This window comes from Papaver somniferum, unplaced genomic scaffold (assembly GCF_003573695.1).
Source record: "Papaver somniferum cultivar HN1 unplaced genomic scaffold, ASM357369v1 unplaced-scaffold_107, whole genome shotgun sequence".
Classification (NCBI taxonomy): Eukaryota; Viridiplantae; Streptophyta; class Magnoliopsida; order Ranunculales; family Papaveraceae; genus Papaver; species Papaver somniferum.
This window is the reverse complement of record NW_020619603.1, coordinates 3,066,519-3,138,607: the sequence shown is the minus strand read 5'-3', so window position 1 is coordinate 3,138,607 and position 72,089 is coordinate 3,066,519. Positions and strand designations below refer to the sequence as shown.

The 72,089-nt window shown below is 36.8% G+C and overlaps 3 protein-coding genes and 2 long non-coding RNA genes across 5 annotated transcripts; 4 read left to right on the top strand and 1 right to left on the bottom strand.

Annotated features, from left to right (window-relative positions):
- Window positions 1-14,313: 14,313 nt before the first annotated feature.
- On the top strand, window positions 14,314-14,949 carry LOC113327720. The gene is made up of 2 exons (XR_003349159.1): window positions 14,314-14,513; window positions 14,608-14,949. It is a non-coding gene; the product is annotated as an uncharacterized LOC113327720 (long non-coding RNA).
- A 3,382-nt stretch (window positions 14,950-18,331) lies between these two features.
- Window positions 18,332-19,323, bottom strand: LOC113327869 (AAA-ATPase At3g28510-like). Its single transcript, XM_026574990.1, has 2 exons — window positions 19,128-19,323; window positions 18,332-19,023 (listed from the first exon to the last, which is right to left on the bottom strand). The coding sequence occupies exons 1-2, from the start codon at window positions 19,321-19,323 to the stop codon at window positions 18,332-18,334; spliced, it is 888 nt and encodes a 295-aa protein (XP_026430775.1).
- A 13,583-nt stretch (window positions 19,324-32,906) lies between these two features.
- On the top strand, window positions 32,907-33,473 carry LOC113327777. Its single transcript, XR_003349208.1, has 2 exons — window positions 32,907-33,115; window positions 33,243-33,473. It is a non-coding gene; the product is annotated as an uncharacterized LOC113327777 (long non-coding RNA).
- A 9,596-nt stretch (window positions 33,474-43,069) lies between these two features.
- On the top strand, window positions 43,070-45,356 carry LOC113328431. The gene is made up of 2 exons (XM_026575541.1): window positions 43,070-43,755; window positions 44,095-45,356. The coding sequence occupies exons 1-2, from the start codon at window positions 43,144-43,146 to the stop codon at window positions 45,268-45,270; spliced, it is 1,788 nt and encodes a 595-aa protein (XP_026431326.1). The 5' UTR covers window positions 43,070-43,143; the 3' UTR covers window positions 45,271-45,356.
- Window positions 45,357-62,140: 16,784 nt separating this feature from the next.
- On the top strand, window positions 62,141-65,670 carry LOC113327868. The gene is made up of 5 exons (XM_026574989.1): window positions 62,141-64,158; window positions 64,294-64,602; window positions 64,707-64,800; window positions 64,905-65,226; window positions 65,369-65,670. The coding sequence occupies exons 1-5, from the start codon at window positions 62,141-62,143 to the stop codon at window positions 65,668-65,670; spliced, it is 3,045 nt and encodes a 1,014-aa protein (XP_026430774.1).
- The last annotated feature ends 6,419 nt before the right edge of the window (window positions 65,671-72,089 follow it).

Genomic DNA, 72,089 nt, shown 5'->3' with positions numbered 1-72,089 from the left:
ATTCGTTGATACCAGCCAGAGATTCACCACATCAGCAATTACTACAAAGATGGAAACATGTAAACCATACTTGAGGACTGAGGATATACACGGAATCCCTTCACTGTCAAAGCTCAGAAGACATAGTCAACCAAAAAGTTGTGCTCACAACAAGGTCATCTACTCTTCAAGGGTGCAGCGCAAGAATATCATCACCTCCCTGTCTAGAAGACGCCTTTAACACTTTACGAGGTCGTGGAGGATCCCAAGCCTGCACTATCCAGAATATTTCATCATGTAATTTCTGAGCATCCGAGTGTCACATACAGAGGAGTACGATAGGCTCATATCAAATCCCGTGGACGGGGATTCAAGGTGATGTAATGAAAGTAGGTTACGCATGGGGACTACTAGCATGAGACGCTTTCACTTCCCTTAACCAGGTTATTACTGATTTCAACATATCACTGTCGAGGTTTTACGAGCCGCGGGAATTTCTCAACATGAAGCCGTACATATGCACCAAAGACTCCAAAAGCACGCCAAAAGGTTACATTCACATATTCATCCATGTCATCATATCAAACCGAAGTATAACTAGGGACTTCTCACCGCGTCTCATTCCGTACGATTGTCCAAGATTCAGAAGATGGTTCGAAGGATGCATCACATCGGAAATTGAACGTCTCCCTATTTCATCCAGGGGCGCCAGAAGTTTTCGACCATGCAAGCATTCACCGCACATCATCATCACGATCAGAAGATCCAGTGAACAACCTACGGTCGAGGATGGACTGACGACGCAACCATAATCTCCAAGATTATCCCTGACGTGATCGTTTCCGAGCATTTATTTCATCCATCCGTCCCAAGAATAAGCGTAGTTTTGGTAAAACTTTGGAATCCACTGGAGACACACTGCAGACGAAAACACGGATCCAGACGAACAACAGAAAAACAGAAGAGGGTCGATACCTCTTTTCATGCGGACAAATTTTTTAGAGCTTGAACAGAATGAAGATTCCTTCTTCCTCCATGAACGGGAATAGGTGACTGGCGCGCGACTATGCCACCCCGGGACCTCAACATCCCTCCTGAATTCTTCCTGATTTTCACTGTCGGGCCGTTTTCACCTCCTAGCCGATCTCGAAACCTAACTATTCCCGCGTAGGGAGATAAAGAATTTTTTTTCGTTCTCGAAACCCTAAACCGCAAGCGCTTCCCTTCCAAAGTGCTTCCCTTACCAGTGCAATGCCTTTCCAAGTTCTTTATAGAGCGTCCCACACCCGTTCCATGCCCGTCAGTGCTAATGGGCCCCCTTCATGCCAAGTCCATGCTAGCAGCTCCGCCTCGAGTTCCAAAGCTTATCCCTGAAGACACCCAATCATATCGGGATTTCCTCAAAGCTACCAGATGAAAGGATTGCAGATGTTACCTACCTATCGAAATAGATTTTTGAATAAGGAAATAATTCCTTGTTAAAGCCGCGCATGAAGAAAGGCGATTGGGACCACCAGGCCAAGCCTTGCCACTCTCAAGACATCCGCACTTTGATTTCCAGTGTCAGTCTTGCCAACACTCCACGTCAGCTTTTGTAACACTTCGCGCCTTTGATGCTAATCTTATCCAATGACGACGCTCTGCGCCATCCAGGACAATCCGTGCTTTCCATGCCAACGCCTTACCAGTGGACCATGTCAGAGCCTTGCCGACAACCTGCACTTCCCCTTGCCGCGTTTCCCTTGCCGAGCGGCCCACACCCATTCCAAACCCATTGGTGCTGACAAATCCCTTTCATGCCAAGTCTATGCTAGCAGCTCTGCCTCGCGTCCCAAAGCCTGGCCCCAAAGACACCTAGTCATACTGGGATTCGTGCAAAGCTACCAGATGCAAGGATCGCGGATTCTACTTACATCTCGAAAAAGGTCATACAAATATCCTCAGCCCTCTTTCATGACTTACTGTCTCAGTTCTATCTTCGTTTGTCACCATCTTATGCTTACCTCGCAACAAGGCCCCTGTTCCAAGATAAGCAGGGGACTTAATGTTGATGGTGGTTTTAGGACCAGGGGTAAAACCGTAAAACCCCACTATAGCATGACGTCAGCAGTGACACTAACAAATTTATTAGAGCATTTATCGCGCTTGCACAAAAATTACCGGGGTACCTTTTTTAACGCTAAATTAGGGTTTCGATACACCAAACCCTAATTCCCGCACCACTTTGCCAGCAACATGCCAGACATGCCAGCCGCACCATCGTTCCAGCAACATGCCAGACATGCCAGCCGCACTACCGTGCCAGCAGCATGCCAATAGTGCCAGCAGCATGCCAAACACGCCACAATGCACGTACCGTGCAATCATTACGCAAAAGCATGGCAAACACGCCAAACGCACGCATCGTGCACTCATCACAAAACATAAAAATTGCATGTACCCTGCAATCCTTGTGCAAAATATGCAACTATGCCAAACCCCAACACGCGCAATCATTGCGCTGTATATGGTAACCATGCAAAAATCCCACACGCGCCACTTGCACAATAATTGCGCGCAATCATTGCACACGCGCCATTGGCACATGCCAACTGACGCTTGCAACCTAGCATGCCAAGCCGTGCAAACCTAAGGCCAAGCCGCCACACGCGCCATTAGCACATGCCAAGTGACGCTTGCAACCTAGCATGCCAAGCTGTGCAAACCTAGGGCCAAGCCGCCACATGCGCAATTGTCACATGCCAAGCAACGCTTGCAACCTAGCATGCCAAGCCGTCCAAACCTAGGGCCAAGCCGCCACACGCGCCATTGACACATGCCAAGCAACGCTTGCAACCTAGCATGCCAAACCCTGCAAACCTAGGGCCAAGACGCCATACGCGCCATTGGAACATGCCAAGTGACACTTGCAAACTAGCATGCCAAACCGTGCAAACCTAGGGCCAAGCCGCCACACGGGCCATTGGCACATTCCAAGCAACCCTTGCAACCTAGCATTCCAAACCATGCAAACTTAGGCCTAAGATGCCACACGTGCCATTGGCACATGCCACACAACCCTTGCAACCTGGCATCCCAAGCTGTGGAAACCCAAGGCCAAAGCCGCTACGCGCGCCATTGGCACATGCATGCAACAATTGCGTTTTGGCATTGCCACTTGCACCCAATATGCAACCTACAACCAAGGCATTCCACACAAGCCATTGGCACATGTCGTGCAACCCTTGCACTTTGGCATACCGCGCCTACATCAAAGGCCACGATTCCTCTTAAGATGCAAAATCTCGACCGTCGAAGGTCTCCACTGAGCCGGCACGTCTCTCAAGCTCAACTTATGAAACACCAACGTTTTCCATGAAAACAATCGAGACATCAATACATGTCACAAACTGGGGGATGCTCTTTAGGGTTTTGGTTTGGCGGTTTATAGCGTGCGGCATACACAAATGCCCGTTTTAAGACGGTGTATTAAGAATAAAACGGTTAGTAAATGCAGGAAATAATGGTGAAACGCTCTTTCATTATGGAACATGAATTCCATCAAATTCCATCAATACCAAGCGTTACCACCTCTTCCCATTTAATTCATCTGTTTCTTTTCTTACGAGGCCAGAGTATATTTCACTTAGACTTGTATAAATAGGCCTTACCTATTTCCACCAAAACACAAGTTTTTGGTCAGGGAGAAATACAACACTCAGAAAGGCAACTTTGCTAGCTTTGTCAAACTTTCACCTTATGATACAAGTCAACTATACTCTTCCAGAACTGCTCTGGTCTCAACACTCTCTTTGATTCCCTCCCTAAACCAGCCCTTCTCCTCCTCTTTGTGACCGAAGCAAATCCGGTACGACCATTTCTTGGTTTAGGCAGGATTTGTATAGATTGATCTCTCGAATGTAAAGTACTCCCATGCAGTACATTTGTTTAGGGTTTAGATTTGTTTCTCACTCACCTACCGAAATTACCAAAATCAGCAGAAACGATTTTCAGCCATAAAGAACTGTGTTGCGACAAAAGAAGCAAAAAAAATTAGGAACTTAAAAGTTTCACTTTTTGCGTGCATAAGGTAAATCCATGTGCACCGAGAAAATCATCTAACTATTGTTAAAAAATATCGAGCACCTGTGGTAGAGGGAGTCGAGAATGGACCCTAGATATCGCAATGTATTAATTCAAAACAATGTGTAGAGGAAATTTTATTTTTATTGAATGATAATAGACTCTGTTTTGCAAGAAACATCACAAAATGTAGATGAACTGGCATTAATGTAATAAAACGTACGACATAGGAATTTGAAACGATCTAAACTAGGATGTCCTAGTCGGCAATGCAAACATCTAACGACACTTTATTACATAAGGCTCTGTGCGTCTCTGGCATTTGCAGATGGAATTGAAGGTGATACAAGCCGGAGTGAAATTAGCCTGACCAATCACTTGATTGATGACACGGTCATGAAAGAAACAAATATTATCAAAAATGTAACCAATACAATTCGATTGACGAGTTAATTGACTTACTAAAATAAGATTAAATTTGAAATCAGGAATGTGATGTACATTCGTCAGTTTAAGAGTGGGCGAGAAAACGACTTCGCCAATATGCTTAACCACAGAAAAGGAACCATCTGGTATTTGCATTTGAATCAATGACTTGACAGGAGAATACAAAGTAAAAAATCGCAAATAATTGCAGATGTGGTGTGCAGCACCACTATCGATAAACCATGGAGTAATAAAATAGGTAGTAAGAATCGTACCGGCAAAATTTTCACGCGGTCCTAGCTGTGCAGGTTCAGGGGGATTGATTAGGGTCAGTAGTCGTGCATACTGATCAGCGGAGGGACGTGGAATCGCTGGTTAAATGGCCTGAGCATCACTCGGCATGGTTGTAGAAGCAGCAGCAACTGGAAGATTGTTGTTTGAAGCTCGGAAACCATGGAGGCAGTAGCACTTTTCTCGAACATGTCCGTGTTTGTAACAATAGAGAATTCCATTGAGGCGAGGGTGCTTGTTGTGGCTAGATGATTCACGAGATGACGATGGAAGATGTCAAGCAGTATTAAGGGCAGCAGAATCAATGACTGGCAGTGGATAGGTTGTAATATGATGTTGTTCTTCCTCTTGTTGCACAAGATTGAAGATGTGCAACTCCGTTGGAAAAGGTTCCATTGTGAGAATCTGACTTCGCAGATTGGAAAACCTGTCATGCAAGCCCTGCAAGAATTCCATTGCTCGATCTCTCTCGAGGCGTTCTATCATATGTTTCCCAACACCACATATACAGGCCTCAGTGGAAGCCACAAGTGAATCATATTGGTCCCATACAGTTTTAATTTCGGTATAGTAAAGGGAAACCAGCATTAACTCTTGCTTAATTGATGCTATGGAAGACTTCAAACAAAACAGAATTGGAGCGTTTGAGATACAGAACCTTACCTTCAAGTCTGTCCAGATTGCATGTGAAGAAGCTGCGTATAAGCAACTTGCATGAATGTCTGGGTGGACAGAATTTAGAAGCCAAATTCCCACTAAGTCATCGCAGCGTTTCCAACAGCGATGTGTGAGATCATCCTCTGGAGGTTGTAAAGATCCATCAACAAACCCTAGTTTTCCCTTAGAGTTCAAAGCTTTGGTTATTCCTCTAACCCAAGCGCCATAATTTTCTCCTTGCAGTAAAGGGGAGAAGAGAATTGTTGCAGGGTTATCAGAAGGATGTATGACATAAGGGTCAAGAATCCTAGAGTTATTGGATGACTCGGAGTGATGAGTTGGGGAAGGAGGCGTGGATTGATCTGTATCAGGCATGATGATAAAACAGGGATAATGATGATTAAGAATTTAGATAAAAAAAACTGATTGTGTAAAGCGGAAGAGATAAATTTAGGGTTCCTAGGATCTACAAGGATACCATCTTAAACTTAGAATCTAGATATATTGTTAAGTTTACACAACTGTGTAGCCTGTGTGTTTTATCATTGAATTTGTAGACTCGATGTACATGTTTGTTACACTGTTTCAGAGATAATACAGGAAGACTCGGGTAAAGTAGGTAGAATACAACAGATAATAAACAAAGGACTCGGACTTTATACAGAATCAACTGCTTGACACCGAAATACTTGCTCTCGTTGGTTAACCGTAGGTGTGTGTTGACTGCGCAGCTGTTGGTGAACTACAGTTTACGTATACACGTCCAATAGTGATTTTGGTATGAGAGAAAAAAACTGTTGGACCCCACCTTTTAACCACCCCCTTGCAAATCTCCCCTAGGACTTCCCTAAAATCCCTTATATTTCTTCACGGTGCACATCGCGGGACACACCTTCGGTGTGTGTATTATCGCTATTTCTGCACCGGGAGAGGAAGGATAACTTTTGTTTCTTACTAAGAGGAGATATCATGATGCTTCAAGGAGTTAGTACTTTTGTTCTGAGAGATACAATTAAGAAGTATGTTCTGATCAAGGGGGGAAAAGTTCAACTAGAGGAAAATAAAAATGATGAATATAAACCAGAAAAACATAAATAAAAATGTAGAAGAAGAAGAAGTTTGGGGAATATGAAAAAACGAATCAGCAACGAGAGAAGAGTAGCAGAGGAGAGGTTAATTAATATAAAGATGCAGAGTCACTAGCTAGTTGGACGATCAAAGGGAGTCCCTATGTGATGAAAAACAACCAAAGTTGTCTGTCACAAAGAATGTGCAGAAAAAATAAAATTGATTTTCATTTCATAAAATTTAGATTCGTCTTGAGATAATCAATCGAATTATGCACAAACTTCTTCTAACTACAATTAAATAGACATATTACTAGTTAAAAAATCATCTAATCATCCACCGTATTGGTCAAATGATTCGGACCGTAAACAAACAGCAGTAGCAGAGAAACGGGTAAAGAAGAACAACTATTCAAATATAAACTTTACCAGATCCGATCCACTGGCCCATATTCGATCCACTTTTAATTACCCAAAAACAAATGCACAGAAAATTGGAATTTCACTATCTGAAATGAAAATTTCTTGAAATTGAAAAGGAAAATTAATATGAGCAACCTATTAAACAGATTTAAAGACAAAATTCATCAATATGAATTTCAATTTTCGTTACAGAGAATGAAATAAAGAAGAACTAATGGAGAAAAAGATGATTATTAAAAACAATACATATTTGATCAATTTACAGAAAAATTATCAGTATAAATGTACCTCTGAACTTCCAAGATGATTGGTTTCACCAGAGCTGACAATATGATATTGAAACCGCCATGGAAAAAATGTCTTCTAGAAGTTGTGATTTTTTTTTTTTGATTTGTGAAGCAAGTGGTTTAACAAAGGCTGACAACAAAAGATGAATCAACATTGACTTGACTTATGTCTGTGTGTCATATAATGATTAGGCAATAAATACCCTGTAATATCAAGACACAAAAGATGCTGAAAAATTATCTTTTGTAATAATACATCTTTTACATCTTTCTCATGGTATCAGACAGATGATCCTGAGCTAAAACTATCATCCAAAATCTTTTCTCATTCATCTTTTTCAATTATCTTTTACCTCAAATCTTACGAGTATCAAACATCTTTCAGATTCAATAATCGTTTTTCAACAAATTTCTCTCAAAAATCTTGAAAATCAGATCTGGTTCGTCAACAAATTTTCTTCAACATCTTTACGAATTCAGTTAATGTCATCTGAAACAATTGTTTATCGAAGAAGAAAACATATGGGTTCAAATTCAAATTCCGCTGCTCAAATGGGTAATTCGTCTACCTTTACTTTTCCATTCACAAACATCTCAAATTTTGTTTCTACAAAATTAGGTCCAAATAATTTTTTGTTGTGGAAAGATCCGATGGAAACTGTCCTAATTTCCACTGATTTATATGGTTATAGGAATGGTGAAATTCAAGAACCTATTAAACAGATTGAAATTGATGGAGTTTTAAAGATAAATCCAGAATGGATCTTATAGAGAAAGATTGATTGCTTTGTTCTTAGTTGTATGCAGGCAACTTTTACAGATTCTATATCTGGTGATGTTTTAGGGCTGTCTACTGCTAGGGAAATATGGGAATTTATTGAAATTAGTTTTAGAAGTCAATTCATGGCAAGAAAGAATATGCTTAGAAATCAACTTCATAATGTAAATAAAGGCAATTTAATTGTTTTGGTATATTTGCATAATGTCAAGAATATAGCTGACTCTTTAGCAACAATTGGGGAGAAAGTAAGTGATTCAGATTTGGTGATGTATGTGTTAAATGGTCTAGGAAGAGAATTTGATACTTTTGTTATAGCTGCTCAGAATAGAGAAGCTTCTTTCACATTTGCAGAACTTAAACCTAGACTCTTGAATCATGAACAATGGCTTATTGAGCAATATCTTACTTATAATGTTACTTATGATTCTGAACAAACTAATGCATTCTATAGTAGAAATGGTTCTCATAACAATTTCAGTGGTAATGGAAGAGGCAAATCCAAGAATAATACTGGTGGTAATGGTTTTTACAATACTGGTGGTAATGGAAGAGGCAATCCTGGTTATAATACAAGAAGTTATGGGAATGGTTCTTATCAAGGAAATGGATCTTATCAAGGTAGTAGTTCATCTCAAGGAAATTTTTATCAAGGTAGCAGTTCTGGACAGGGAAATGGAGGAAGAAGAGATTTTTCTATGGTTGACTGTCAAATTTGTCGTAAAAAGGGACATTATGCTAGCATATGTTATTTTCAGGTATCATCCACCAAGTTTCTCAAATTCTGCAAATGAAGCTCAAGTTCAAAATGGTACTTCTCAACAGGCTTTCACTACTTTAAATGAAGGAAGTCCATATTCTGATCCTTCTACTTCCACTACATCTCATTGGATTTGTGAATCTGGTGCAACTGCACACATGACTGGAGATGAGAATTTGTTGAACAATACTTCTAACTACAAAGGGAAGGATCATGTCCAAGTTGGAAATGGTACGTCTCTTTCTATTACTTCTATTGGTACTTCCCATATTACTACTCCTACAACTAGTTTTCTGATGAATAAAGTTTTATTAGTCCCGGCTATGAAACATAACCTTCTTTCAGTAGCTAAGTTTACAAAGGATAACTCTTGTTACTTCAAGTTATATCCATATGGATATGAAATTAGAGACTTATATTCAGATGCTATTCTTGCTCATGGTAATGTATTTAATAATCTATATCCCATTTTGCATTTACCCAAAACTCAATATTCTTTTTCAACTACTTTGACTGCATCTGCTTCTTTGTGGCATTCTAGACTTGGTCATCCATCAAACCAAATCCTTCAAAAACTTCATTCTGATAATAAAATTATTTTGAAGTCATCTCCTCCTTCTACTTTGTGTCATCCCTGTCAGCTTGCTAAAAGTAAAAAGTTACAATTTTAACTTTCACCTTCTCATACTCAAAAACCTTTATCCCTCATACATTGTGATGTATGGGGACCAACTATTCCTTCTCTCAAAGGCTATAAATACTACATTTTTTTTGATGATTATAGCCGGTTTCGCTGGATTTATCCTATGGAACTAAAATATGATGCTTTCAATGTTTTCAACACTTTAAATCTCATACTGAAAATCATTTTCTACAAAAATTCTAGCCTTTCAAGTTGATGGTGCAGATGAACTAGTTAAAGTACCATTTCAGGTCTTACTTCAAACTAGTGGTATTAGTATAAGAATATCCTGTCCCAAGACCCCAAGCAGAATGGCCTTGCAGAAAGAAAGCATAGACACATTAGTGAGATGGGAAATACCCTGTTGTTTAACTCTTTTTTCACAAAATTTTGGTATGATGCATTCTTACTGCCACTTATCTGATAAATAGAACTCCTACTAAAGTTTTAGATTTCAAGTCTCCCTTTGAGGTCTTATTTGGTATCTCTCCAGATTATGCTTTTTTAAAAACTTTTGGGGTCATTTTTTATCCAAATCTTGCTCATTCAAGAGAAGATAAGCTATCACCAAAATCAGTCAAGTGTGTTTTTACTGGCTTCAGTCCCCTGCATAAGGGTTACAAATACTACAATCCTATAACCAAAAAGTTTTATATTTCAAGACATGTTGTCTTTTCTGAGTCAGAGTTTTATTATGCTCCTTCAACTGATGTTTTACTATCTACTCCTTCTACTATGTCTGAAGATAATTCTCAACTTATTTCTTTTCTCATACTGCTCTTTCAACCACCATGATTACTAGGGCTCAAAAAGGTATTTCAAAACCAAGAGTTTTTCCAGATCATGTTTCTATCTTTCTGTAAAACATCATTTGTCTTCAGATTCTATAGCATTGTTAACTACTTTATCTGAGCCTAAGAATTTTAAGGAAGCTATGCAGAATCCTAAATGGCAAGTATCCATGAAATAAGAATATACTGTTTTAATGGATAATGATACATGGAAATATGTTCCTCCTGAACCTCATATGAATATATTAGGTTCTAAATGGGTTTATAGAGTGAAACGAAAGTCAGATGGTACTATAAACAGGTTGAAATATAGATTGGTTGCTAAGGGGTATGATCAACAAGATGGTATTGATTTCAATGAGACATTTAGTTCAGTTGTTAAATCTCCTACAGTAAGAATAATTCTTTGTTTAGCTGTTTCTTATAACTGGAAAATAAAGAAGTTAGATGTAAGTAATGCTTTTCTCCATGGATACTTAGATGAGAATGTTTATATGTCACAACCTCAAGGTTTTCTACATCCTGATTATCCTTCTCATTATGTGTGTCATCTTCAAAAGAGTTTATATGGACTTAAACAAGCTCCAAGGGCTTGGTTCCATAGGTTTAGTTCTTTTCTTCTCAAGCATGGTTTTAAAAAGTCAGTTTCTGATACTTCAATGTTTGTCAAGTCTACTTCAATTGGTATTCTTATTTTGCTGCTATATGTAGATGATATTCTATTATCTGGTAGTTCTGCTCAGTTAATTGATGATATTATTACTTTGTTAAAACAAGAGTTTGCTATGAAAGAGTTAGGAGATTTAGCTTTTTTCTTGGGTATAGAAGCAGTTAGTAATGATTCCATCACTTTAACTCAAAAGAAATATACATTGGAACTGCTCTCTAAAGCAGATTTATTAGATTGTAAGCCATGTGACACACCAGTGGTTAAGTCTAGCAGACTTTGTGTGCATGATGGCATTAAGTTAGCAGATCCAACTGCTTATAGAACTTTGGTAGGTGGATTACAGTATCTTACTATTACCAGACCTGATATTTGTTATGCTGTGAACTATGTCTCACAATTTATGCACTCTCCTTCTGATCTGCATCTTCAACTAGTTAAGAGAATATTAAGATATTTGAAAGGCACAATTGGTATGGGTATCACTTTAGAAAAGACTGATGTTACATGTTTAGAAGCTTATGCTGACTCTGATTGGGCAGGTTGCCCTGATACAAGAAGGTCAACCTCTGGTTTTGCAGTCTTTTTGGGTTCTAATTTAGTTTCATGGTCTTCTAAAAAGCAGCCCACAGTGTCTAAATCTTCTGCAGAGGCTGAATATAAGTGTCTTCCTGTTGCTGCTGCTGAGTTAAAATGGTTCTCTTACATATTGGCTGATCTGCAGATTATTGTTAAGTTTGTTCTGTTGTTGAGTGACAATACTAGTGCTCTGGCTTTGGCAACTAATCCAGTTTTTCATGCCAGGACCAAGCACATAGAAATACAATATCACACTGTCAGGGGACTTGTGGAAAAAGGTTTCTTACAGCTGCAACATGTTTCTTCTGATGATCAACTGGCAGATATATTTACAAAAGGGTTGTGCTTCCCTACTTTTTCAAGGTTGTTGAATCAATTACTAAAGCCTGCATCAAGTACTTCATCTGCAAATTCTAGTACTTCTGCAGTCCAATTGACAGAAATTACTTAGCTTGTGTCAGTTTCTTTTGTTTTCTTGTTATTGTTCAACGTGATTCTTGTTTCAGCATCACATTGAAGGGGGTATATTAGATATATTTGTAAGTGTGTCAGTCAAGTGTGTGACAAGTCAATGAGTCAACATTGACTTGACTCATGTCCGTGTGTCATATAATGAGTAGGCAATAAATACCCTATAATATCAAGACACAAAAGATGCTGAAAAATTATCTTTTGTAATGATACATCTTTTACATCTTTCTCAGTGTTTGTGGGTGTATTTAGGAAATCTAGGGATTTCCATAGTCTTTAACTAATAATCGAACACCTTGCATTTGAAGGAAAAACAAATTAAGTGGGAACCCATCTATTCAGAAGCAATGAAAGAGAGCAGGAAGAGAACGAATGGCCACCCTTTTTTATTCTATGTAGACACAAAAAGATCAGTATAGTTGGAGAATTTGAGATTTACCGATTACCATTTGGATTTCTATCTCAAAGAAACGGTTTTGTGTTGACGTATGTACAAAAGTCCTAGATCCGGAACAAGCAGCTAAGCCCTCGTTTTTATCGGATTTAGATGACAGCAATTATTTACCACTTAAAACATGGATAAATAAGAAACAACAGAGGCTCCTGATTCGATAGCAAACATGTGGCGCGTGCTAATGACAATACTGTGAGGAATTTGTTGCCCTGCTCTTTAGCAAAGAAAAATCATACACGGAGTCATGAGCGTCCATATTGCAGCATGATGAATTAGCGCATGTGTGCGTGTGGTGGAGGGATTGGAAATGAAATTTTCGAGAAACGCCCAAATTGTTGTATTTTACTTGTTGTTGTATGGAGTCATGGACTAATGTTTTTGCATTTGATAATAATATTATCCGTTCATGTGTCGAATCGGAACCAATAAAATAAAAATTAGTAATCTTCCTTAAGGCCAAGCTATAATGAGACTCATCCCCTCCCTATCCTTTAATTGGAGGGAAGAGATATGGGTGAGAAGACAACTTCGCTATGGCGCGTTTTTATCGCTTTCCTGCATACGGTAGGGGAACTAAGTTTCCGTGTGAGTAATGGCAAATCGATATTGAGTATCCGTTTTTTTCCAAATATTTTTTTGTTGGAATATTAGTATAGGTAAAAAAGTAATCTAGAGTAAAATAAAAAGATACAATAGATAGAAAGGAGATGTAATAGATTAAAAAAAAAAGAGTTTTAGTAAATAAAAAATATGAAAAAGAAAAGTTTTAAAGTAAAATTTTATAAAACAAAAAAGGATATTTAGTTTTCGTGTAAAAATTCATAGATAGTGCACCGTAGTGCTTAGGGAAGGAACAACGTGTACCATAATGCTTGATCTAACATATAACAGTCCTAAAATATTCGATCTTACATAAAACTAGAAGGGCTTAATTGTTGGTTGGCCTACACAGCCGCACAACAGTCGTCTAGCAAAGATGATTTATGCACCACGTTTCTCCTTTTAGACTATAAATTCCTAATAATAAGACTTGTAATTGATTTTAAAATAAAAGAAGATTGTGTAGTAGATTTCTTGAAAATATACTTTATCAACTCGAAAAGTGATGCATTTTTGGTCGGCCCTCACTGCTGCAGCAATAATCTAATTAGGTGAAGCTAGGTAGATGCATCATTCATTTTTCTTATATGTGCATGCGTGTCTAAAACAACAAAGACGAACGAAAGTTCTGATGCTCAAATGGGTGTATAGAGCGAATTTGAGTACACTTCCACAACCATAACTACACTAAAGCATCAATCAGAAGATTGCGCTTTGAATTAGATTAAGCGCTAGAGAAATTTATGGCGTCATATTATTCCCTCTGAAATTCAGTTGTAAGTTAAACTCAAAGATCACCCGGGAATCATGATTAGGAAAAAACACATGATGTCAACTGTCAAGACTCGGACCTGAAGAGGCTTTTTATTTTGTTATTTTTCCTTTTTGTATGGATGTGCGTATTCACATGCGGTCATGATGGCCTTCATGGCTCACTTTTTCATCGTAGAGAGATGGTGTGCTCATCATATTGGGCCAGTGTCCAGTTACTAAATTAGGAAAGCGATTTGACGCATGAACTAAGCTCCAGTACTAGTACTGCCTAAATTAGGTAAATGTTAAAATACATCATATGCTTTTGCTTTGCTTACAAGAAAAACCAATGGTTATCATCTCTCTAGCTAAGTAGCCCCAGAGTTGGTGTCGCACTATGAGAAAGTGATGGACCGTTTTAAAGAAATTCTATTTGCTCACCGTCCATTCCAGTCACAGTACTGCCAATAGTAGCCAACTTTAATCAAGTGCCCACTAGTGGATTTCGTTTTCGGTTGCGAAAAACCATGCATAAGGTTATGCGAATTTTAATCAAATGCCAACAAGTGAGGTAGTCCCAACTTTAATAAGACATGATGAACCCATGCATCTCTGCCGGTGAACATTAATTGATGTGTAAAATGTATGGATTGCACGAGCGATCATCTCTTCTTGTTTCTATATGTAAGTGAGCCTAGCTCTCAACTCATTTGTGAAGACTTAGAATTGCATCACTTAGCTTGTGATTTTGGGTGGAGTAGAGAGGAGTACATAGAAGAAGAAAAGGTTTGTCTTTTCATTGTTCTCTTTTGGGTTTTTGCCTTGATTTGTTTTTCTTTTTTCTTTTCAAGTGTTGATTGGTTCTTCTTCTTTGAACCAGGGTCTGCAAAAACACAGATGGATCACGGATTTAAGATGGTTTTCGTATGGGAATGTGGTGGAGACTTTAAAATCCTGAATCAAGATGCTGCAACATGATGATATTTCCTCTCAAAACCACTATATCAACTAGGCCGACCAGGGTAAATGTTCTGTTTGTTTCATCCTACACCCGAATGAAACGTCTGCATTTCCAACTGGCGTTTGAAGATTGCCATGTAATTTGATCGAATCCAATAAAGTGCGTCGTGAACAAAGTATCCAGCACTTCAAGTAATTCCATCTCCATATTTACATATTATATTAGAGTTCAGATTAAATAGAAAGATTACGGTTTAAGCTATTTGGATTATAATGATTTTTCCTCTCTAAACATGTAAATGATTTGAAGTACTCATAATATCCATATATATATATATATTATATATATATGCCATGGATTTTGTCATTAATTTCCTAATCGCACAAGTGAAACCCAGACTGCGGAGTCTAGCAAACCATTACGTCTGCCTTGATATTTTTCCCTCAATGAAAAGACCTTCCGGTTAGCACGGACACACCTGCAGCGGCTAGGTCTTAATTACCGAGTCACTACTTTCTAACTCGTGCGAGTTGGCCAATCTGGATACCTTTCCGAATTTGACTACGACTAGCTAGTTTTTACTTTTTAGACTCGGCGTTGCATAAAACTCGGTCACTCGAACTCACCAAAAATCATGTTTAAGAATCAAGACTCAAAGTGAACCAATACTGCTGCATAAATTAGGAAAATGATTTGACGCATCACCAACTTGTTATGAACTGATAAGCTCCAGTATCAGTACTATTGGATATGAAACCAATTCTGAACACACAGAGAAATGAAGAAGAAGATACTTGTGCTTATCTTCATATACAATTTCAGGGAAAAACAAACACCTATTTATAGATGCTGGAATACTAAGAAACGTGTAAACAGAAATAACGGCAGACTATTAAGTAATGGCGATAAACTATGAAGTACTACTGACTACTAACGGATACGACTTATTCTAGTAAAGACCTATTCAAAAGTACTAACATTCCCTCCCTTAAACTGAACTCACAGTAGCAGTTTAAAAGATTAGTTTGCTTGTTCAGTGAATGAACAAACTCCGAGTAACTTGCGAAGGTTCTCAAATGCAGCAAACTTGAGAGGCTTTGTAAAGATATCTGCAAGGTTATCTTCACTTCTGCAGTGTTGTATATCAACTGTTCCATCATTCACCAGATCCCGTATGAAGTGATAACTAACGCCAATGTGCTTAGTTCGACCATGAAAAACTGGATTTTTTGAAAGTTTAATTGTAGAACTATTATCACGAAAGATTGTGGTTCTGCCATCTTGAGGGAAATGAACTTCAGCGAGTAACCTTCTCAACCATACAGCTTGACAAGCGCAAGAGGAAGTTGCAATGTACTCAGCTTCCGTGGTTGATAAAGACACAATCTGTTGCTTCTTTGAACACCATGATATGACTCCAGACCCAAACATAAAGGCATAGCCCGACGTACTACGTCGATCGTCGCATCCTCTTCACTGACCTCATTCTCATCATCTTCACTGTCCTCTTGCTTATCATCTTCATCCTCATCACTTGGAAACATAATTACTTGTCCACTTGGAGGCTGCACATGCAAAGATTTGCAAAGATCCATTTCTGCCGCATAATTTGCACCCCAATCCATCGCAAAATTATTTTCAAATCTAGGACAAAAGGCTACACTCATCAAGGGTGGTAATGGGCAACCAGGTCTAAGTTTGAGGCCGATAAAATGACAATTTTGAACAAATCCAAGAACAAGTCTTATACCCTTTACACCATCATTGCAAGGTTTTGTTGGAGGCGCGTAAGTAAAGCTACTACCCTTCCATGCGAAACAATGTACGACGCAATTGAATGTCTCCGCTATTAAAAACCCACAAATGGGCATTGCCATCCAATGTTCTTCGGTAATGATAAAATCCCCATGCAAATGACGTTCGAATGCAACGTACTCCGCTGCCACCCCTGCATCTTTTCTTGGACCTGTTCTCATCATTTTCTTATAGAATTCTTTATTTTTACGTAGGGTTTGTAAAAATCGTTGCCGAATATAGTTCACTTCATTTTCAGGGGGCACCAGATTATTCCCTTCCATAAAATGACCAAGTTGTTCCGCCGTGACGTAATAACCACACTTTCCATCACCTTGCACATCGTCCATTCCTATAATATGCTCATGAATTGTTGGCGATAGATCTTTCAAGTAGTTATTGTATATAAAATTGATATGCCTCATATACTTACCGGACTTATCTCTTTTGGGTCCTCTCATCCTACCAATTTCATGTACAGTCATTTTCTCTTTTATCTTAGTTTCTGAAGGATACATCTTAGCCTTCCCCTTGACATCCTCTTTACTATCCTTTGCTTGTGATGGAAAATCATTATTATTCACCTCTTTGTTACTTGTTTCCGCTTTTTGAATACTCGGACGACCTCGTTTTTTTGGAACTTTGACTTCTTCCTCCTTCATCAACTTCTCAATTTCTTTCTTTGCCTTTTCAAACCTTGCATCATGGTAGTCAACGCCGGATGGATCCCTTTTATTACCCAATAGTTCCTTGTTGGCTTGTCTAGTTTGAAAAATATTCATTTTCTTACTCTTCCTACCTTTCGGTTCACTCTTCTCCAGTTCCAAAATATTTTCTTGGGTGAAAGGATACATGACCGGCATCATGTTGTCCCATAGGAATTTCTTTTGAGGTCGGGACATATTCCTATACATCTCCGCCAAATTTTTCCCATTTGTCGTGTCCCATATCTCTAGATCATCCTCGTTGTCTTCGGTTGGGAGAGGATCGAAGCTTAATTGTTTCCAAAAATGATCAATATCCAGATGAAACTGCTATCAAAGAAAGGATCTTTCTAAATCATATTATTAATGAGTAACCAAGGAGATGACCCATATTCGGATGATATGATTATGAAAGATGATAAACGTATGAGTAATATTTCGTATTACAATGATAATGGTGGTTCGTCTCTCAACCTGATGCATTACGCTGGAACCCCTATATTAGCTAAAAAGTACCCAACACATTGCATGACCTACATGAATAGCAACATAATATGATCATCTGTGAGTTTGTGAATGATACAAGTGGTCTTCAAGTTCGGCTTCTATCTATGTTGATGTGCATTTCAATCGGATGCATTATCACTGGTTATTTAACTGTCCTCCATGACTTGAGGCCGGGTTTCATTAAAGATTATCATTATGGTGCTACAGTCATAATATACTTTTGGATCTGGTATTCCATCACAATCGTTTATTTCATGTGGACTTTGATATATAACATAGCTACTGCACGAAGGAAGTGCCCAGTTGGAGTCCTTCAATACCTTAAACTGGTTTTCAATGCAGATGCAAGAGATGTGCTGAAAGGGATTACATTTATTTTTGTTTTATTTATAATTTTGTTGGTGCTAAACGTATGAGATACTAAGAAAGAGTCGTTGTAATACCAGCTTGGTTAGTTAGCTGATAAGGCCAGCTTGGTTAGAAGTTTCAGTCATGTTTAGTAAGAATTATTCGCATTGCAGTGTAAGAGTTATAGGTAAATATTCTAAACTCAAAACAGCTGCTCTACAACATTTAGACTCATCTCCTTCTGTTTCCTTTCTTTTTTCATTGTAATAGGAATTATTCGCATTGTAATATCATATCATCAACATATTCATCCCCATCATCGTTCCATCGGTAAAATATAGTAATTCACTAGATTCATCATCTGATTCAGCTGTTTCATAACCATCTGAATCATCTGAGCCAGTTGAGTCGTCAGAGTTATCCGAGTCATCTGAGCTACTCGATTGATCAGACTCATCAGAATAATCCGATTCATTTGAGCTCTCAGAATCATCAGTATAATCCGACTCATCTGACCTCTCTGAGATATCAAACTCATCTGAGTCATCTGACTCTTCTCTTTTATTCTTCCTTTCTTTTTTCTTCTTGGCCTTTTGTTTTTCTTTGATATCTGATGGTGATCTCTTCTTGGTATTTTTTTCTTTGTTTTCGTTGTTCTCCGATTGCAATCTCTTCTTCAGCTGTTCCACCACATTTCGCATACCCATATCTGGATCTTCATCATAACTCATCAAACACTCGGCAACATCAGCTGGTGGAATCTCAAGTAACCCCAACAGTTCTTCAACATTTTTCATCAACTCATGTTCTTCAAGTTTCAAATAATTCTTTGCTAAAACCCTAAACGATTCCATGCTACAATAAGAAAGCAAAATATGTTTGTCCATTCGACCTGGCCTCAGCAAAGCCGGATCGAGTTTCTCCTTACTGGTTTTGGAACCGTAGTGTAAGTGTGTTTTTTTGCATTCTTGATTTTCGAAAGCTTTAGCATTTCAGAAGAAGATGTATAACACTTTGCACTTAGATAGCATTGAACTGCTTTGAAAATTGAGTTATCATCTTATTCGTTTTCATATTGTTGAATACGTACAGTAAGGAACTTGGGCTGAACTTTAGAGAAAAAGTAAGAGCATGAACGTTTTGCAACTTGATATACTTCAGGAGGTACTAAATCTCGAACAACACCTCTCAGTAATGTCACTGTTGCATACATAGAACCCATAGATTTCCAATCCGTGAGACCATCTTTCCAATTCCAATTCCCATTCATGATGGCATCCATTGTCTCTCTCTCTCTCTCTCTCTCAAGCTCTAGCTCTAGCTCTAGCTCTAGCTTGCAGTGGTGTGAAGCTATGAGTTGATAACTTGAGTATTTATAAGCAGCAGTCGAGCAAGAAATCAAGAAACCGAGATTACAAAGAAAACCAAAACCGAATTTGCACAGAAAACTGAAAGACAATTTTAATATAGGGGAAAGTAGGAGGAGACCCAAAAAAAATAATATTCTCGTTCTCAGGCCCACAATTAATTTTGTATACCATGACACCCACAATATATGAAATTATTATATGAATCAATACATAACTGGTTATGCATACTATCTTTTCAGGCATAACTCGTTATGCATACTATCTTTTTCAGGGGTATAATTGGCAGCGCAACTTGGACATAACATATCTAAAAATCCGCGCCTTATAATTTTACAAATTTTATATCGTTAGAAATCTTTTTAAAAGAACTACGTAACGAGTACAAACAAGAATATCAAATTTTTGTTTTTCACGAAAAAATCGGAGGTGATCCTCATTTTAGGGAATTTTTTTGAAAACTTGATACTTAACCATTATGAAGTCACCAAAATCGATGCATAACACATTCTGCAGACGCATAACGAATTATGAAACCATTTTTTCGACTGCATAACAAGTTATGTATCTGCATAACAAAGTTATGCATCTATAACAAGTTATGTAACCATTGTTTTGGTTGATTTTAGCCATACATGTAAAAAATTGATGCATAATGCAGTATGCATCCATATTTACGGATGCATATCAGATTATGCATCTATTTTCTCGATGCATAATGCATTATGTAGCCATATTTTCGGACGCATAACAGGTTATGCAGGTTTTCTGGACTGCATAACAAGTTATGCAACAAATTTTGTAGATGCATAACAGGTTATGCATCCATTTTCACGAATGCATAACATGTTATGCAGACAGTTTCTCGACTGAATGACATGTTATGCAGTCATAACCACATCATCATCATCTTTCATGTTTCATTAACTCCCACGCAAACCATTATCTCAGTTATTCGGGGGCTCTTGGTCAAAATCATGTATTTACACCATCATCTTCTTTCATGTATTTACACCATCATCTGCAATTAAACCTTCTTCACAACTCATCCAGTATTGCTTACTCCAACTCAATTCACGACTGAGAGTTTCATAAAAATCTGAAATTCATTTCAAAATCTTCATTGAAAACAAGTTTTGATCATAAATCTATGATGACCAAACCGTGTTCTACAAACCCATTTAGGGATTTTTGCGGCTACCATTAATAACAGTAGTGAATTTAAATTGTAATGAAGAGAATCGGTAGTAAGAGTGTTCGTCGTTAATTCGAAGAAGAAGACGATTTGGTGCTGCTGTTGAGATTAATCGAATTTAGGCATGAATTTGTTATCGAAATCAATCGAATCTCACCCTTTTTTCTGAGATCTAGGTATAGTGGAGAAGAAGAAGAAGAAGAAGAAAAAAAGACGAAGAAGAAGAAGAAGAAAAAAAAAAAAAGACAGAAACAGAATTTTATATTTTGGGTTTGAGAATAATTTTCTTCCAGAATTTGGATGCGTGCCTGTAATTTTGGGAGCATGGGTTTCACAGTAGAAACATTAGGGAAAATGTGTCTCCCTATAGTTTTCGAATCCCATATCAGTTTGTACTTTGTAAGTGCTCAGGGGGGATTTTTCTTTCCCACCTAGTCGGTTTTTAATGTATGGCTTTTCGAATAAAATAAAATAAAATAAATCTCAAGTTTGAAATCTCATCCATATTCTTAGTAACTATCTAAACATTACGTTCTTCAGGAAAAAAAAAAAAACAAAAAAAAAAAGAAAACAAAGAAAATCTAAACTTTTCGCCACCAACAAGACTTATGTCATGACGACACAGATAAATGGGCATTATACATCTAAAAACATGCTTACTCTAAGAGCAAGGCTCCCAACCAGTTAGAATTTTAGGAATAAGGCTCACCCACTTCGAGGCAGAGCAGTGGAGTGCAATTTTTTGTTTCTTTATTTGCCGCGTACATCGCAATGTAAGGATTAAAGGATGTAACATTTCATGTCTTGTTAATTTGTTATTTGGGGTTGGTGCAACTTGGACCAAGAGATAGTTGAAAAGTCATATGCTGAACCAAAGAAAAAATTCAGTATGCCTCGAAATACGTTTCCAATAAAAGGACATTGCATATTATTTGTGTCCATTAATAAATGGACCCAAGTTAACCCAAAATGCTGCAACCGTATTAGGTCTAGTTCTTTAGAACCCGTTAAAGGGATAGTTGTCTGTTTAAATACCAGATTTGCTTCGTCAGTGGATATCTTTTGAAGAAGCAGAATTACCTGGTTGTACTGATGGTACTTTAGCCAAGGTGATTAAGTATGGTAGATTGGTACATACGGGCACTTCTACCTTATATTGACTGAGTTACTGCAATTTCTTTGTTAAACCAGCAATTTAAAAAAAGAAAGAAAAAAAACCGTCTTAAAAGAAGACACTTGTGCAAGGCGTGCAACCGTGCATACTTTCAACCAATTGTCATATACACTAGGAAGTCAGGAAGAATGGAAGGTACTCCCATACGTCAGGAATGACGAAAACTAGAACACAACTAAAGACGTGATCAAAACTATTCAACAATTACGTGAAATGAAGTTGATATCCCATATAGACTCATTGTTCACCATGCAAGACTCCGGGACCTGCATAGAAAAATATTAACGGCATTTTTGTATCTACTAGTTAACCTAACCCAAGAAATAAGGTAGGGCTAAGCAGCCTAACCTTCCAAACTATCTAAATTATCTAAAACTAGTTTCTCACCTGTGCGATGAACGGGTCTATTTCTTTCTTGCTTACCAAGTATTATTGTACGGGATGATTATGAAAAATATTATAAAATTAATTTCTAAAACAGAAAATGGGCTATATAGCCAAAAAGACAAGTTTTCTGTGCCATATGGACTCGTAGAAGTTTCGTCTGGCTCAAATGGACAGTGCAAGTTTTTAATTGAAACTGACCCAATTACCCTTTTGTAACTGCACGTTCTCCGTCTCCCCAACAAAACCACGTTCTCCTCCTCTCTTCAGATGAAAACCGCCAACATCCTTCTTCTTCGTCTTCTCACAAACCAGAAGAGGAACAAATTCATCCACCATTTTCCTACACCAAAAACCATAAGAAATCGATTTCCTCCACCGTCTCCTAACCATCAACAGTAGCAGATTCATCGGAAAATCAGTTTCCTCCACCGTCTGCTAGTTTCATCAACCTTCAACACCGTCGTGAAATTGGGTTTCATTCACCGTCAACATTGTCGTGAAATTGATTTTCATTAACCGTTTGCAAACACCATCAACACTACTCTACAATATCAGAGGTTTCTAGGGTTTCAATCAATCTATCACTTCAGTGAAGAATCAGGGTTTGAAATCAATTTGAAGAATCAGGGTTTCAAAATGTCTCCTCGAACTCGTAATTTTTCAATCCCTAACTCTGAATTTCTCTTAGTTTCAGAATTGCATGGTTAATTGGTGGTTTTATTTCCATTTCAGTTGATTAATTTGTTTACTTGATGATTTTATTTTCATTTCAGTGGGTATGTGTATGTAACTGTAGGTTTGATGAAACATACTTGCATCTGGTTATTTGAGTTTTTTTTTTGTTGAAATGGATTTGTTGAAGTGAGTTGTTTGGATGGAATTGTTGTTTTAACTCGCTTGCAGGTTTAGACTATGATGAGCAGATTAAGACTAGATGAAACCAGTTTCATCCATGTTAAAATCTGCAGTTTCATACAACATTGATGTCTATGTTTGTGTTGTTGTGAGATTTGCATATACTAGTACAAGTAATTAGATGTAAAACCATTTTAGTTTCATTTCAGTGTAAAATAAACCATCAACTCCATGTAGCCATGCTTCTCTTGTTATTTGTTTAGAGTTTGTTGTGAAATTTGGTTAGATGTTACTCGGGTATCTGCTAAACTAGCATGAGTACTGGATATTAGGTTGTGATAATGAATATGTGGATAAAGATTTGTATTACATGTTGAAACTGGTTTCATTTAAAGTAATGTTAGGATGTAACTTGTTGTCATCTAGCATTAACAGGGGATGTAGTTGGTTTTGCATCTGTTGGTGTACCTAATTCTAATGATTAGGTTGTAAAGAAACTGTGTTGGATGAAACTGGTTTATATTCAAAACGGTTGTATGTGTTTCATTCTGTTAAATCATTTGCGCAAATGCTTTTGTTGTATTGCGTAAATGATTATAGTAGTACTTTAGTATATGGATGAGTGTCTATGGCATTGAAATGATGTGGATTCTTATATAGTGTACTTCGCAATATATGAAAACCACATTGCTCTAATATGATAATCCACCAGAAGTGTTTGATGGTTTCATATGTTGGTGGTTTTAATTTTAATGATTATGGGACTAATAACAGCGTGGATATCAAACTCCTTGTATTTGATTCTTTAGACCATGTTAACATGTATAATATATAGGATGTAAGTTGGTTTCATCTGATACCTGCAGAAACTTGGTTTTATCTAGCTCTAATATATAGGATGTAACTGGGTTTCATCTGATTCCTGCAAAAACTGGTTTTCATCTAGCTTTGAAGATATGATGTAATTGAGTTTCATCCATATTTAAAAATATGATTTAACTGGTTTTATGCCAAATTGTTACAGGAAGCAGTAGCAAGAAGAGTAAGAAGAATGATAGTGCTGAAAGAAGAACCAAGAATAAGCATGATGTGAACGTGGGTATTGAATCAAGCACCAGGAATATGGATGATGTGGATGCCGAAATGGATGAAGACAAGTCACCGAAAAAGGAAGGAAAGAAAACATTCCAAGCAAACATGAAACAAACAGTTGAGTTGCTGGGTTCACTGGTATTTACTAAACCACTTTGCTGGGTTCACTGGTAAGAGTCGATCTCGGATATGAAATCCTAAGTGATGAGAACAGTTGCTGGAAAGTTTGATGTATTTAGGTTGTTTTTAAAAAATTATTAATGTAGGATACTCATTTGGAAGTACTTTTTTTGTTGTTGAACTCTTTCTTCGCGTACATTTGTGATCAGTGGATCTTTGTTAATTCAAAATACCTATTGATGTTTCTGAAAAATGCATATACTTCAATTTCCTTATAGTTGTGTTTGAATACGCAGGATGAAACCAGAATGGTCATATTTTTTTGTCAGAATATACATGATGAAACCAGTTTCACCCTGGCCAAAAATCTCATTTTTTTCCAGAATATGCAGGATGAAGCTGGTTACATCCTAGCCTGTAAAAACTTATTGCATTCAAGTCAATGAAAACTGAAAAAGATTCATAATACAATTAAAAAACCAACAGAAGAATATAAGATACATGTGTTTTATGTTTTTATGAAGAAAAAAAAAATTCAAATGTAAATACTAGTTGCAAAAATATAATTCCAGCTAAAAGAATCTTAAATGTGCAACAAGAGGCTGCAGAGAAGAATAGACTAATAAAAGAAATCATAGTAAGACACTGCACGGAATGAGGAATGGAGATGTTCTTAAGCAGGTTCATTGTTGACGTTGCTTTTTTGCGGGAGGATGAGCACACATCGTCTTGTTATGACGTGCCTGAGTATGGCAGTTACCGCACATAATTGGTCTCGTGAAACTTGCACTGCCGGTGTCAGGAATACTTCTTCTTCGTCCTACCGTATTTTTTTCCTAGGACAGTTGGTGGGTTCACAAGTCTTCCAGTAGCAAGGGATAACCGGCTGACTTGTGCTAGGGCATGAAACTGAAAGGCAACTCCCTCATTCTAGGTTCACGAACATAATCAGGAACACGAAGAGGAACACGTTCAAATAAACGAAACTCCAAGAAACTCAACTGAAAAACATGACACATTGATATGACAGATTCAATCTTTGCATCACTGTCAACAACCATGCTTCTTCCCTCATTGTCAAATACAAACTGGATTGACGAAATATAATTCCAATAAGAACACACATACAACTTCAACTCATCAATTGTTGACTTCATATTAACGTGGTATGGACATGTATCGAGACCAAGGATAACCTCACAAAAAGTTTGCTGATCCATCTACAAAAGGAATATATAAACAATGTAAATGAATATGGATGATATTCAATTGAAAAAATTAAACAACCAGGATGACTAAAAACCAAATTCAACAAAAATTGGTATAAAAATACAGGTTTCATCCTGCTTTTAAAAACTGGAAAATCAATTGTAACATCCATATTCATCATGGCAACCAGTTAGAGCTTTCTACTGTGCAAAAATTGTAAGCAAACTCTAATCAAACACAGACATGATGATACTATACCAATTCAGTTCACTTCCAAAACAATGAAAAACTACAAATCACTTTAATCAATTTGGATTGCATTTGTGTATTGTTTCAACAGGTTTAAACTAAATTTACTTTGATGAACAATCAATCGATTGGATATAAACAAAAAAACACGTTTACAAGCACCAACTAAAACCAAAAATTGGTTATTAGTAAAACCCTGGATAATCAAAATCAACAACTAAAACCAAAAGATAATCAAAAATCCATAATAATTGATAGAGAAACTTCAAAATCGACATACCCAGATATGCATTATAAAGAATTAGACAAAAACGAAATCAAAATTGGATTAATTGAAACTTGAAACTTACTGATTTGCGTTACTGGTTGTTGATGATATTAGATGACTTGAAAGTGGAGTAATCTAAACTTCGATTCAACAATCGTTAATCACCATGATTGATCAACCAGATCTGAAAAAGACACGAGCTCTAAATTTTCGATCAAATTCTGCAGGTGAGGAATACACGAGCTCTGCCGGGACGAGGAGGTTCTGAAAAGAGAAATAAATTCTCTTTGAAAAGAAGGGTTTAAAAGGTTAGGGGGTATCTTAGGTAAGACATATTTTTTTATTTTAATTTTCCTGGGTGAAATATCCAAATTGGCTATATAAACTGTATATTTATGATTTTTGGCTATATAAACACTATCATAAGCTAAGAATCTATTTCACCCAGGAATTTTTTGTTTTGATCTTTTTGACCAATTTTGTGTTTTTAAAATTGGATAAAAAGTATTACATTAACTAGTTGGAAGCCTAACAAGCTAAGCTCCAACGACATTTACTACATTAATTGAACAGGTTGTCGGGCTAATCTACAAGCGAGCCTCATGGGTAACCTAGCCAAAGGAGCCGAAGCATATGCGGGGATGAGATTGTGTCACAAGAAGGGGCAAGCTAACACTACCTTCCATGTTAATTCCTGCAATATTACGTCATTTGGGGATCGAACCTGGGACCTCCTGGAGCGCATGAAATTTTGGAAAACGGAGATGACCAGTTGAGCTAGGTGCCCGTTTGTCTAAAAACACGAAACCAGATACTGATGTAGAGCACTATTCTATGTATGTCCTGATAAGGAACAATTCTTTCATCACTTTCATATGCATAACTTATGAAATCTCACCTCCAAATAATTTGCACATTGAGAAAAGCATCAAAAGAAACACGGATAAGAGTTACTGTGCCAAACAAGGATTATTACTACACAAATAGTGAAAGGAAAACCATTTTCACTTACTAGAAATAAAGAAGAAGGGAAAAAAAAGTAAAATAAACTAGAAATACTTTAGCAATGAGCCAAATAGACCCAGTTTCATTTTTTTATACCCAAACCGTTTAAAGAATGATTTATCAAGAGAACATTGCCAAAACCTACTAATTAAACACCTTTTTGGCAGCATACAAACAAGAATATGGGATATTACAAAATTTTTGAAACAGGTAATGGACATAATGGCAAACCCAAGCGAAAAAATCAAAAGTTTCAGATCTAGTGTAAAATACTTGTAAAATGGTGGACCGATGATTGCAGATCGCTAAATATATTAAACTAGGTTCGGTTGATAATTGAGATAAACATATAAGCCGAATTGTTCGTAAACATCTTTAGGGTGAAGAACATAGTGAAGTTCTACTGCTAATTGGTCTCAATTATAGTCCAAACTTCACTCTATAATCGCATGAAACTAGGTCTTCTTTTTTTTTCTTTTATTATTATGATTAACCCTATTCTATTAATCAAAAACAACAGAATAAGTAACGATTTTACATAAGTATCTTTTAATACTCATTTCTAGGGTCGGTTCTTCACTAGGTTGACTTTCTAATTGAATTTCTGCTTCGACACCTCAATTTTTTCTTGTTCTTTAATTGTAGGATTAGAAGAAGAATTTATACCCATTGCTTATTTCTTGTGCGAGTCAATTTATATCTATGTTTAATAGACGATGAAATTTTCGTGAAGCGGTGATCAATTGTGGAAATTAAAACAATGTTAGTTATGATTTTTGATTTTAAAGTCAGGGAAGAAGAAAATCTTTCAAGTTTAAAGGCGATTTCGATTTTTGATTTTTGATTTTTAAGGATAATGACACTTTAATAATTAAAATCATTTAACGATATATAGGTAATAACATTACGTTTAGACACCCCTTACAAACCCTCCCAAACCCTCCCAAGATGGGATAATGAATAGCCGCAAAACAGGTTACATATAAAATCCATCTGCCTTAAAGTTTGTTTTGAAAATGTTGCAAAAGAGACCAATGGGCCAAGCCCCGTTATATTTCCAACTCTTTAAAATGAACCGTTTTTTTTGGGACTACTCAAAAATGGTGGGGGAGTACTCTCCATTTTTTTGGGTGGATATTAGAAGTAATAATGAATCACCCCTTATCTAACTTTTCTTCTAATACCAAACTTGCCCTTGATAATTAAATTAGTGTAATGATTAGTGAGATTAAATTAATAATTTGATTGTTTTCAAAAAAAGAATTATAGAGAGGGAGGAGAAGAAGATGAAGATGATAATGAAGATGAGGGTTTTGGAAGAAAAAAATTTAGATATTTTTCTTTAAGAGGCACAACAAGAGTATGATGTTTTGGGTACTCACGGATACTTCAAATTTAGTTAATGGTGCTTGAATTGGCCAAAATATTCCTAAAAATGAACAATTTACAAATTGATTTCGGTTTCGTTAACAAAGTTCGGTTACAACATTTTAAGAACAGGTAGGCGAACTCATTCTGCAAGTTTAGTTCGGTTAATGTTTCTAAAAACACAGGTAGCCGAACTCAGCTTTAATGGAGTTTTTTCTTTCACAGAAATGTTCGGTTAGGAGAAAAAAATTGCGACGGGTAACCGAATTAAAAGTTCGACTGGGAAAATAAAATGATAAATTTGCGACGTAACCGAACCCAATATATAGGTTTTCAGAGAAAAGTTCGGTTAGCAGAAAAAAATTTGCGACGTAACCGAACTAACGGTTAGGAAAAAATATTTGCGACGTAACCGAGCTTTTCTCTGAAAGAAAAAACCTCCATTAAAGTTGAGTTTGGCTAGTTGGACAAAGTTTTTCAGATAATTCATAGCCGAACTTTTATCTGCAATTTCCATTTTCAACTCATTTTGATGATAACTTCTCATTTTTTCAAAAGAAAACGAATGAAAAGTAATGGTTTGTTATAATTTTGATTTTGTTTTGTTAATGATTTAAATTATGCTATATATAGAGTTGGCGTTAGTGGTGATTTGAGGTGGTAGGTAGTGGTTGGTGGTGGTGAGCGGCGGTGGTGATGGGTAGAGGTGGTTATATATATATATATATATATATATAGGTGGTGGTGGTGTTGGGAAGAGGTGATTACATATATAGGTAAAGGATAGGTTAGTCATTTCCACATCTTAGGACTCCCCTTATAAATATAGGGTAGACATTCCTATCACAAAGTAGTCCCCCACCATTTTTGAGTAGTACCAAAAAATGGTTCTTTAAAATTATTCAACTGTTGAGTAGGATAGCAGTCGAAAGAAGAGTGGAGTGTACTTCATTAGTTCCTCATACTGGCTGGTTTAGAATGAGGCTTATAGATATCCAATACCTTTCCTTTGGACTCCTGGTTCAGCCGAGTTTTGAAGTTTAATCTCATTCGGGCACCTTCACATGCACGAAGTATGCACAAATAGGAACAGTATATACAGTTCTGATTCGAACCCAAAAATTGAAGTAAAATATAAATGCATCATACAACGTGACATAAGATAAGGTGTTGTCTGATTGATAATATGACATCATCTTGCATCTGATCGTTGGGAACCCAATGCTATGAAAAACTGACGATATAAGGAGCTCTGAGAAGTCTGAGACCGATGGTTTCTGCTACATTTTCAAAAGAAACTTAGGGCTACGAAAAACAGACGCTTATGTAACCAAAAAAAAAATCGTTGGTTCGAGGATTGCTTCTATAACTAAACCGTTTAAAGAATGGCCGTCAAGTGCACACTGGAATGTGGGATTTCAAAAAGGGGAAATTAGGGGGAGACCCAAAAAAAATAATATTTTCATTGTCAAGCCCACAATTAATTTTGGGTACCGTGACACCCATAATTATGTGAAATTCTTAAAAATGTATGCATGACGGATTATGCATCCGCATGACAGGTTATGCATCAGGGGTATAATTGGCAACGCAACTTGGATATAACATATCTGAAAATCCGCGCCTTGGAATGTTACAAATTTTATATCGTTGGAAATCTTTTTTAGAGAGCTGCGCAACGAGTACAAACAAGAATATCAATTTTTTGTTTTTCACGAAAAAATCGGAGGTGATCATCATTTGAGGCAAAATTTTCAAAAACTTGATACATAACCATTATGCAGCCACCAAAAAAGATGCATAACACATTCTGCAGACGCATAACAAATTATGCAACCATTTTCTCCACTGCATAACAAATTATGCATTTGGATAACAAAGTTATGCATCTATAACAAGTTATGTAACCATTGTATTAGTGCGTACATAAAAAATTGATGCATAATGCATTATGCATCTATTTTGTCGATGCATAAATGATTATGCAACAATTTTCCCGATGCATATTGCATTATGCAGCCATATTTTCGGATGCATAACAGGTTATGCATCCATTTTCGTGACTGCATAACATGTAATGCAGATGTTATTGTAGGTGCATGACAAGTTATGCAGTCTTTGTTTTTGTTGGTTTTAATAGTGACAAAAAAGTTGCTGCATAATGTGTTATGCAACCGTTTTCTGGAATGCATAACAAGTTATGCAACAAATTTCGTAGATGCATAATAGCTTATGCATCCATTTTCACGACTGCATAATATGTTCCGCAGACATTTTCTCGACTGTATGACAGGTTATGCAGTCATAACGGCATTATCATCATCTTTCCTGTTTCAATATCTCCCATGCATACAAACCAAAATAGCATAAACACCCAATTTCAGTTCATTGTTGTTGAACTTCCGGCAACAATCCGTACAAAACCAGCCAAAAATTATCTTTACCTAACTTCTTTGTGTTCAGTCTCTTAAAGCCATAAACAATTGTTGTTAGGCATTCCTACGCATGCACAATACAATACAAAAACAAACCATTCAAAACAACGCTTGCTTATATCGTTATCCTAAGGTGTTGCGCGTAATAGCACCAACCTTCAAGTAAAAACACTGCTTCTCCATAACAGAAATAATATAAAGAGAAGAGACGCTTCACTGCCCCTTTCATCCCAACAAGAATCACTCCCTCACAATCATATTCAGTCCATCACCACCAACTCTGAAAAAATTAAAAATTATTAGTCCAACATTAATAATAATTCACTGAATAAAACAGGAGGAATCAGAATCATTCTAAGCTATGTTTTTGTTTCTCTGCAGAATTATGTTTGTGGACAACACTGCAGAATGATAGACATAGAGGAACAAAAATGGAACAGTTCCAGGTTTAGTTCGAGGAAAATTATCCGTTTCTCCTGTACTAATAATATTTTGGAACTGATGTGGTTTACTAAGTTGTAACCACCATATTGTAAGCTGTGAATTTCATCCAAGACTCTTTGTAATTAGATTCTCTTTAAAACTTTATATACATATGTGTGCAGTCTGTGTTGCAAGTAGTATGGAGTGAACTGGTTGTAAAATCGTCTTCTCTGTCAAAATATAGATGTACAGAGAGACTTAACAAGAACTGCAGAAGAGGTCTACACAGCATCAACTTAAATAGAATCCTAAAGAATCATTTACGAAGTCTCGCGAGTCATGTATTGATAGTTGAACAGTACTTGCATTGCATATTGCATATTTAAAAAAAAAATGAAAAAACAAACATGTAAGCTACCGAAAATTTCAGATTTCCCGTCATTCAGGGTAAATTTGCAAATCTCAATATCTAAGTTTTCTGAGATTAAATACACGGGTTTGTAAATCCAGTTTGACTAATCACAAATCTTTAATTGAAATTTTTTTGTGAGAGAAAATCAATTTTCGATGTAGAGCAGGATCTGGGTTTTTATGAAATATTTTTTCTAAAATTTGTCTTCCAAATCACTAGATCTGACTACTTCAAAAGCAAAATCAAGGAAAGAGAAGGGGTTCATCCTTTTAAGGTCGATCGTTGATGTAACTTTACTTTGAAGGGGAAATCATATAGAAACCTCAACCCCAATTCCATCCATCAAATCTAAAATTTAGTTTTTTTATCAAGAGATCTAGATAAGAAACCTTACAAATTTCACATCTCTCCTTGTTAAGCCCTAATTACACCATCATTGATGAAGAATCATCTGATCTCTCCAATTTAGAGCATTCTTCAATAATACGCTTGCGAATTCTTTCGGTATTTCATTACAGTTGAGAGGAAGAAGAAGAATTGAGAAGTAGTTCAGTTAAAACAAAGACCAAAACATAATTTTATAAATTTTGGGCTTGAGGACAATTTTGTAATAGAAAAAGGGTGCGCCCGTAAACTTTTGGTACGGTGGGTTTGTCAGTGGAAAAAAATTGAGAAATGGGTGTGACCGTAATTTTCACTTTCAAAAAATTGGTGCAAATTGGCATAATTGTAAGCCCAAGCCACAGAATCAGAAGTTTAATATAAAGTAATTCTGAAAAGGTGGACTGATGGCTTCGAGTATTATCGTGTAACTTATGCTGATATATGCCACTGCCATAGCCAGCAATATTTCAAGATATACAACTCTTGAAGTGGCGAAAGCCTCCAGTCGGACGATGTTTAATAGCATCAAATGCAACTACGAGAATTGTATGACTCATAAGCTTCTGGTGATGTATACGCTAAGATAGTAGTCCCAGCATAACGTATCAGCAGTTATACTACCTGTTGTTTTTCAGTGGCCGCAGGTTGTTTCTATAATAAATTTGGGCCTGATAAATAATAATTTTTATTTACGGGCCTTGGCCTAAATTTTCCTATATATTTCTGGTTTATATTAAAGTGAAAACTACATACAGACCCATTTTTAAGATTTTCTTCACTGTGAAGCCCACAGGTAGGAAAAGTCACGGGCGCACCCAATTTTTCCTCAAAACTTACCCGCTCGCCCATATTTTCTAAAATTGCTTTCGTTTATATTTTGCATTTCCTTTGTTTTCTCGGAGCTTTTCGAACTAAAATTTTCTCTAGGTTTCACTATGATTTTGTTTCTTTTTCACCTGGTAGGAGCTTTGAGATTCGAAATTGGTTTCACGTTTTTTTTCTCTTCTTCTTATTCTAGATCTGGTTTCAAGTTTCAAAGCCATCGTTTTCCAAGAAAAACTCAAGATTTGTGTATGTAGATGGTGTAATTTCAGTATCATTTTTTATTATTATGGATAGCTGGAGAGGTAGGTACGTTTTTTTCCCTATTTTCCCCTTTTTTCTATGATTTTTTTTTATTCCGGTTGGATTGATGTAAGTTTTTTTTTTAGTATGCATCAATTTTGCGATCTTACACTATTTCTGATTCGATTTGCAGCTTATGTTTCTTATTGAAGCGAAAGAGAGTCTTATATTCCTTTTGAAGAAGATGGTGCCTTTTTTGGGCATTCATTAATTTTTCAGCGGTATTGTTCATCAATTTGTATTTTTTAGGTTTTCTCATTGATTTTTTTAATTGTGATTTTTGTCTAAGTTGGATAGATGTAAGATTTTTTTTTAACGGGTTTTCCACTAATTTTAAATTGACACTCTTTTTCTCTGATTTCAATTGAGTTTCTTCTTGATCTAATGGCCATTTACAACTGAATCTGCATATATGAATTTCTTGGTTTAATGGCCATTTACATGAATCTGCACAAATCTAGCCAATTTGTTATGTAAACTCTTGGAATTGGCAAGGAAGACCTTAGGTGAATTTGATGCGTACCTCTCAAAATATAACAAAATTATTATGGTACTATATTTTCTTATAGCTGTACATGTCCTCTCCACTTGATATAATGTGTAATTGTCTGAAAAGTGATTCCTTTCTTGCTGTGTTGTGCTAGTCTGATGCAAATGTGATGGTCATGGTCTCTTGATTAATGGGAAGGGGCTACATTTATGCCCTGGCAGGGAAGTCTAAGTTTTACTATTGCTCTCTTCATAATAAGATCATGAAAGTAAAGATTTAACTTGGTTTTAATGAGATTAAGGTGTGATCGGTCAGTGTTCTTCACATGAAATTTTTGCCTCTAACTAATTAAATTACCTATAGTATGTATGACCTACTGTTAATGACATTTGGGATATACAGTACCAAATCCTTATCGCAATTAACGATTTCGGTAACTATACCTGTGTGCCATTATCATGGATGGGCGAAAACTTATGGCTACTCTTGATGTTCCCTTTACAGTATTGATTACAATTCACCCACCTCCCTTCCCTGCTGCCTGTAGTATGTACGGATTACATTACTTTTTTTCTTTCTTTCCGTTCATGGTATTTACTACTAGACTACTACTTTCTTATCTTTTTCTTTTAGAAAAGTAATTACTAGTGGTCATCAAACCTATAATTATGGTCCAGGGACCAGACGCAACGGGACGGAGTAAAGACTAAAATCTGGACCAAAACCAAATTCCAGACCGTATTTGGTCTGGGACCAAGACCAAAACTATATATAGTGGAGCGGAGGTATAATCACCGTTTGGCATCGGGCGTGTGTATAATCTACGCCTGTTGTGAAACGTACGTAAAGTCACCGCCCCATAAAGAGGCGTGTATATAAGTTACGCCCGGTTCAGGCGTTGATAAAATGTTCGCCCGTTGGGACGTTACTAAAGTTTACGCCCCACGTCAGGCGTTCATAAAATTAACGCCCCATTCAGACGAAGATTATACAAACGCCCCATCCAGGCGTTGATATTCTTAACGCCCCACGCCAGGCGTATATATAGTTAACGCCCAACGCCAGGCGTTTATATAGTTAACGCCCCAGACAGGCGTTGATAAAATTAACGCCCCACTCCAGGCGTTTATATAGTTAACGCCCCAGACAGGCGTTGATATAATTAACGCCCCACTCCAGGCGTTTATATAGTTAACGCCCTATCCCGGCGTTAATATAGTTAACGCCCCACTCCAGGCGTTTATATAGTTAACGCCCCAAGCTTGAGTTTAAAAAATAAAAAAAATACTTAGACAAAATTGATTTTGAAATTTTTCTATACCGTTGGTAATTCGAACGTTGAAGAAAATGGAACGTTAGATAATTTGGAACGTTGGAAAGTTTGGAAGACATTTCGGAACGTTGAAAATTTCGGAAGAAACACCTATATATACACATGAGATCCTGTGACATTTTACCACGACTAAATACTTCAAACTATCCACACCAATAAGAAGAAATATTGTTTCTACTTTCAAATCAGTTGAAAAATTTTCACGGATTCGCTTATAATGGCACCAAGAGTAGCACGAGGTCCAAATTTTACGACAATCGAAGATGTAACAATGTGTAAAATTCATTTATCTATATCTCAAGATTCTAGTGTTGGAACTGATCAATCAGAGGCGACGTTGTGGACTCGTATCAAGGATGATATTGAACTTCATTTACCTAATAATCCAGAGAGGTCTTGGAGTTCTTGGCAAAAACGATATCAGGGAATAAGTAAAGATGTGGCGTTATTTTCGGCAAAAGAGGCGGAAGTTGAAGGTGAATATCATACTGGATGGGGTCCTGAAAAGAAGGTAAGCATTCTTGATTTTTCGAACAATTGTTTTCTAATATTTAATAAGCGCCCATGTACTTAAGTGTTTTTAAAAACATTAACAGCTTGAAGAAGTTAACAAGAGGTTCAAGGAATGCAACGATGGGAAAAAATTTAAGCACGAAGAGTGCTACCCAGTTGTGTTAGAAAATATAAAATATAATCGACGATCGACTTTTGTATTCGATACGACGCATGATTTGGACACTTATGAGAATAACGAGGAAGATGATGAAGGACCGCAAACAACAACTCAAGGAGAGACCGGTAACGACACAGATGGGGGAGACATAGAGAACACATATCTTCGTAAGATGGGGAAAAAAGCAGCAAAAAGATTGAAGAAAACAGGGAGAGAGAAATCCAGTCACCAAGAGGAATTGATGGGAATTATTAAAAACAACAAAATTTCAATACTCATTACCAAGCACAATCAAGATTCAAGATGGAACAAAGAGCAGCAGAGTTTGCAGCAAAACAAGCTGAACATGCGGCAAAAATAGCCAAGCAAGCTGAAGACGAAGAATTTCGCATCATTATGATGGATCTTGAAAAAATGGAACCTGTACAACAAGAGTACTTCCGACTTCGCAGGGCGGACATAGTTCGGAATAAAAGAAACCAATCTTAACACAAAGGCGGAATAGTTCAAACCTTAATTATTTCTCCTATTTAGTGATTAGTAGTATTATTAGTATTATTATGTTTTAAATTTCTTATTATCTGAACAATTAGCATTATTATTATGTAATTTTTGGATTTTAAATTTACTTCCGTTGATTTGAATTAAATTTCTACTTTTTTGAAACATACGACCTTAATTAAAACTTGAGGATGTTTACATACAAAGAGATAATAGAAAGGAAATGACAAACGACAATTTTTAATTCCCATATTCTGCCCATATATATTCGATCAAGTCATCACGCAAGCGAATATGTGCATCTTTGTTACGCATTGCACGTCGGCGTTGCTGAGCTCTAATTTGGGAAAACTCGTCACTATTGCCTCTTAATATATTAACCGGTGCTGCGTTGCTACGTTGTTCATAAACATGTGGCCAGTCACCGGGTAGACGCTCATCCTCGACTATCATATTATGTAAGATAATACAAGTTTTCATGATATAGGCAAGCACATCTGGATTCCACATTCTTGCAGGTTGTTTGATGATTCCAAATTGTTGGAAGTACACCAAATCCCCGTTCAACATCTTTTCTTGCACCCTCTTGCATCGATGAAAATATTTCCTTTTTCCTACCAACCGGATGTTTAATGGCCATAATAATAGTAGGAATCTCTGGGTATATTCCATCACCTAGATAATACGGCATATCATATGAATGTCCGTTCACCTCATAGCTCACCGGCGGTGCTTTTCCTGTTACAAGACTTCGAAAAACATATGAACGGTTCATAACATTAATATCGTTGTTAGAACCGGGCATACCAAAAAAAGCATGCCAAAACCATAGGTCATACGACACCACTGCCTCCAACACGATACTTTCGCTCCCTTTATACGCGGTGTAAGCCCCAGATTCTGCCGACGGACATTTATCCCATTTCCAATGCATGCAATCTAGACTACCCAGCATCCCAGGAAATCCCCGGTCTTTGTTTTGCTTGAGCAACAGTTCAATATCACCAGCCGTTGGTTCACGCAAATATTCTTTCCCATACAATTCACAATCGTCTTACAGAACCTACGAGTAGCTTCCAACACAGTTGTTTCTCCTATGCGTAAGTACTCGTCTATTGCATCTGCCGCACATCCGTAAGCTAACATTCGTACTGCTGCTGTTACTTTTTGATGAGGGTTTAATCCTAAAACTCCACAAGCATCGGGTTTTGAACAAAATATCTGTTTGCATTGGTAACACCTTCCACTATCCGGTTAAACAATTGTCGACGCATTCTAAATCTTCTGCGAAAAACATTGGGTGGTTGGTTTGGGTACGGAGAGAAATAGTCGTTCCATAGAAGTTCAGCCCCTGACTCACGATCTCTTGGTATTCTGATACGAGTTTGAGGCCATTTTGAATTTGTAACAAGGACTCCCAAACTAACGGCCATGTTATTTTGCATAATTGCTATTGCATCATCATCCGAGGAATAAAAACTACTATTAGAAGAAGAAGATGAAGAAGAAACAGAAGAGCAATAATGAGCGGTTTTCTCATAGTGTTCCATTACTATATGAAGCAGAAGAGATGTATTGTTATTCATATATTGAGTGAAACCAGTCTTTAATTTATAACCCATTTTCAAGAGCATTAAAAAAACCAAAAATAGATATTTTTTTGGGTTCACGCAAATGTGTTTTCCAAAAAAGATAAAGTGTTTGTCAGTGACCTGATATGACAATACTATATATGATTAGACTATACTATATATGATATGACTATACTATATAAGATAAGAAAAGATAACTCCAAAGACAGTCATCTAAATAGTCATAACAAATTAACCCTTCATATTATCATTATCCGAAGTGGACGATCTTGGTGCCACAAAAGGCATGTGCGTTCTCGGATTGGTATTGACCGAGGACATTGTTGAAGCTGATCCTTGATTCATACCACTCCAAACTTGTGATGGCAGGGTTTGGGAAAAGGAACCGTATCCAAGCTGAGGTTGGACAGTGTGCGGCATACGGAAAAGAGATAGTTGTTGCTGCAAATCAACGTTCGCATTATTTAGCCTTTGTATTTCTGCTTCTTTCGACATAATAACGTCCATCCTCTCCTTCGTTTGTTTTAATGTAAATTCGCGAAATTGTTGATTAACCAAAACAATGGTTACATAACTTGTTACAGATGTATAACTTTGTTATGCAGATGCATAATTTGTTATGCAGTCGAGAAAATGGTTGTATAATTCGTTATGCGTCTGCAGAATGTGTTATGCATCTTTTTTGGTGGCTGCATGATGGTTATGTAGTCAGTTTTCGAAATTTTTCCTAAAATAATGATCACCTCCAATTTTTTCGTGAAGAACAAAAATTTGATATTCTTGTTTGTACTCATTGCATAGCTCTCTTAAAAATATTTCCAACTATATAAAATTTGTAAATTCCAAGGTGCAGATTTTTAGATATGTTATATCCAAGTTGTGTTGCCAATTATATCCTTGATGCATAACCCGTCATGCGGATGCATATTCTGTTATGCAGACATTTTTAATAATTTTACATAATTATGAGTGTCACGAAAATAATTATGGGTGTCACGGTACCTGAAATTAATTGTGGACCTGACAATAAAAATATTATTTTTTCTGAACCTGCACCTAATTTTCCCATATTTTTAACTAGAGAAAAGTTAGGCCTGTTTGACCATGGATTGATTCCCGCATTACACCCCTTTAATCCTTGATGGTCGAAATTTGTCCAGTCTTGTCACTCTTGTTATATATCTGGCTTACACATTATGTGCTACTACTATATTAGTAAGTTGGTGTCATTGGCTGTGAATTTGAGATTTTTCTTTTATGTTGTTCCGGACAAATAAATTTTTTGATGAATATGAATTTCGACAAAAGCATCAATCAGGAGAACCCTTGCATAGTTTTACCTGGCGTCATTAGGGGCGACCCTGAAATAATTAGGACGACATAATAAGATAAAATAGGTTGAAAATACTTGTATGTCTTTTCATAATCGGTAATTTAGTGTATTTTTTTTATCTACCGATTGTGACTAAGTTCTTCTCTTCTTTGCTTTGTTTTGAAATAATTAGATTTGTGGCTACTATTATAATCGGTATAGATAATGATAGGAAACTACCAATTTTGAAAATAAGGAAATTCGAAATTTGGTGCTACTACCACAACGGTAGATAAAGAACATCACGAGACTACCGATTGTACAGTCGGTAGCTAGAGATAATAAACATCACTAAACTGCCGATTGATCAAATAGAAAAATTCAAAATTCCATTGGTTTTTGAAAAATTTGAATTTGGGACTCCCACCACAATCGGTAGATAAAGAACATACAATCAGTAAATAATAAACATCACTAGTCTACCGATTGTGCAAATAGAGAGATTCAAAATTCCATTGGTAAATTTAGAAATGATTTATCTCTCAAACTATACAGTGGATATTCGTAAACTTTATACCATTGAAATGATTTATCTCTCAGATTATACCCTTATGGATAATAACTAGCAAATTTAGAAACAATTTATCTCTCAAACTACATATACCATGGATATTCGTAAACTTTATACCATTGAAAAATATTTTAAAACACTTACGTATCGAATATAAACATGTCTATCAAACTTTTTATATTTCTTATACTACCAAAAATCGATTAAAAGGATAGTTTTAGAAGTATTCCCTTGTTTAGTGAAATAGGTCATATATCATGAGACAAAATTTAAAAGTAAATAGGTGAAATAATAATGGGACGGAGGGAGTACATGAATAGTCCAGCAAGGGGGATGAAAATAGAACACATGGCAATAGTGTATCTGGTATCATGTTATACTTGGAGAGTGATGCTATGTTGACAACAACTTATCCCACGGAGATATTGTATTGTTCTTACCCTATGGCTATCTGGAATTACTTCATTGGAGGTTTCAATGTTAGATGGGTGCAAGCTGGTTGTCTAGCTCTTCAGTTGCAGGTGTGGAAGTATAGAAGAGGAAAAAATAAAGGAAGGAAGATTTGACCATGGATAATTTTTGCAATTTGTTGGGCCTTATGGGAATCGACGGGTTATGGCCAATAAAAGACCCAAGGCTGAGAGGGAAACGATAAACAAGATCTAACTTTTGATTTATGCGTTGGGAGGAAAAGATAAACTTTTTAAGTTCATTATCTTTCGTGAACTAATATCACACCGGAAAGTGATAATAGATAGCAGATAAGTTGCAATACTCTAAAATGGGGGCATTTTTTTGCCTTGTTACTTTTTTCTTTTATAACATCAACCTTTTCCGTCAAAAAAAAAAAAAAACTTATATCGTGGAATATACCATGAGGAAATAAAGGTCATAAATTTCAGCGTTCTTAGCATTTGGATATTAAAAGAATAAAATTTTAAAAAATGGATCCCACCCTCTCCTTACACGGTAGTAGCTGCGGTATCTCCTCATGGTATACGTAGCATTATTGATACTTGGAACGATCATCACTAACAAACTCAACCAACTCACACCTACTAAAACACAGAACCAACAACTAATGACTAGCAGGAGCCAGTCGGCTTTTTGCACGTCCTATTATAATTAATGACAGTCAGCTGGAGTCTTACAAATTTTAGATAGAGCCTAGCTTAGGCTGCTTAGCCCTACCTTATGTATGATATTTTAGGGACCATGATTTTTTTGAGGGGACCATGATTTTATTAGGCCACCTTCCCTATAATGATAAGGGATGTCCTAAAACGTTGAAATGATTAACCTATCATTAACCTAATTTAATTTAAAACCAACCTAATAATCACCTATATATATAATCACCACCTCCTCCCACCATCACCATCCACCACCACCGATTACCATCACCACCACCTCCGATTATCACCATCACCAATCACCGATTACCACCACCACCACCGCCGCCCACCATCGCCGATTACCACCACCACCACCTCCGATTATCACCACCACCAACCACCGATTACCACCACCACCTCCTCCCACCACCGCCTATTTAAGAAATGTAACAACATCAATGCAATCACAATTAAGTTTGGTTACATAATAATTTTATCGAGTTTAAAAGACGCCAATCGCAACCTGATTCTGCCATGGGACCACTTCGAAAATATTTTCCAACAAACCCTTCGTTTTAATTTGATTTTAATTGCTTCAATCGAATAAAAATCATCTAAATTGGGTTGGGCTAACTAGTTGATGCAAAATGTCCATTAATATTTTTCCATGCAGGTCTCAGAAGAGGACCACTATTGTACGATGAACAATGAGTGAATACGTGATATCGTCTTCATTCCATGTAACTGTAGAGTGTTTATGATCACGTCTTTAGTTGTGCTATATTTCTCGTCATTCCTGACGTGCTAGTGGCAGACTGAATTTAAAGTCCAGAAAAGGAATAAGCTGATAAAGCTGATAACCCTAGTGTCAGACTGAAATAAAGCTGATAAAGCTGATAACCCTAGTGGCAGACTGAAATAAAGCTGATAATTCTGATAACCCTTGTGGCAGACTGAAATAAATATTCTGATAAAGCTGTACGTTGTGAATTGTGTGGTACTCATTTATCAACTAGAGAATATAATTCCAATTTGAAGTGCTTAATTATCAAGTCTAGTCAATGGATGAAAATTCAATCGATTTTCAATAATATTAATTGATCAAGTTGGAGTTCTTAGGTGCAATGATAGAGTTTTAAGCTTATAAATTGTAACTACAGAAAATCAGTAGTACACCCAAATAGTAAGTAAACAAGATCTAAGATTTGGGATACCAGTTTGATTAAAGAATTTTTATTGATTTATAGAATGAGAACTCTCGATTACAAGATTACACATAAAGGAAAATCCTAATCTTACTCTATAAGCTAAGGTTTCTCCTCTACCCAAAATTCCATCCATCATTCGTTGTCCAAGGACCTCTATTTATAGGCATATCACCAATTGTGCTGGACAACTCATTTTTCTTCGTGGGAGCTTCGTGGTCTTGCTTTATCCTTCGCCCGACACGTTTTCCATAAAGTTTTTCCCCTTCTTTCGTTGATACCCATGTGATTCTGTCGGGACAGCTGTCCTATTTCTTGCTCAATAAGTATCATCTTCGCCGCATGACTTTTGGGCAAAGCAATCTTCCTTCGCCTCTATACTTGTTTCGTGTGATACCTTGCCGAATACTCCCACAACTTTCTCGCGGTTTGTACTATTATCTCGTGCACGTATCTTCGCAGGTTCATTAATTATGAATTTCTCTGACTTGATTTGACAAGTCACTGACCGAGATCTTTGACTGAGATACATTCCTCTCTTTAAGGTCTTCTCGTGTTGACACGTGATGAGTCTATTTTGTGTACCTACATAAATAGTATTCCCTCCATTGCACAAAGACAGTTCGGTTTGACTTTCTCAAAATATTAAGGAGACCATACTATTTTACTTGACTACCCTTAGTTACTTACCTATTTTATTTTAATAAAAATGCTAGCAATAAAAACTATCCAAAATTGCTGTGAGAATTATAAATACAAAATATAAAAGGAAAATTTAAAAGATATTGAATTTAAGAAGTATAAACTTTATAAGAAATCTAATTTTTAGAGTTAAATGTATCTTTCCTTAAAATGAATGAAGGATATATTTGTTTCCTCAATTATACTAATTTCTTTAATATTTTAGATTGGTCATGTTAAAAATGGATTTATGAATATAAAGAATTCAAAAATATATTAGAGAGTTCATTGAAAAAATATGACTATAAACAGAAGGTTAACACAATTTTGAAACTGACGAAAAAGGAATAGAGGACCGTTTTTCAGAAACAGAGGAAGTATTTATTTATAAGCCATTTTGCATATTCTCATTCATCTACACATTTGAAACTCGATAAAGCTAAGTAATTTTCAGCCCTTCATTCAATAAAAGTACCTAAGCCCCGTCGACATTTCATCTCCATTTTCAAAAAAAAAAACATCAAGAAACTATAAGATAGATTTTACTCAAACAGAAAGGGGATGGATATTATTCATGATGTTACACGAAGAGGTGATGTTAGATCGCTCAGAGAAATACTCGCTACAAATCCGGGGTTTCCTCTGGCTGATCAAAAGTTTTCATGTTTCCTTCGAACTCCTTTACATGTAGCAGCTCTCCTAGATTATGTTGATTTTGCGAAAGAGATTGTGAGGTTCAATCCACGACATGGATCTCAACTTGCGATGGAGACAGACTCCCAGGGATGTACTCCTCTTCACTTGGCTTCCACAAGAAATAATCTTGAGATGGTGAGCGTGTTGTTAAATGCCAACACAGATGCATGTATAGCTCCAGATAACCATGGAGGAACACCCCTACATCTAGCAGCCATGAGAGATGAAGTTAAGGTTATGGATTTGTTGATTCAAAGCCGCCCTGAAGCCATTCATCAAAGACTACGGAACACAAACGACACAATACTACACCTATGTGTTAAACATGATAAGTTCAAGGCCTTGAAGTGGTTGATTGACCACTTAGTGACTAACAGGGCGAATCTTGCTAATAACCCAGATGCCATCTCCGTTAACTCCGTCGACAGTGGTGGGAACACAATCTTGCACCTGGCGGCAAAAATGAACCGGAACAAGGTAATATTAGTCTGATTCTTACTCTTCACTTTTTTACTATAAACAAAAATTTACCAACCGGCACGGAAACGTCCTCAGTAGTTTTGTCATATTTTTCTCGACATTTTTTGATTTATCGAACTGTCAGTAATTTCTAAAACAATTTGTACTAGGTAGAATTATGAATGGTAAAAAATTTGTGTTTACAATTTATTTTTATTTTTCTTTGAAGCATGTCTCTGAAAACACGTTCTTTCCTCGTACCAGATATTATCATTTTGACTCAAATCTCAGCCTGATCAATCATTTCATAAGATAGTTTGTTTGGCTAACAATATCAGTTCATTTTTCTTTCTCCAGATGTTAAAATATCTATTAAACAGAGGTGACATAGGAGTTGATACAAATATCCGAAACAATGAGGAAATCACAGCCTTACACATGTTAGGTAGAAATGAAATGAAGGACATGGGCATAAGTTGTTATGATTATCACAATACTAGAGAAGTTCCGCAACAAAGTAAAAGTAATGAGTGGCTAAAAGAGAGACTGAACACGATAATGATCGTAGCAGCTCTCATAGCCGGAATCGCATTCCAAGCTGGTACCAATCCACCTGGAGGTGTTTTCCAGGAAGACATGAAGATGAATTCTACCGAGGACCCTGTTATGTTCAGTTACTATCTCAGAAATATTATCCACAACCGTGCTATGTCTCGAGGTTTTCAATCGTATCTTTCGCGTATGCACAACCTGCCGCCACATTTGATAGCAAGAGGAGGTAATAATATTACTGCTGATGAGATTATCACTTACAGGGCCAACTTTGTCAAGGAGCTGTTAACCGCTGCAAAAACCAGTGATTCAAATACTAGGTTAGCGTTTTTTCACCAAGAATTAGCACCTGGTATTGTTTTGGAAGAGGATAGCTGGAGAAATTTTACTTTCAACTACAATACTACTTATGGAGGTGGTTCTGGTTTTTCCCCTTATCTAATACATTACGCCGGGACCGCTATCCTGGCGTATGCATCACCAAAAGCTTTCCAGGCATACATAATCCTTAATAATCTCTCACTTGTATTATGTGGAATGACGATTCTTTTAATTACATTTGATGGTATTAAACAACGTCCATCCGCATCCACCACTTCCATAGTTGGATTTCTCGAGGTTTTGTTGGCTAATGCAGTGGCGTGTGTCGGCTTAAGTTACATGGTAGCAGTCCAAAGCATAGGTCCACCTTTTCACAGGTACCTTAGAATTTTTACTAATCGTTTTATTCTCTTGTTTCCGTCTGTCGTGCTGCCAATTGCCAGTATCACCTATCACATCATTTTTATTAGATCTACCGATCCTCTTGCGGAAACCCGTATTCATGGGCTTGGTCTGCGATATGCTGCTTTACGCCAACTATTTCTTAAACTGTATAATCCTTTTCAGAGCGAAGAGAATTGGCTCGTAGTTAAACTACTTATATTTCAGTTTGCTTTTGTGGGTATTTGCGTTTTCATTTTAGAGTATACTCTTAGTTAACTTGTATTCTTAGAGTATACTTTTAGTTTGATGCTTATGAATAAAAAGTCATGTTCTTTACTATTATAGCTCTGAATTTTTGTCTACCACTTCTCCTGATTAACTAAGTATCTTATCAAGATCATGATGAAGCCAGGTTTCCCTTAATAAATTTATCGGGCTTAGTAAGTAAAACTTCGATAAATTAATAGCGCTGGGATCAAAAAAATATTTATTATTTACGTGAAGTTATTAATTTATCGAGTTAAAATTTTGCTTATCCAAGCCAAGTTAGAACCAGAGAATTTTATTATTTTAGCGAAGTAATTATTCTATGGATGATTAATTTATCGAAATTCTACTGCGACTAAAAAAATAAAATAATTAGTCATAATAATTAAAAAAATTGGGAGGGGCAAAAAGAAATTTTGGAGGGGGTTGATCTATTTTCTTTTGATAAAAGCAATTCCTATGGTAATGTTCAAACTCAAAATTTTGTTGAGCCATGTGGATGGGCAAACGGGTTTCTCCATTATGGTAAAGCGGGGCAAAATGAACAGATTTGGTTTTCTAGGGCCCCACTAATATTTCTTTTTAATATAAAATGCTTTGTAGGATAAAGATGAAAAATAAAATATAATATTTAGGTGAGATAAAATAGGATTGAAGTGAGATAAAATATGATGAAGTGAAATAAAATAGGATAAAGTGAGATAAAATAAGATTAAAAAGTACTAAAGTAATCAGGATTGTACTTGGGGTCAATCCAAGAGTTGCGAGCGTCAATGGAAATGTTGCTGGCGGTTTTGCTATGGTCGCGCGTTGGTTCTTCCAACGCCATCGTTTTTGGCAACGTCGCGCGGCCTTACCACAGACGCGCGCTGGATGTTCCGAATCAATGTTTAAAGCAACAGATTTGTTGATTTGAACATCCATTTTTCCATGTTTGTTCATTCCATAGTGGGACCAAAATGAACAAACTCTTAGTTTGTCCGTTCCATAGGAACTACCCTAAGTCCCGTTTGGGATTGCTTTTTTTTCAACCAAAAGCACTTTGTAACAAACTTTTACCAAAAATTGTGTTTGGTAAATCTTTTTCAAAGTGCTTTTAGAGAAAAGCACTTTCATTTTAGGCTTGCTTGTAAAAGCTACTCCACAGTAGCTTTTAAAAGCTGGAAAAACAGAAGCTGCGGACCCACATAATTCTATTTAATTGATTTTCTATTTTAACCATGTTATTTTATTATAAAGACAAGTTTTGCCCTAGAATATTGTGCACTTAAAATTACATTTCTAAATTTTATTTTATTTCTCTATTTTTTATTTTTCATTTTAAAATAATAATTAAAAAGAAACAAAAAATAATTAAAATAATAATATTTTTTAAGCATCTGTATTACATAATAAAAATAATTATAAGAAATAAATAATAAGCACACCATAACAAAACTGATGTTAGCAAAATTTCCATGGTGCTCCGGCGATTCATGCCAGACTTTTTCCTTCGCAAGCACCATGATTTTTCCTTTGTTTTCCGGTTCCCTGTTGTTTGTTATTCCACGATTTCCACTTGATTTTTCCTACAATTTTGTTCGCTATTTGTTTTTTTTATTTAGGGTTCGTACTTTTTGTTTGTAGGGTTTTCACGATTTTGCAGTCGCAATGCCCATTGTCACTAGGGCCTCTTCCTGTACCTTATCGCCTGCTATTCTTCTTCCCAGCCTTCTTCTTCCATGGACGAAGCCGTGCCAGATGACAGCCTTTGTCACTGCCCTTTCAAGCATTTTCATAGTTGCCAGGATGGTGTTCATGGCAGAGGTTATGTAAAGGGCTCCTTCCTGAAGCATGTATATGACAAACATCTTTTTTCTGATGAGAGTAAGATCATATGCAGAGATTTGACTGCTAATAACTTGCACATTTACTTAGCTTGGGAGAAAGTTCTACGTTGTTTGCGTATGTGGTTATGTTGCAGATGTATGCAACTACATGGTTGGAAAAAGGCCTGCAAGGGAAGAGATGGAGCTGTGCATGGGGATGTCATTGCTGGGCCGCTTAAGGATGCATAGGTTGAGTTTCTTCTTCATGGGTTGGATAAACCAGGTGAGATTATACCGGTCTGTTTGAGTTCTAACAGTACTGAGTCTTGTGATGCTATCACAATGGGTAGTGTTGTTGTTATGACTTGCGATGCTGCCACACTGGATAGTGTTGTTTCCTTCACTGAAGGTGATGAGGCTTTAAGATCCTCCCTGTTTTTGCTGCTTTAGGATCCTCCCTGTCTACTGATCTCCTTAACGTTGTGCTTCAAAGACAGTTCACGACTGTCACTAGCATTCCGCATAAGAGCAGGCTAGCTTTTGCAAGGACCCTGAAGACATGTCTTGACAAGGTTATTGTTAATCCTGGTAGTCTGAAAGCTTGGTTGCATCTTGTCTTTCTCCCAATATGCACACTAACCTTATTCAAGCCAAGAAGTTCAGTCGATAAGAATTCCGGCAACAGGAAACGGCCGCAGGTTGCGGCAATCATCCAAGCCCTCACTGTTTGGAGGGAGCCCAATGGCTGCCATATTCTGTTGAACAAACTTCTACAACAGCCTCTGCGTAATGGGCCCAAGAAAGCAGATTGGAAGAAACAAAATGCAGCTACTTTGTTAGCTTGTCAGAAGAAGCTAAGTTGCGGTCATTTCGCAGCTGCCATCAGGGTATTGTCTTCGTCTGGGGTGGATCCTTGCAACGAGAACACATACCATGATTTTCTAGAGCATCCACCCGAGCCCCCTCCAACTGTTCCTGGTGATGCTGCCATGTTTGACCCAATCACAGTGGATTCTAGGGATGTTTTAGGGGCTATTAAGAGCTTCCCTGAAGGCACTTCATGTGGACGAGACAGTTTGAGTTCTCAACATTTGGTTGAAGCAATTAGTGGGGCAGCGGCAGCGGTTGCAGACGATTTACTCGTTTCGATCACAGGAGTTGTCAATCTTTGGTTGGCTGGAAAATGTACAGCATTTTTGGGAGAGTTTATCCCCAGTGCACCTCTAATTCCGTTACTTAAATCTGGGGTGGAATTAGGCCCATTTCAGTTGGTACGTTTTGGCATAGATTGGTTTCGAAAGTGGCGGCTTTCTCGGTTGGAAAGGATATGTCATCTTATTTGGGTGATTACCAATTTGGGGTTGGTATTCCTGCTGGTGGAGAAAGTATTTTACATGCTATAAATCGCTTACTGGAGATGAAAGGTCAGTCGGAAAAAATGTCAATGCATCTCATTGACTTTTCCAATGCCTTCAACATGGTGAGTAGATGACACCTTATAAAGGAGGTTCGTCTTCACTGTCCAGGTATTTCTCGCTGGGTAGAATTTTTTTATTGGAGGCCATTACGACCATTATATTTTGTCTTCTGCACTTGGGGTTCAGCAAGGTGACCCTCTCGGTCCCTTGCTCTTTGCGCTGACACTTCACCCGCTGGTGAAGACTATTGCTTCTCAATGAAAACTCGACCTGCACGCTTGGTACCTTGATGATGGTACAATTACTGGAGATACATTAGAAGTAGCCAAGGCTCTGAGTATAATCGAAACTGAAGGACCATGCAGGGGTTTTCATCTTAATTTGAAGAAAAACGGAAGTCTTTTGGTCTTCTAATGATCCCAGGAGCATAGCTGATGGTGTTTTACCCGCTGATATTGGTAGACCTCCCAATGGTGTTAAGCTTTTAAGCGGACCAGTGAGTTTAGATTCGAACTTTATTAGTGATATGATGTTTAGCAGGGTGAATAAAACTGTTCAATTAATGTCTGCAATCAAGAAACCCAAAGACCCCAAAGTGAGATGATATTACTTCACAATGGCACTAAAGTGTCTAGATTATATTTTGAAATGCGTACTACCAATCTTGCAGCCCTGCAATCAGCCACTTCTCTTTTTGATGATCATCTACTTAAGTACTTGAGACTTCTAATCACCGGTGATGGTGTGGCGTACTTGGAATTTACATTATGGCTGATACCAACGCCTATTGTTACCTCGCTTCTCAGAGTCAGACTATTTCGGTGCAAAAGGTGATTCTTGGTAATTCATTCTCAACAGACAAAGGCTCTGCCTATCATACAATCCCCCCCCCCCCCCCCCCTCATTTCCATGCACTCCCTGACAGTCACTTATTCTGATGCAGTTAAGAAGAAAATCCCAGAACAATTTTCTATGTCTGCAAGAGATTTCATCTTGTGGCAGTGCAACCGCGTCAAGCATGCTCAAGATTATTTACTGGATGTACACATTACTGGGCTTAATCAATGCCTTGGTCCTAGATATTTTAGAGTTGTGCTTTGTTATCGCCTTGGTATCCCACTGTTCTTTGAGAATGGTTTATGCCCAAGTCGTAACAAATCCGTGGACATTTTTGGGGATCATGCGCTTCATTGTGCTAAGGATATAGGTCCCAAGTTTCGACATGATCATGTTCGTGATATAGTCATCGACATTTGTTACAAAGCTGGTGTGCATGTGCTTAAAGAAGTTTCTCTGGGTTTTCTGACGGATGATGACAAAGATTTGAAACCTGCTGATATTCTTGTGCTCAACTGGGAAAATGGAAAAGATGTTTATACGGATGTCACAGGTGATGAAATTCTCTCTTTCGTCCCCGGGAAAGCTATATCTAATGTTGTCTCACGCAAACACACTAAATATTTGGACAAGTGTGTTTCACATGGTCATGGTTTGGGTGTCCTAGCTTTCTCTACTCTAGGAGAGCTAGGCGAGGATACTTTGTGTTTTTCAAGCATCTGAAGAATTGTTTGGTTAGCAACGACACTATTAGTGGTTTTGATAGTTTTATTTTTCATAGATTAGGCATTGCTTTTCAAAAAGATATTGGAGCCCAGATTGTTGCTAGGCTGCCGACCAAAAAGCTTTGTCTAATTTTTTTTGTAATACTTTCTACAATTGATAAACGCAAACTTGTTAAAAAAAAAAAAACAAAAAAAAAACTATTACTTGTATTTAAATTATGATAAACAGTATTACATTAACTAGTTGGAAGCCTAACAACCTAAGCTCCAACAACATACTACTAAATTAATTGAATAGGTTGTTGTGCTACCCTACCAGCGAGCCTCATGGGCAACCTAGCCAAGGGAGCCGAAGCGGATGGGGGGCTGAAATTGTGTCACAAGGGGGGCAAGCTAACTCTACCTTCCATGTTAATTCCTGCAATATTACGTCATTGGGGACTCTAACCTAGGACATCCTGGAGCCATTAAACTTTGGGAAACGGGGATGACCAGCTGAGTTACGTAGCCTACGTGCCCGTTTTCATAAAATTAAATATATTAAAATTAGAAATATAATTTCTTATAAAAATTAATATACTAAGATTAGAAATATAATTTATTATAAAAAAATTGTATTTCAAACTAATTTTAAAAAAATATGTCTATCTTCGTCATTAACTACATCGCCAGCACTTCAAAATACCAATTTACCAAATAGAATTTACAGCTTGTTAATTGCACAATGCTTTTTTAATTATAGTTTACCAAACATCATGTCGATTTATTTCCACAGCACAACAGAAAAGCATTTTTCTAAAACGCACAACAATACCAAACTAGCCTATAGGCAACAGTTTTTTGGTTAATTAATCCTTGGATTTGAATTCCTGGGTCTATAAGACAAGCAAAATATGAACATTGTTCAAATAACCCGAGTCCAAATACACTAAAACTTCGATAAATTAATAGTTTTGGGACCGAAAAAAATTATTATTATAGCAAAATTATTAATTTATAGAGTTAAAATTTAACATATACAAGTCTAATTAGGACCAGAGAGTTTTATTATTTTAAGGAAATAATTAATTTATCGAAGATTAGTTTATCCAATTTCTACTGTATAATGGTTCTATTAGCCTATGCGGCTATTTCACCCAATTAATTTTAGTATAGATGACTAAGATACCCTCTCTTCTTCTCTGGTCTTAATATCCTCCTCGAAACAGACGAGTCCTCTCCTCCAGCACCTCGGGTTAACCAGAAATTTGTCACATACAGAGCTAACTTTGTTAGGTTATGCTGGGACTGCTATTTTAGCGTATACATCACCAGAAGCTTACGAGTCACACATACTGCTTAATTCTCTCTCACTTTGTGGGAGATACTTCAGGTGTTCAATCCCCAGTAGTAGTGTAGTATAGACATATAGTTGTAGTTTAAGGGGTTGGCGGGTCGGGTTAGGAAGTGGGGCCTGCCCGACTGGTTGGGTTTGGGTAGGGGCCCAGCCCAGTTATCGCATGGTATATGTTGAGGTATTGCTTGCTAACGCAGTGCCACGTATCAGCATAAGTTACACGATCATACTCGAAACCATCGGTCCAATTTTTTTTACAATACATCGGATATTAAACTTCTGATTTTGTGGCTTGGGCTTACAATTATGCCAGTTTTCACCTATTATTTGTAATCCCACATTCCCCTTCGGATGTTTTTTTAGTAGGTTTTGGCAATAGGGAAAATTAGGTGCAGGCACAAAAAAAATAATATTCTCATTGTCAAGTCCATAATTAATTTTAGGTACCGTGACATCCATAATTATTTTCGTGACATCCATAATTATATGAAATTATTAAAAATGTTTGCGTGACGGATTATGCATCCGCATGACGGGTTATGCATCAGGGGTATAATTGGCAACGCAACTTGGATATAACATATCAAAAAATCCGCGCCTTGGAATTTTACAGATTTTATATCGTTGGCAATCTTTTTAAGAGAGCTACGCAACGAGTACAAACAAGAATTTGAAATTTTTGTTTTTCACGAAAAAATCGGAGCTGATCATCAATTTAGGCAAAATTTTCGAAAACTTGATATATAACTATTATGCAGCCACAAAAAAGATGCATAACACATTCTGCAGACGCATAACGAATTATGCTACCATTTTCTCCACTGCATAACAAATTATGCATTTGGATAACAAAAGTATGCATCTATAACAAGTTATGTAACCATTGTTTTGGTTGATTTTAGTGCGTCCATAAAAAATTGATGCATAATGCAGTATGCTTCCCATATTTACGGATGCATATCAGGTTATGCATCTATTTTCTCGATGCATAAAAGATTGTGCAACAATTTTCTCGATGCATAATGTATTATGCAGTCATATTTTCGGATGCATAACAGGTCATGCATCCATTTTCACGACTGCATAACATGTTATGTAGATATTATTGTAGGTGCATGACAAGTTAGGCAGCCTTATTTTTTTTTTGGTTTCAATACTAAGAAAAAAGTAGCTGCATAACGTGTTATGCAACCGTTTTCTGGACTGCATAACAAATTATGCAAAAAAAAAAACTGCAAAACGTGTTACGCAACCAATTTCGTGAATGCATAACAAGTTATGCAACAAATTTTGTAGATGCATAACCTGTTATGCATCACTATTCGCATCTCCATTTTCGCAATACTGCACACAATACATCCAACCAACACCAATTGCACACTGCATCAACCAATCGTTTTCTGGACTGCATAACGTATCATGAGAAATATAAACAAGAAACACCAAGAACAGTACCAGGTTTATTTATCTGCTGTGAAGTTTAGCAGCAGCAATAGCTAGCACAGTGACCTTTTTTTTAGGCTCTAGAACACTAGAAACTGAGAAGCATGAACTCCAAACGACACAAGATGGCCTCAGAAACCCAACCAAAAAGTAGTAACCAACCATTATCACCAGTAGTTTCTCCTTATTCACCAACTTACACTACAAAAAACTTGAGCATTGGCAACCAAGCTAGTTTGGTTGCCGAATATGAGTTTTTAGTTGCCAAACACATTGACAACTAATGGTAGTTGCGGAGCCTAAGTTGCCGTATGGGGTGTTTCCAAATGTAAAGGCAATTACTAAAAATACATAGTTTCCATAATTTCATTTGGCAACTTATGTTACAGGAGCCAAATACGTTACTTAGTTAAATGCAATTAATTAAAACCACAAAATTTTGCAGTTGTTCTAGAGTTGCCAAACATATTAACAACATAATCATCGTAGTTGTCAGTAACTTTCCACAAAATATGGCAACTAAATTAAAATCTTGTTGTGGATTTATTTAGCAATTAATTTGGTGGTAGCCAAATACTATGATTTCATAATTTCAATAGGTATAGACAATTAAGTTGAAGTTGATTGATAGTTATCGAATCGTTAAACAATTAAATTTACTAGTTGGCATATGGTTCCCAAATCATTCCGCAACTGTGATATTGTAATTATCATTCCGCAACTGTGATATTGTAATTATTTTGGTTATATGCATGGATGATATTGTAATTAATATTGTAATTAATATCACAATTAATTATTATATTTATATGGTAATTAATATCTTCATTTATCTTGTAATTAATATCGTAATTAAACTCAAATAATTATCATAATTTATCTTGTAATGAAAATATCGTAATTAACCTCATAATTAGTTAATTAATATTTCTGATCATATCCTAATTAATAATTTTTTTGTATAATGTATGCATTGACAAAACAAATTAATAAAATATGCATTTCATTTCCAGAACCAAGAGTAAAAAGTCATAACACCTTGGATGCTTCAAAAAGCCATACTACACGTTATCATCCTCTCTACCCTAATATCCTAATACCAGAAAAAAATAAGAAAGAAAAAAAACACAACAAAATAAAATAGAAATTCATTCTTCACTGGCTGGCCCACTCCGAATTGGAATCCTCCACGTCAGTCTTTCAAATAAAGAAAATCATTCATCATCCATGGCACCTTCCACATTTCGATCCTCCATATCAGGATAGTCACGGATGTAGTTTTCATCCTCAAGGTCATCATAGTCATCCTCATCATTTTGACCTTCCACATCAAGATCCTCCTCTCGCCCACTGACCTCGGCATCATCCTCCATTTCATCATCTGGTACAACCATGGAAGGATAATGTTTAGAAAAAAAACTATTAATTAGATCAGTAAGCCGACGTGTTTCTCTTCTCTGTAGCATGTTTTCTGTCTGTAGAGACTCAATTCTTCCATTCAACAATTGTATTTCTTTTTCCCTTAAATCAGCCAAACTCTTGTGAGTGTGAGAAGCTTTGCGACCACGTTTGTTAAGACTCCCACGTTGTTCATTACAGACAGTTTCATATATGTCAGATGGAGTTTTACTAGATTCTCCTCGCAGTGTTGCTTCTTTCATGTCCTCCATTATTTTCTACATAAATTACAGATAGCTATACATGATCATATACTGTTGCAGAGATATATTTAGACACAAAATTCTAAGTATATTTGTAGTATGTCTTACTTTCATCTCCTGACATTTCGGTGGCAATTTTTTAGAACCATGGGTTTCTGAAAACAAAATCACTGCATCACAAGGCTTGTTCTCCGCAATCTTTGAAGCAGCAAGCAGTTGCAAACAAACCAAGTAAGTTAACACTACACGGTATATAAAACACGGATTCGAACCAACATCAGTAGACAAAGAATGAGATACAATTAATGCATACCAAATCATATTCTACGCTGGCAAAACTTCTGTTGCCCGCACTATGATTAATTTCCTTTGCTTTAGCAGCCGCAATCCCTCTGTCTGATTTTTTCTGTCATTTAAACTCCACCATCTGTTAGGTTAAGCAACTCTGCAGTGTATTCATAACATATATAGCTTGATATTTTAAACATTCTACACACATACTACAGGAGGCTCTTTCATGGAAAGTCAAAACTTAATTTTATTTGCGACAGTCTAAAACTAAGTATGCTACGCATATTTGACAATAGAAGAACAGATAGGAAGTTCAAATGCATACCCTTGCGGAAAAGAACACACTCCTAACTAGAAACAATAAATTTTCAAAGAAGCAATGAAATTGTATAAGGGGTGTATCACTAGGTGACATAAAATTGGGTATGCTATCTAATTTTATGGTTATAATGTATCCACAAGTAAATTCAGAATCTAACACATAAGCAATGATAGTTTGATGAAAAGATCACATGTAACTGAATGTATATACCTTGAAATCTGGCGTGTCGAAAGTATTGCACATATATATCCAATCCTCTCTGTTAATCTCCAGTTCAGAGGGTGGTTCGGAGGCCAAAGCTACCTCGTGACTACTAAGGTTTTGAATCTTTAGGTATGCTTTATGAATTTTGTGCCTATGCCTGTTATATGCATTCCTCATTATTTTCTTGATTGCTTCCTCTGGGTCTTCTCCAGTGCTAGACTTGATTGTAAAGTAGTCCTGGTTGAGAAAAAACTGATTAGCTGGGAGTTATAATTGACATTAAAACATCCGAATTATTGCTTTCACAAAAAATATTATTAAAATTGGAATAACACAGTGACTTCTAATACATACATAGAGATTTTTGATCACCCGCTGAATTTTTTCAGGAGGAATATCATCAAATGCATCGTAATTCAAGGGACAGTTCTGACTTTGCCTAGTCCACATGCACACTGAATTGATTGCGACTTCGTTTTTATAACCACATAGTCTACCTTCATAGAGATCCAATTCAAGTATTTGTCCCCTGAATTTGGAAAGTTCCTTCATACAGCTGCGCCCTCTTTTTTTCCTTAATGGTACAACTGTTTAATATTAAAAATGAACATATAAGTGAACTCGCGCAAAAAAATAAAATGAAGTGTTCTGCATCTTTTATTTTCACATATGCATACATTTATACTTACTCGTTATTTCTGCAGTACCACATTCTTCATTTGATTGGGGAGAATTAGATGTTGAACGTGAAGGATGCTGCCGCTGGAGGTGTTGATCTTCAGGAGTATCATTTTGTTCTGGCTCATGGCGTGAAGTATTCTGATGCAAGATGTTTTGGTTTCCAAGAGGAGCGCCATTTGATGGTGTTTGAGATTGTCGTTGGGAAGATGAACTTCGACTACCCTGATGTTGTAATCCCAATGGTTGTTGCCGAGAAGAACTTGATACTTGAGTGTTATAAAGTTGATCTGATTGATGTTGGACTTGACGATGTCTTTGCATATATCCTGCATTTGAAGCATTGTACTCTGCCTCAAGCGATCTTTGTACCCTATTATTGCCGAGTCCCCTTGGAGATCTCCTTAAAGAATTAATAAAATGATTAGACCTGTTGGTTAGTACTCGATTACTACCAAGTCCTCTAGGAGATCTTCTCGGAGAATCAAGAAAATCATCATCAATTAGAGGTAACCTGCTTGGTGTTATAGGAAGACTTTGTCCACCCCTGTCTCGCAGTGGTGGTGAACTTGTTGGCAAGGGAGTGTTACGAGTTCTTCCTGATCTTTCTTCTGGTGGTTGAAGGTATTCTTCCTCCACTTGTTCATGGTCTTCGATTTGAGATGATGGTTGCTGATTCATTGGTTGTTGTTTCTTTCTACGAACTTGTTGGAATATTGATCCTCTTCTTGATTTTCCTGAACGCGATGGTGGTTCACCCAATTCCTCCAATGAATGGCGCACTGATTGTTGACGACCGAGTTGACTAGTCCTTCCTCCTCTATTCTTTACGCTACCTGTAGGAAAACAATGAATGAACAAATTAACACATGCTACACACTTCATTATATACCGTCATATGACAATATAATTCTTACCGTAATTTGACCTCAACTGTCCAGGGGCTATGCTTGCTATGTCGGAGCTCCCAATTTTTTTCTTGGAAAGTTGTTTTTTGGTTTGAGACATCTGGAAAGGAATAAGAAAAGATCAGTCACGAAACCAAATCTGAATAGCAATAATGATATTACAAAACTATAACAATCCTGTAAAGGAATTTGTCTTGGTGCGGGTGTCATTGCGATACTCATAGTTTTTATTGTTGGTGGGTTGTGGGTCGTATGTCATAACGAAACACATATTGCTGTCACAACTATAGATGCATTATTTTCTGTTTTGAACAATAGGTGCGGGTGTCATTGCGATACTCTGTAGATGCATTATTTTCTGTTTTGAACTATTTTCCACAACCTGATGGAAAGGAACACCCAACTTAAGCAGGATAGCATACACCCAACTATTCTGCACAACTTGATTGATCCTATGTAACCCCAATTTTTTTTTTTATTTTTTTTTGAGGAAACTGTACTAGAGAAGCTCTAAAAAGCTACAGACAAGGCCAAATTTAGACCAAAACACTAGCCATCAAAATATGTAACCCCAATTTCAGATTCAGTTGAACAGGCGTAATATCAATTTATGAACACATGAATCAAATTAAAAATATGTAACCCAATTTCAGATTCAATCAAATAGCCTAATATCATTTTATGAACTCATGAATCAAATTTAAAATATGTAACCCCAATTTCAGATTCAATCAAATAGCCTAATATCAATTTATGAACTCATGAATCAAATTAAAAATATGTAACCCCAATTTCAGATTCAATCAAATATCCCAATATCAATTTATGAACTAATTAATCAAATTAAAAATCGTAAGTTATGTACCTTGCTGTTTTTGATCTCTGATAATTCCCCAAAAAATAAATAAATTTCTTTAACATCTCTGGAATGATTTTAGGGTTGAGATTTATAGCTTTTCCAAAACACCAAGCGGGAATAATCCCCGCCCAAAAGGATTTTCTTTTGATTTTCATCCCGCCCAAAAATTGTTAGGGTTCAAATCGAAAGTTTTTGGACCGACATTATTACCACTTGATATCTTCTTCCAATCCTTATCAATATAACCAACACAATCATCCTACGGCGATGCAGATATATTTCCAAAACTGTAGAACAATACCCTAATTTTCTGCCAAAATTTCCTCTCGAGGAGAAATTTTCTACCTAAGATAGAGATGGGGAGAAATACGCTGGATATGGAAGAGAGGAGAAAACTATGTTTCGATGTGAAACTGTGATTATACATCTCTGTCGCCTACTTGATGGGTTGAGGAAGATCTAATGGTTATTTTACAACCACGTGTAAACACGTCAATACAGTTCACTGACACGTGCCGTGCGCATGGACACATGGTAAATTCACAGCAGATGCCTCCTCACCTCTAGTGGACATGGTAACATTATATGGAGTTTTTATAAAAAATAATTAAGGATTTTTTCTTTCTTAAAAGTTCAACTTTCAATCTGACAGTGGCTCATTGGTAATGTTATTGGGGAACGGTACTATAACATATCATTCATGTTAGACCAAAAATCTCGACTGTAACCTATTATTCGATAATTGAGAAGGAATTTTGGAAAAAATAATGAACTCGAGAATTGTTAGCAACATTTGACTCATCAAAATTTTGAATAATTATAGTATGGGAATTAAAACGACCTCAATGTTGGTCGACCTCACTCATTTTCACCTGGACTTTAATAACAACATTAGTCAACATTGGTCGAACTCACTCAGGGGATACATGTGTGCACTTTGGTGATCTAAGTCAAATAGTGAATCCATGTTTCTTGTCTTTCTTATCGGTCTAAGTTTCGTTATTAATTTGATGACTTTAGGCAGGGGAAAAAATAATGTCGAGTTAGCGTCCTTTATTTCTCATTTTTAGTTTTTTTAAGTGAGGTTAAGGGAAAAACATATACTAGGATGAGAGGATAAAAAAAACAGAAAGAAATATAGTTAGGTAATCTCTTTATTTTTCAAATTATATGATAGATATTTCAATAATATAGTTTCATAGTTCTTTTTTTAAATTTACTTATGTAAATTTTTATGTACATATAGTGAGATTAAACAGATTATATAGAGTCGTATAATCTTTCCTTGGAATCGATTTATGTAAATATCTAAGCATATCCATTGAGATCTAAAGAATTCTTGAGTTGGGTGAATATTTCAACACATTATAAAGACGCCTAACTAAATTACACTCAAATTTTATTGGTTTCTTTGGATATCCACCCATTTCAGAGTTAGGATTATTAGAAATCTATGTAAATCTTCTTCTTCCTTTTTTTGTTTTCTACATCTTTATGGGTTTTTGAATTAGGGCTTTTTTTAATCTCCAGTGAGTTTTTTCTCCTCAGCAAAATAAGATATTGGTTTTATTAATCAATAAATCATTTTCTTCGTCTAACCCCGTTGTTCAATTCTATCTTTTTAATCTGCAGATGGCTAAGAAACAATCTTCCATCACCTACAAAATCAGTTTGCCTATTGCGTTAGCAGGTACAAAGTTATTTGTCTTAAAGATAAAAGAGGACTTAAAAATTGAATAGAGTTTTGAAATATTTATCATTCAATTTTGCATAATAGTGGAATCTAGTGTCTTGGTTACCTCTCGCATGCATTGTTAATAATTCTGTATATAATTTTATTAAACCTTTAATTAATTTAATCTTCACAAGTCCGAGAGTTTGAACCTCATCGATTTTAGTCAATTCTATCCTACGTGACTTGTATTTCTTCAATTTCTTTGGTATTCATCAATATAGCCCAATATCGCTCGATTTTGCTGAATTTCACTCGGATTCTTTTGAATTTTCCCTTAAGTGCATCAAATTTCACCTAATATATCCACCATCTTCATTTATTTTTGAATGTTTGGATATGATACCATAATATATCAAAATTCATCAAGTGATCCAAAATTCGCATTAGAAACCATAATATTTGCAATTATTGAACGAAAAATCTTCATTTTTACCAGACTTTTATTGTAACTCGAAATCTCACCCGTGAATCAAATAGGTATATCCTTAAAACGTCCGCAGTGGGCGACTAAACCCAAAGTATATTTGGTCTAGGACCAAGACTGAACCCAAATATAGTCGGTATAGTCCACGCTCAACCACCAGGCGAACGTATAGTCCCGACCTATGTAGTCGATTTCGGCCATCTCGGCCGAAATTTCGGCGAAGTTCCGGATTTCGGTCCAAGAAGACAAGATTTTGTTAATTTCGGCCGGACGAAATCTTTGCGAAAATTTAGGCCGGAAACGCGTTTTTCGGTCGGAATTTCGGCCGGAATATATATATATATATATATATATATATATATTTTAAAATTGAGTGGATTAATCTCAAGTACAAAAATTAAACAGATTAATTCACTCACTAGTATTATTGCTTGTTGTTGTGTTTGAATTTCTTGACCTAAAATTATCATTTGGTGTTGATGATGAGGAATAGGGCTGTCAATGGATATTCGATATCCGGTATCCGTTTCCGAACAACCGGATTCCGTTAGGTTAATATCCGATATAACGGCTATCCGATATCCAATAACCTTAACGTAACGGATATCCGTTTATTAACATAACGATACCGTTAAAGGGAGTTTCCGTTAGGTTAATATCCGATACCGTTAGTGTATAACTATATCATAAAATTTTCGGAAATTTTCGATACCTAATACCCTTTAGGTTTACTCTTTAGCCATTTGATTACGTCTCTCCTAAGTAAATATCGGAAATTATCGAATATTAACGGAAATTATCGGAAATTATTGAATATTAACGGAAATTATTGGAAGTTTTTGGAACCGAAATTACATCGAAATTTGAAAACGAAATCTCCCCGAGACAACGTTGTACCAGTTTCTCGCTCGGGACCGAGATAAACCGGAATCCGAGATTAACTACCTTGGTCCCGACCCACACCAGGAGGTGGCATAGTCCACGCCCCACACCAGGCGAACGTATAGTGCACGCGCCCATTTTTGTGTGTGTGGGGCGCTTGGTTTTCACCATAAGATCTCGGGTCTCAAGATTTGGTCATCAGGTCTCTTTGATGGTGATAGGTGGCTTCCATCTATGGCAGTGAGGTACTCCTATCTTATAGTCCAGCTACAGCAAATAATACGCTGGGCGAAACATAGATTACTCAGTCCCGATCTTTCTTTCTCATCTTCATCATATACCCCAGTCACCTCGTTGATATTTCTCTCAACAACTACTTCCTTCGGTTCCCCATCTTCTTTCTTCAATTTCACAGGGATTTCTCTTTTCTTCTTCATTGACTTCGAGATTTCTCTTTTTTTCTTCATTGACTTCGATTGGATGAAGAAGTTGTTGAAACTTGAAAATCAAAGGATTCCATCAAAAGTTAGGGCAAAAGGTAACTGTCTTCTGTAATTTTTTCTTATAACTATGATTTCGATTTCGGTAATGGTTTTATTTTTAATCAATTGTTGAATAGAACCCTCTGGTGGTTGATTTCTGGGTGTGGGTTGTGATTTTGGTTCAGATTTATGTTATTGTTGAAGATTTTAAAACTAACTCCCTCAAGACTCTCTATAACTATAAAATGGATTCAGAGTTTAGAGATAACTCTCATAGTCTCATATCAATCCCCCCCTCTTTTCAATTTAGTTAAAAGAGTCACTTTTCCTTCTTGATTTTACTGATCTGTGCTCTTTTTGTTTGTCTACTACCAGGTTTCCAACGGAGCTGGAAAGGGCTTTGATGTGACGAATTTCTGGTAATTGCGCTCCAATCCTTAACTTATGCCTATTTTTCTCACTAATTTGACTTGCATAGGTTGCTAAAAATTTTAATTTGTACTATAGATTCATATTATCTGTTTGTTGGTTTGACTTTAATCTAAGATCTCTTCTTGTTTCGCAGAAATTTTGTTTCTCTAATCCATAGTTGTTCTGCACCTCCTTTTACGGACTCTCATAGATTGTCTTCTGTTTACTCTTTATGTTCATATGATGGATTTCCAAGACTTCACAATTATTGACAAGAGCTGGATAGGACTTCCAAGAGACCACGATGCATTCAAAGCAGGAGTTCGAAATTTCATAGACTATGCGAGCTGGGATTTAGAACCCGACCAGAAAATATTTGTCCTTGTAAGGATTGCAATAACAATAAGAGAGAGCTTGTGTCTGTAGTGCACGGACATATTCTGTGGAATGGCTTTATGCCGGGATATGTCGATTGGGTATACCATGGAGAAGGGGAAGACCAGGTGAGGGAAACAACCAATACTGGAAATGTGGTGCAGGACGACGATGAAGAAATGTCTGATTTGCTGCAAGAAATGAACTATGACGCCTCCAATTTTTACAAGTTGCTGAACGATGCGCAGGTGTCACTATATCCTGGCTGTGAAAAGTTTTCAAGATTATCCTTCATTGTGCACTTGCTTCATGTCAAGTCCCTCGGTGGATTGAACATCAAGGGGTTTGATGCGTTGTTGAGTCTCTTGACCAAAGCCTTTCCGGATGCCAAACTACCAAAGAATTTTTATGATGCTAGAACAACAATCAAGGGCTTGGGGCTTGGCTACATTTTGATCGATGCTTGCGAGAATGATTGTGTTTTGTTCTGGAAAGAGAATGCAGATAAAACTTCTTGCCCGGTATGTCATGCTTCAAGATGGAAAACTACTGAATTGAATGTGGATAACGAATCAATCAGAAGAACACCAAGAGGTAAAAACATTCCAGTAAAGCAATTGCGGTACTTCCCATTAAAGCCAAGACTTCAGAGGTTATTTATGTCTTCAAAGACCGCTTCTTATATGCGATATCATGCCAAAAGACGTCCCAAAGATGGAGTTTTGAGGCATCCAGTTGATGCAGAGACATGGAAGACCTTTGATAAGAAGCACCCAGAGTTTGCAGCTGATCCTCGCAATGTAAGACTTGCATTAGCAACTGATGGGATGAATCCGTTTGGGAATATGTTGCATCCACATAGTACATGGCCAGTTGTTCTCATCAGTTATAACTTACCACCGTGGTTGTGTATGAAAGAGGAAAATTTTATCTTGTCTATGATAATTCCTGGACCCAAATCCCCAGGAAACGACATCGATGTGTATTTGCAACCACTCATAGAGGAATTGAAGGAATTGTGGGATGAAGGTGTTGAAACTTACGATATTTCAAAGAAAGAGAATTTTAAATGTCGTGCAGCATTACTTGGCACCATCAGTGATTTCCCTGCACTAGCTATGCTTTCCGGGTGGAGCACCAAAGGGGAATTTGCTTGTCCGTGCTGTGGGCCTGACCGATGTTCAGAACGACTGAGCAATGGGGGCAAGTATTGTTACATGCATCATCGTCGATACTTGCCTGCTGGTCATCATTGGCGCCACCAGAAGTCAGCCTTTGATGGAGAGAAAGAACTTCGAGAACCACCACATCTGATGAATGGGGATGAAATTGCTCAACAGCTGGCTCATTTTCGACAAGTTCAGTTTGGTAAGAACGCCAAACAGACTGGTCTGACAGAAATAACACCAGTTACTTTTGAACACAACTGGAAAAAAAAGAGCATATTTCATGAGTTGCCGTACTTAAGCTCAATTATATGTTTTCATAATGTCGATGTGATGCACGTTGAGAAGAATATTTGTGAAACTGTATTGGGCACAGTGATGAATGTAGAAGGGAAAACGAAAGACAATCTTAAGGCCCGGTTGGATCTGATGGACTGGGGATTACGGCCGGAGTTACATTTGAGACAAGAGGGAGATAAAATAGTGGTGCCAACAGCTTCTTTTGTCATGTCGCCCAAAGAGAAGGAATCTTTTTGTAGAACTTTGAAGGATATTAAGGTTCCCGATGGATACTCATCAAATATTTCTCGGTGTGTGAACGTTAAGGATCGAAAGATTATGGGTCTGAAAAGTCATGACTATCATGTATTAATGGAATATTTATTTCCTATTGCCTTACGTGGACACTTGGATGGGGATATATTGGAAGCACTGAGTGAGTTATGTATGTTTTTTAAAGTGTTGTGTACACGGGTTCTCAAGATAGAGGATCTGGATAAACTACAAGATAGTATCGCAATTACTTTGTGCAAGTTGGAAAGAATATTCCCCCCATCTTTTTTTGTTGTGATGATGCATTTGCCCATTCATCTAACACAACAAGCAAAGGATGCAGGTCCAGTTCAGTATCGGTGGATGTATCCGATCGAGAGGTAAGGGTATTCATTTATTTTATGTGCAACATTTGTCTAATTACATTGACGACTTGGGTGAATATTTCTTTTTGTAATTTTTTTTATACAATCACTATTTTTGCATCCTTTGAAGTCTTACTGTAATTACTTTAGGTATCTGCGTAAGTTGAAGTCTTATGTGCGGAATAAAGCTTGCCCCGAAGGATCGATGGCTGAAGCATACCTTATAGATGAATGTATCACTTTTTGTACGCGTTACTTGAATAGTGTTGTTACAAAATTTAATAAACTTGAAAGGAATGAGGATGATGAGGCGCCACAACCTGATGATCGATTAATAGTTTTCAAACAATCCGGTAGGCCCGTTGGAGCTGAAACTTGGGGACAGCTTACGGAGTCAGAGATGAAACAAATCCAACTTTATGCTTTGCTGAATACCAAAGAAGTGCAGCCATATGAGGAGTGCGCGTGCTATTTATTTGTGTTTTTATAGCCATTAACTTGTTCAAGATCTAGTAATATTTTAGCAGTGTTGTGGTTAACTATGTTAAGCGCTGCACCTGCAGGGAACACAAAAGTGAGCTGCAAAGCCGTGGCTTAAGAGACGCCGAGGTTAATAGAAGACACATCAAAGAGTTTCCTGATTGGTTTGCAACTAAAGTAAGTACCGATATATCATTGTAACACAATTTATTTTGCGATTTTAATGACTTTCACTTCGTTTTTTTCGTCATTGATAAACATCTCTATGCATGTATGAATAGATATACCAATTGCATAAAAAAGGTCAGGTGAGTGATGAACTATATTCGTTGAGTCAAGGTCCTGCTAAAGAATGTTTGAGTTACAATGGCTACATTATCAATGAGTTTAGATTTCATACAAGAGAGTGGGAGAGTCGACGAAAGTCACAGAATAGTGGACTGTGTGTCCCTCGGGAAGACGAAGGTGTAGCTGAAGATGAAAATGATTTTTATGGAGTTGTGAATAGTATTATCGAGGCACGGTATGTGGGTCAACTCCGAGTTCTTCTTTTCAAATGCGATTGGAGACCGATTGCAGGAACAGATGAGTTTGGATTTACTAGTGTCCATATGAATAGAAGATATTATGTGAATGAACCGTTTATTTTAGCATCTCAAGCACAACAGGTTTTCTATTCAATGATGTATATAATAAACAATGAAGTGGTTATAAAACGCAACCTCGTCGGTCTTTCAATTTCCAGAAATAGATTCGGATGGGGAGACTGAAACAGAAAGCTCGACTTCTAGTGAGGCATATCAAGAATGGCATTCAAGTTATTCGATAAAAGATCTTAGAGGAGAGCCACATCAGGATCGCAGTGACAGTTTTGTTTGGGATAGGAACGACGTTCCCCCAGAAACTATCAGTCGTGCTGCAGCAGCAGTAGCTTGTCGAAGCCAAGAAGATGAAGAGGAAAATGACACGGATTCCGTTTACACCTATGATGATGAGGATGAGTATGAATTTGATGATAATAACAACCGCGATGATATGGAATTTTAATAGTGGTGAGTATCATTTCATCTTATTGATCTAATAAAAGTTTTCCCCTTTGTGATGCTTGGATTATTTTGAATTTAAGTTTAATCTATGATGAGTTAGTTACTGAGTTATCTATATGTTGTAGGACTTGTCCAGTTATCGACTGCAAATGCCTTGCAAAATGGACGGGTTTCTATGTTTCTCTTATTGGGGTGGGGTGTTGCGAGGCTATCACCTGTTAGAAGTAGAATTTTTTTCCCTGCGAAAGTTGAGTTATGAAACTACTTTGACATAGGGTACTTGGAAATTTGGGAAGACATGACAGTTCATATTTTTAATCTTGTAAACTTCTCTTTCACGATTCCCACTTTTAATCTTTTGTAAACTTTAAGAGTGTTTCAAGACACTCATTTTCTTGAACCATTTCCATGAATGATAATCTAACCGGAGTCTTGTAAGGATCTAATTAAGTTACACATTTCACTGTGAGAACTTTTGTCATGCCTAACAGTGACTGCCATCTTAACAGTTAAGGAAGATTAGTTGTTCAAATTCCTTGACTTAAAATCACAATTTAATGTTTTCAAAAAGACTGATTAAGAATGAGTGAGATAGTAAATCAAGAACAAGTATTTATAATTTATCAAATTCTTATTTAATTAATGAAGACTCAATGAAATTTCGGAGGATACTCTTACCCTTACCCTTCCCCTTGTATTTTATTTAATCTAACTTTGGTTCCAACAAGTAATACTGTAGGTGATTTCTTGTCATCCGAATTAAAATATTCAAAACAAGAGCAGAAAACATCCAGCTATTTTTTTTTCAAGCAAGCTATTTACAAAAGAATGAGAAACATAACTGCAAAGAGCCTCAAACTTTTAATTTAAATGTTAACAGGTGTTTTAACATTAACAATTAACATAATCTAGTTGGTGTATTTGGCTGCTCAAACCTTTGGCAATCACAGTTGCTGGTTTAGTTTCCGAAGTCTTAAGCAACTATGCAATAGGTTAATTGTGCAAGCTTAGTTTCCGAAGAGTTTGGAAACTAGTGCATTATATGTAGTTGGCATATATTTTTTGCTGAAGAGTTTGGAAACTAATGAAACCTATAGTTGCGATTGACGTGTTGTCAAACTATATAGGAACTAAGAGTTGCCTTAGCCTAGTTCCCAAAGCATCAGGTTACTAGTATATTTCATGTAGTTGGCATATACTTGTTGCTAAAGAATTCAGAAACTAATAAAAACGGTAGTTGTGTGCAGATTGTTGCGGAAGTATATAGGAACTACTAGTTTCCTTTGACTTTTTTCGATATCATTTGGCAACTAATAGTTGCGAGATTTTAGTGGCATTTGCTAGGATTTTTTGTAGTGTTAGATTAAACGCACTGCCGGTGGACAATGGATGGACCATATTCATCGTATCCACCATTGGAGATCCACATCTGCAAACACATTCGAACAAAATTTCAACAGGAGTATGTTAAGGCTTCCTTTCACATTGGGACAAGAGTAAACAATAAATTGTTTTACAATTAGAACGCCACGGCTTGCACTGCACATTAATGTCCAAAGTTTCCATTTGCCATCGGAATTTGAACTCTAGTGGAAACACAAAAAACAGCTTTGGCCATCATTTGAATCTTATTAGATAAATAGGTCGAAAGAAAATTAATGAGCTAAATTTCTCTTCCATTCGTGCACTGCAACAAGACTAGCCCTGGTTCACTAAACCATCAACACCCGCAACTGCAGTTTCATCTATTCAACTCCGTTCACACTTTCCACCTGAATCTCAGAACTTCAACCACAGAAACGATTGCTGCTTCTGTTCTCTCTTATCTTGTTCACAGTTTCTACCAACAACACCATCAAACCCAATTTTAACAATCTCTCAATCTGCATAAGCTAAATCTCTTTAGCGTCACATCCATCTTCATCTAAATCCCACCACCAACAAAAATCCATTTCTCTATTCTGACGAAACCCTAACTCAATTTTCTTCTTTGTCCCATCACAACAGCAGATGCCCTTTTTGATTCATCTTCATGGCTATAACCTCATCTTCAATTCAATAACAGTAGGTTTATCACTGTCTTCAATCTCGAGTATCAACAGTAGTAGAAACTATGCCCATCTTCAATTTCTTCTTTGATTTCTTAACCACGAGCACAAACCCATTCTTTGATTTCATCAATTACAACCCATATTGATTCAAATTACACCTTGTCCAGACCTTATGAGATCTCGCCTCCAACCCTCGTACTCATGGTTTGACATTAAAATAGAATTTTACCTGAGAAATAAACTCCATGAACCAGAAAGATTATAATTTATTCATTGATTAAAAGAGAGAAACCAGATTTACACTTAAGGGATACGGCGAAAATAAAAAAGCAGAACTTTTAGAAAATATGGGTTTGGAAGTAATTTTTTCCCCAAAAATGGGGGCGCGCCTGAAGTTTTCGGTCTATGGGTTTTCAGTGGAAAAATCTGGGAGAATGGGTCTCACTGTAGTTTTCACTTGGCAATATGCTCTTGGTCAACCATTCTTTAAACGGTTTAACACATGCAAATATATAAGAAGATCAACACATATTAAGTACATGCAATGAAGAATATGGAAACAAGATTAGTACATTCAAAGAATAATATGTGATTGAATACATGCAATGATGAATATGGAAACAAGATTAGTACATGCAAAGAATAATATTGATGTAATTAGTTCTAATTTTTTTGATTTATCTATAGGAATAAATTTAATTCTCTTGATGTAATTATAGTATTAGGATTTTCACTCATTCAATGTATTTGTACAAGTACATATACAAAATAATGAAATCAATCTCAACACAGTTGTGTGAGATAGAAAACCCAAAACCGAATATTGCAACATGGTACTCTAAAGCTAGGTTAGTTTTTTTTTACCTGCAACTGTATCATTATGACTGTTGAAGATGACATACAAATACCTCCATCTTCCAGTAATCCTCCACCTATTAGAGATTCCGGTCTTCCCCAATCAAGTCCCTATTATGTGCATCCGGATGACAACCCTACCACTGTCATATTTACTCCTCTCCTGATAGATGATAACTATTGCATCGAGGAAAGAGGAATCTGAAAAGCCCTAAGTGCCAAATCCAAGCTAGGTTACATTGATGGAACCATCACCAAACCCACGGATCCAATTGTTCTCCTCCATTGGACTCGTGCAAACGATTTGGTTAGTAGCTGGGTTGAAAACTCAGTCGATCCAGTTATCAAATCCACTATCATGTCTTTACTATCTGCATGGGAACAATGGTTAGATATTAAGAACAGGTTCTCTCATAAGAATGCACATAAACTGTTTTCCCTGAAACAAGAAAATCACAACGTTGCGACATACATTACTCAACTCAGGACGTTGTGGGATCAACTCGATACATTTAGACCTTTTCAGCCTTGCATCTGTGATGGAGGAAAAGATTTTGTAGATCATCATACCTAAGATAGAGCCATGGAGTTTCTACAGGGGTTGCATGACCTCTGCACTGTGCAGTCAGTGTTTGTTAATGGAACCATTGCCATCAACATCCAAACTTTATAATCTCGTGAGATAGGAGGAGGAGCATCAAGGTATAAACTCATCCTATCTTACTCAGGTTGAATCTGCTACACTTAATGTTTCTCGCAGTGCTCCCAACTCAGACAGACCAAATCAGAGGTCTTTCTTCAATCCCGGCACTACATCCAACGCTGGCAATGGTACCAACAAGCGACCAAGACCTTTTTACGACCACTGCAACAAACATGGTCATACTCGGCTTACCTGCTGGAAGCTCAATGTCTACCCAAACGATCTGCCGAGATCCAGAGATATTACAACTTCGGCATATGCTGCTGCTGCTGTTGCTATTCCTAATACACATGCTTCTCCTGGTATAACTGCATCTCAATATGCCAGACTTATGTCTTTACTGGAACCAAACAATGGAGACACTGTTGTCACTCCATTTGCCAATTTTGTAGGTATTACTCTGACTTGTTCTTATAATTCTTGGATTATAGACAGTGGTGCAACTCATCACATTTTCTCCACTCTCTCTTGTTTTTCTTCTTACACATTGGTTATGAACCCAATCACGGTTCAATTACCAGATGGTTCGAATATACCTGTCACTCATATTGGGACTGTGAATTTATCTCCCAATATTCAGCCACTCAATTTTTTTCACATTCCAAGTTTTAAATTTAACTTGATCTCTGTAAATCAGCTTACAAGCACAACAACTGTTATATCAATTTCTGACAGGAGTCTTGCATCTTCTAGGACCGTCTCACGAACAAGGAGATTGGATGGAGTAGGAGTATTGCTGGCCTCTATCATTTCAGTTTCCAACCATCAGCTTCATCTTTGGCTGCTAATAAACCAGTGGATATATGGAACTGCCGTCTCGGTCATCCACGTTTAATTTTTTAGCTCGTAATTTTGCTTATGTTTGTTCTTCATTTAAACACTTATGTGATGTATGCCCACGGGCAAAACAATCTCGTCTCAAATTTAATAACAGTGTTTCTTTATCAAAGCACCCATTTCAATTAATTCATGCTGACATATGGGGTCCTTTTTCTACTGCCTCTTTAACTGGTGCAAAATATTTTCTTACAATAGTAGATGATTACTCTAGGTGTACATGGGTATTTTTGATGAAAGTAAAGTCTGATCCCTTGAAGTTTATCAAATATTTCTTTGCCTTTGTTATAAAACTTGGGCATCACATTACCAGCATCTCCTCTGGTATAATTCACCAGTTATTCCTCAACTACAGACTTTCAGGTCTGATGATGGGTCCGAGTTCAAATCAAATGAACTTCAATATTGGTTTCATCAAAATGGAATTCTCCATCAAACCAGTTGTATATATACGCCACAAAAAAATGGTATTGTTGAACGCAAGCATCGCCACTTTCTCAATGTTGCAAGGTATTTACGCTTTCAAGATAATTTACCCATCCAATTTTGGGGAGACTTCATTTTAGCTGCAACATATTTGATTAAAAAATTGCCAACACCGGTATTATCTCATAAATCTCCACATGAGTTACTTCACAATTCGCCACCAGATTATTCACATATTCGAGTGTTTGGTTTCCTTTGTTTTGGTAGAAATATACGTATTTGTAACAAATTCGATCAACGTGCTAAGCCTGGCATTTTCATCGGATATCCGCGTGTACATAAGGGTTACAAAAATTTTGATCTCTCATTAAAATCTGTGTATGTATCACGCGATGTAGTGTTTCATGAATATACATTTCCTTTTAAAGATATTACTTCATTAGCATCAGTTCCTGTTGAGCCTTCACAGCCTGGTTATTCTTATTACGACTCCATATTTCAGTCCCAACAGTCTCAATCGCATCCTGAGTATTCAGATCTTGTCGTACCTCTCATGATTCCGCTGCACAACCAACTATTGCTACACGCAATTCCATGAGTGGCTCGTCTTCTGTCCGTCCTGCAGAATCAATTTCTACCGATACTATTATTGTTCCGGTAGTTCAGTCACCTGTCGTATTGCTACGCAATCATCCACATCTCCACCTATGCAGGTGCCTATCTCTCCAGCGATTCCATCATCAGCAATACATTCACATCCATCTCGTTCTCGTAATCCACCATCCTATTTAAAGGATTACCATTGTTTTTCTACTACAGATGCGTATTCATCACTGTATCCGATGACAAATTATTTGTCCTTCAACAAATTCACTCCTTCAAAAAATCTTTTTTATCTTCAGTTATTCTCAATGATGAACCGAGATCATTCTCTCAGGAAAATAAATGTCCCAAATGGCGCGCATCCATGGCCAAGAAATCATTGCTTTGGAAGCCAACAATACTTGGATATTAGTAGATTAACAACCTGGTAAAACAGCCATTGGCTGCAAATGGGTTTTTAAAATCAAGTTCAATGACGATGGTACCGTTGAACGTTACAAGGATCGACTGGTAGCCAAAGGCTACACAGAACAAGAGGGTATAGACTACTATGATACCTTTGCACCAGTAGCTAAGTTGGTTCTTGTTCGTGTCTTATTATCTATTGCAGCTATTAAGGGATGGTCTCTTCATCAAATTCATGTCAACAATGCGTTTCTTCAAGGTGATTTGGATGAAGAAATTTACATGAAGCTTCCACCAGGTATGGCACGTCCAGGTGAGTCCAAAGTTATGGTTTAAAGCAAGCCTCTCGTCAATGGTTTGCGAAGCTTTCTTCAGTATTGTTATCTGAAGGATTTGCTAAATCCTTATATGATAATTCTCTTTTCACATATCATCGTGGTGCAACCTCTATATTTGTTCTTGTCTACGTTAATGATAATATTATCACTAGTACAGATAATAACTTCATTAATTCTCTCAAATTGCGTCTCGCTTCTCATT

Excerpts from the sequence above, each read along its gene's own strand:
- LOC113327869 (XM_026574990.1), bottom strand. The coding sequence starts at position 19,323 with ATGGATGCCATCATGAATGGGAATTGGAATTGGAAAGATGGTCTCACG. Across the intron at positions 19,024-19,127 it reads GCCCAAGTTCCTTACTGTAC|CTTTCGAAAATCAAGAATGC; the intron begins GTATTCAACAAT and ends GAAATGCTAAAG.
- LOC113328431 (XM_026575541.1), top strand. The coding sequence starts at position 43,144 with ATGGATATTATTCATGATGTTACACGAAGAGGTGATGTTAGATCGCTC. Across the intron at positions 43,756-44,094 it reads CAAAAATGAACCGGAACAAG|ATGTTAAAATATCTATTAAA; the intron begins GTAATATTAGTC and ends TTCTTTCTCCAG.
- LOC113327868 (XM_026574989.1), top strand. The coding sequence starts at position 62,141 with ATGCCGGGATATGTCGATTGGGTATACCATGGAGAAGGGGAAGACCAG. Across the intron at positions 64,159-64,293 it reads TGGATGTATCCGATCGAGAG|GTATCTGCGTAAGTTGAAGT; the intron begins GTAAGGGTATTC and ends TAATTACTTTAG. Across the intron at positions 64,801-64,904 it reads CTGATTGGTTTGCAACTAAA|ATATACCAATTGCATAAAAA; the intron begins GTAAGTACCGAT and ends ATGTATGAATAG.